The sequence below is a fragment of the Sarcophilus harrisii genome, chromosome 4 (genome assembly GCF_902635505.1).
Source record: "Sarcophilus harrisii chromosome 4, mSarHar1.11, whole genome shotgun sequence".
NCBI lineage: Eukaryota > Metazoa > Chordata > Mammalia > Dasyuromorphia > Dasyuridae > Sarcophilus > Sarcophilus harrisii.
The window spans coordinates 364,491,155-364,563,243 of NC_045429.1; the positions used below are offsets into that span (position 1 = coordinate 364,491,155).

Consider the following 72,089-nt stretch of genomic DNA (forward strand, 5'->3'; position numbering starts at 1 on the left):
TCAGCCATTCTCCAACTGATGGACATCCATTCAGTTTCCAGTTTCTAGCCACTACAAAAAGGGCTGCCACAAACATTCGTGCACATACAGGTCCCTTTCCCTTCTTTATAATCTCTTTGGGATATAATCCCAGTAGTAACACTGCTGGATCAAAGGGTATTATGCGCTGACTTTCAATCTCTCCTTATCTACTGGCTTATTCAGTACTGCTACAATATACTCATCTCTACCCTTTAAACAATCACTTGATACTACTATTCCCATTATCTCTATCATTCTATATCTCTATACCTAGCTGTACCTAAAGGCCATCTAATCTAATGCCTTCATTTTACAGTTGAGGAAAAGGCTCAGATTTCTACAACTTGAGCAAGATCACAGAGTCGTTTGTCAACTAGTATTTATTAAGCTTGTACTTGGTAGGGTGCTAATAACTGGGGATACAAAGAAAGGCAAAAAGCGTTAAGTATGGATCAATGCCTAGTTTCTGCCATATTAGTTTCCAATTTTCTCAGCAATTTTTATCAAACAGTAAGTTCTTATCCCAAAAGCTGGGATCTTTGGGTTGTCAAAGACTAGGGTTGCTATATTTGTTAACTGTTTTATCCCTTGAACCTAATCTATTCCACTGATCAACTAATCTATTCCTTAGCCAAACCAAATAGTTTTGCAACTGCTGCTCTATAATATAATTTTAGATCTGGTACAGCAAGCCACCTTCATGATTTTTTTTCATTAATTTTGAAATTCTTGACCTTTTGTTTTTCCATATGAACTTTGTTGTTATTTTTCTAGGTCATTAAAATAGTTTTTTGGAGTCTGATTGGTATAGCGCTAAATAAATAGATTAGTTTAGGTATATTGTCATCTTTATTATATTTGTCGCCTATCCAAGAGCATTTAATATTTTTCCAATTGGTTAGATCAGACTTAATTTTGTGAAAAGTGGTCTGTAATTGTTCATAAAGTTTCGATTTTCCTTGGCAGATAGATTCCTAAATATTTTATATTATCAGTAGTTACTTTAAATGGAATTTCTCTTTGTAACTCTGACTGTTGGATTTTGTTAGTGATATATAAGAATGCTGAAGACTTATGTGGGTTTATTTTATAACCAGCAACTTTGATAAGGTCAAAATGGGTTCATGACCTAGGCATAAAGAATGAAATTATTAATAAATTAGAGGAACACAGGATAGTTTACCTCTCAGACCTGTGGAAGGGGAAGGTCTTTATGACCAAAGAACTAGAGATCATTACATGATCACAAAATAGAAAATTTGATTATACCAAACTGAAAAGTTTTTGTACAAACAAAACTAATGAGACAAGATTAGAAGGGAAGCAATAAACTGGGAAAATTTTTCAGTCAAAGGTTTGATAAAGGCCTCATTTCAAAATATATAGAGAATTAACTCTAATTTATAAAAAATCAAGCCATTCTCCAATTGAAAAATGGTCAAAGGATATGGAACAGACAATTCTGAAGAAGAAACTATTTCTAGTCATATGAAAGATGCTCCAGTCATTATTAATCAGAGAAATGCAAATTAAGACAACTCTAAGATACTACCACACACCGTCAGATTGGCTAAGATGACAGGGAAAAATAATGATGATTGTTGGAGGGGATGGAAAACTGGGACATTGATGCATTGTTGGTGGAGTTGTGAACGAATCCAACTATTTTGAGAGTAGTTTGGAACTATGCTCAAAAAGTTATCAAACTGTGATACCCTTGATCCAGAGTGTTACTACGGGATTATATCCCAAAGAGATTATAAAGAAGGAAAGGGACCTGTATGTGCAGAATGTTTGGGCAGCCTTTGTAGTGGTTAAAACTGGAAACTGAATGGATGTCCATCAGTTGGAGAATGGTTGAATAAATTGTGTATATGAAAATTATGGAATATTACTGTTCTGTAAGAAATGACCAACAGGATAATTTCAGAAAGGCCTGGAGAACTTTACCAACTGATGCTGAGTGAAATGAGGGACCAGGAAGATCATTATATCTTCAACAACAATACTAGATGATGACCAGTTCTGATGGATCAGGCCATCCTCAGCAACGAGATCAACCAACTTTCCAGTGGAGCAGTAATGAACTGAACTAGCTATGCCCAGAAAAGAACTCTGGGAGATGACTAAAACCATTACATTGAATTCCTCCCATATTTATGCACACCGCATTTTATTTCCTTCACGCTAATTGTACAATATTTCAGAGTTGATTCTTTTTACAAGCAAAATAACGTTTTGGTCAGGTAACTTTGTATATCTAATTTATATTTTATTTTAACATCTACTGGTCATCCTGCCATCTGGGGAGGGGATGGTGGGTAAGAGGGAAAATTGGAAACAAGAGGTTTGGGCAATTGTTAATGCTGTAAAGTTACCCATGTATATATCCTAAATAAAAGGCTATTAAAAAAAAGTTATCAAACTGTGATACCCTTTGATCCAGGAGTTTATACTGGGCTTATATCCCAAGGAGATTATAAGGAAGGGAAGGGACCTGTATGTGACGAATGTTTGGCAGCCCTTTTGTGGTGGCGAAACTGAAACCGAATGGATGTCCATCAGTTGGAGAATGGCTGAATAAATTGTGGTATATGAATATTATGGAATATTACTGTTCTGTAAGAAATGACCAACAGGATAATTTCAGAAAGGCCTGGAGAGACTTACATGAACTGATGCTGAGTGAAATGAGCAGGACCAGGAGATCATTATATACTTCAACAACAATACAGTATGATGACCAGTTCTGATGGACCAGGCCATCCTCAGCAATGAGATCAACCAAATCATTTCCAATGGAGCAGTAATGAACTGAACCAGCTATGCCCAGAAAAAGAACTCTGGGAGATGACTAAAAACCATTACATTGAATTCCCAATCCCTATATTTATGCAATTTTTGATTTCCTTCACAAGCTAATTGTACAATATTTCAGAGTCTGATTCTTTTTGTACAGCAAAATAACGTTTTGGTCATGTATACTTATTGTGTATCTAATTTATATTTTAATATATTTAACATTCATGTCATCCTGCCATCTAGGGAGGGGGGGGGTAAGAGGTGAAAAATTGGAACAAGAGGTTTGGCAATTGTTAATGCTGTAAAGTTACCCATGCATATATCCTGTAAATAAAAGGCTATTAAATTAAAAAAAAAAAAAAAAAGAAAGAAAGGCAAAAAGCAATTCCCTGCTCACAAGGTGCTCATCGTCTAATGAAAGATGGATATGCAAGGATTTGCATCCTTAAACTCCAAGTCTATCATTCTTCATCTGTCTATTCATTTCTGTTTGTGTATGTGTCATGTCCCCCAACGTCGCGGGGGGGGGGGGGGGATGGAAGAAAGAGCTCCACAAGAGCATGTGTTATCTAAATTTTGTTTTCCTCATATTCTATTTCAGTGTTCTACCCAGAGCAGTCACTTAATAAATGTTTGTTGGGTTAAATCAAATTCCACAGTAAACCAGCCAAACAAAATATTCATAAGAACAAACACTTGATTAGGTCTCAACACTCACTCACTCACAAGGGCCACTGGGCTTGGGAGACTCCCAGGTTGGTGACTTGGTCTGGAAAAGATGGGGCGTAACAGCTGGAATGAGGAGGAGGCGGGAGAGGAAGGAGGCGTGTCTGCAGCTGGGAGGAGTAGAGAGGTATATGCAAGGGGGAGGAGCACGGAAAGGAGGAGACCAGAAAAGAAGGAAGAAGAAGGTAGAGAGAAGCTGGAGGTAAGGGAATTGGGAGAATTTGGAGGCAGCCTAAATAGAGGGAGAGAAGGGGGTCCAGTAAACTGAGGAGGCGGAGGAGAGAGGAGGGAAGAGAGGAAAGGAAGTCCCGGAGAGAGGAGGGACCTGGGGGTGTGGACTGAACAGGGAGCAGAAAGCCAGAGAGGAAGGGAGGCGTTTACCCTGGGAGGGAGGGAAAGAGGAGGAGGGAGAGGAGGTCCTTAGTTCTCTCTGGCATCTTCCCTTCCTGCCTCCTAGTTCCCAAGCCACAGAGAGAGAGACAGAGGCAGAAGCGGCAGAGACAGAGGCGGCAAAGGCAGAGGCAGAGGCAGAGGCAAAGGAACAGGCAGGCACAGGCAGAGACCGAGGCTGAGGGAGGCCGGAGCGTGGCGGAGGCGTGGAGGGAAAAGGGCAGCCGGGCGGTGGGCAAGCAGAGCAAGGCCGAGGGTCCGTGGCCATGGCCTCTATGGCGGCGGCGATTGCAGCCTCGCGCACGGCAGTCATGAACGGGAACCGGCCGCTGGACGACAAGGAGCGGAAGCGCTTTACCTACTTCTCCTCGCTGAGCCCCATGGCCAGGAAGATCATGCAAGACAAGGAAAAGATTCGCGAGAAGTACGGGCCCGAATGGGAGCGGCTGCCCCCCAAGCAGCAGGACGAGATCATCGACAAGTGCATGGTGGAGCCCCACATCCAGGCCCGCTACGCCGCACACCGCGCCGCCGGGGCCTCCAAGGACCAGACCCCTTCCTGCTACCCCAACTTGCGGGTGCCCACGGGGCAGAAGGTCGTGCACTTCGGAGACGAGGTAACTGGGGAACGGGCACCGGGACCAAGAGCGGGGAGAAAGAGTTGGGAAGAGGGACACACCCCGAAGTGGAGATGGGAGGCTGCAGGTGTGCTTTTGCATCGTCCCCCTGCCTAGCGCTTTATCCCTAAATCCTCCCTAGTTGGGTCACAACACCTACTCTGTCGTAGTCTTTGTTACCTGCCCTAGGTTCACTGAGAACTGGGTAGGAAAAGGCTTCCTTTAATAAGAAGAACTAAAATCTGACCTGCAGGAGTCTGAGTCTAATGGAGGGAATAACATGCACCCAGACTCTGGAGTCATGGGCTGGAAGGGAATCTTTGCTAAGATCGCCTATTTATTCTCCCTGCTTCTAACAAGAGACACCAGAAAGATAATATTTACCTCTAACCATCAAAATGTACAAAGAAAGTTTTCCTATATATTACCTTAATTGAAAGCACCTTCCCATTATTGGTAAACGAGGAAGGAATTGACAGAATAGAAATTAAGGACTAGGGTATAAGCCTGGTGAGAAAAGTTTTTAAAAACAATTTTCTTGTAAAGCATTATGCACAAGTTACTGTTTGGAACAAGGATCATGCCCCCATTTATCAACTGAAATATGAAGGTAAGATTACTCTAACTGGCCTCTCCCAATTTAAATGTCCTCTTGTAAGCCACAGATAACAGCATTCATAAGCCTCTTGATATGATCCAGAAGTCAAATTGTGTGCACTTTTCTAGGGTGTGGGGCAACTAATATTTGAAATCAGAAAGAGAAAAATGGGAGCTGATAGTCACCAAAGCCAGAACACTTAGTACACAAAACCACCTGCTTTTTTGTGGCTTGGAAATATTCTCTGACCCAGTAGGCCTGGGCATCAGACAGCAGCAGGAGCATTTGTCCCATCATCACTTAATCACTTAGGCTAAAATCATCAAATGTATAATTTGGAGCCAATATGTATTGAGTTAGGAAGATACTGTCTCCTGAAGTCATTCACTTTAAGAGTGAAGTTTCAATCCAATTTATACTTATATGTGTTGTGGCACTTATTCCTGTAAAAGTCTCATTTAAGTGAAAGGAAAGTGTGAAAACATAGGCATATACTGCCAATACTACTTTATGCTGGAAGAATTAAAAGAAATTCTCCATTAAGTTTTAAACTATAAAAATTTTGCCAGGAAAAAGTGGGTATAGCAAAAAAGGAAGCCAAAAGTATAGTGTTGTTTTTTTTTTAAATTATTTCTTCTCAGAAAAATCTTCAGTATGAAAATAGGTGTTTCTATGGACACATGATGCTGTTTCTTGAATGCTCAGAATTGGGTTATGGAAAAGTAAGTCACTAGCATCTTTTGGAAAACTTATACATATATGAATAAGAAGTGAAAGAAATATTTTTAGAAATATATATCTTGAAAAATAACTAAATATTTTTCCATTTCAGACTCCAAATACTTTATATGCACTTATGTATCAAAATAAAGGTATACTTATACATATAATCTCTTTCAGGAAACTAGCCAAATTATTTTCTTTCTCTCCCTGGAGTCCTATGGTCAGATGCCAAGTTAAGCTGTGCCTAAACTTATACCTTTAATGAGATTTAAAAGCAAATGGAACTAGAATTAACCCTGACTGTCCATCTTAAAATCCTGTAGGAGCACACTAGCCTTCTATTTCAAAGCTTATTCTTGCCTTTGCAAAGATGGCTGCTAACATGGATTCTGTACTGTGACAAGCATAGGAATATGCCAAAAAAAAATTTTTTTCAGCAGAGGTTGTGAAGGATCTAGGCTGAATCTTACCCCTTAGGATACGTTGAGACTTATCTGGGGTACCACAGTTTAACAAGTTCTAGGATATTTGGCACTCATCCTGCACCCTAAAAATATAAATTGGAAATAGATCAAGTCCATTAGAATTGCTTCTGTCTCTGATGATCCTCTCTAGACTAGGACCTGTGGCAAATTCTTGGTCATATTCAAAGGGTTAGAGTGGGTAGGTTTGGGAGCAATTAAGAGCAGAATGCAAGAAGGAACACTGCTGTTGATTTGTCTGTTTTGAGTAATCCCAGGTTTGAGATGATTCCCAGTTAGAACACATTTTGTCTTACCTAGTATTGAACTGTACTCTCCTGGGACTGGTCCCAAAGACTTCAGATCGAGGGCTAAGTAATTTGGGGTGGGAATTACTCAGGACACTCACAATGACTGCTGGTGATTTGGACAACCTGTGGTGTCCCTAGTTTATATACTGCAATGTGGATCTCTCATTCCCTATAGTAGAAGGTCTTGGCATCTCCTATGAATATAATGAATTGTCAGGGATTAAAATTCTCATCACCCTAACAAATTCTTGAAAACCCAGGTACATTTTCAATCTTTTCTTTTTTTAAACTCAGCTATCCAGGAACCAGAGAAGCAAACATTTCCTTGCTGAATAATTTCTATGCATTAAGTAGCTCTGTAAAAGGTGTTGACTGATTGCCTTGCCCTTTTAACATGTAACAGTTAACTTTTTATATCACCTGGACTCTTACTTTCTTAGGAGTCACTCTAACAAATATATCTATCCTCAGCCACAGAGGCATTCATCTCATAGCATAGTTTTGTTTTTGTGACTGAAGATGTTTTCTTTGGCGCCAATATTATGACGAAAAATTCAAGGTGCATTATTAGATGAATGCTCTTAACAGTATGATTCCTCATGTCATGTCTCAATTAGCTTGGTTCTCTTTCAATTTGAATACAAATTGTTAGTAAATCTTCTAGGGTCAGGCATTTGCATTTTGGAAGGTTTAATAGCACCTTCCCTGCTTTCTATTACAAAATAAGCAATAAAATGGGACCTTTAAAAAGATCACTACGGCTTGTTGACTCATTCTACTCCTACACCTTATTTGTGATGACCCTGATAAACTATTCAAAAATAATACTACAGCAGTGTTATAAGATGTGGCAATTATTATTCTTTGCTTCTAGCAATCACAGGCAAATGGATAGTTTTCTTCTTTATAGTTGTAGTGACTCACTTTTTACCTTCCTCTTCTACTGGTCTCCCATCTTCCCAGTAAACTTACCCAAACTTATCAGTTGGTGCCGTTGTCTAAGTTTTTGATGATACTGGTATGGATGTTCTTGTAGGATATGGTTTTTAAAGAACATATAGTCAAATAAGTTCTTCCCATAATATTCCATAAGAAGTAATCTTTGACTTTTAGCTCTTAAGTCCTAATCTCTGAAATCTGGTGTTATTTCTCATATTTCCATAGAGAACCCATTGTCTGTGAGTTTAGGTTCCTGCTGTTCTTATAATGAGTCCATAAAATATCTGAAAAAAAAGGGGGAATGACATTCCCATCTCTGCCTTTGATGGACATCTTAATCTATATCAATTCAATAGACATTATTGAATGCCTCCTATTTGCAAGGCACTTTTACAGCCGTGGAGGATGAAAAATGAAATATGTTAGCTCTTAGGAAAGGCTCGTTGCAATAGGCAATATGCTATGTACCCAGATGAGTAAGGACAAGATAATTTGAGAAAGAACTCTTACAAGTAGGAATGGGAGAATGGAGAGGATCAGCAAAAGTTCAATAAAAGAGGAAATACCTAAGCTGAGCCTTAAAGGGAGATATAGGAGAATGAAAGAGGGAGGGAAAAAATTCTTTGTATATATCATTATTATCATACCTAAGAGAGTACCCTATAATAGACCCTCATTAAATATTTGTGGGGTTTTCTACTCCATTCCACTCCACTCCGTTCATTATAGTGAAAAGAGCACCAGCCTTAGAAAACCTATTTCAAAACTTAACTCAGACCCTTAGTAGTTTTTCAAGTTTGGAAAGACCACCTAATCACTTTTAGCCTCAGGTTCTTCATGTGTAATTTGGGACCAATAACATTTGCCTTATCTGTTTCAGAGTGATTCTGAAGAGCAGTTGAAATACTTGTATGGAAAACTGGTTGTAAAACATAAAATGCTATATGATTTCAGGGTTTGGGTGTTTTGTTGTCGGGGTTTTTTTGGTAACAATAATTTGAACATTTTGCTTTTTGAAACCAGACCTGTGATACCTCATAACTCCTTTTATTGTCTTGTGTCCTTTTCAATATTATTAATAATCTGAATGTTTAGCTTCTGGAAATACAACAACACAATACAGATATACAGAAATACAGATATACAACAACACACATTTTTCTTTCATCTTGTCTCTTCTCCAGTCTTTTGCCAAATTCTTCAAATAATCTGAAATTTGTGTTTTGGTGCCATTGGTTTTTAGAGTGGAATATATAATTATGATGCCTACCTTCTCTCTGGGCTGATTCATTTTCTAGAAAAGATTCTAGGATTGTTAACTTTTCTTATCTCTATTTTGGATATTAGGCACTGACTTCTAGGTACTACCTTGAAAGGTCATCCTAAAAAGATTCCATTGAGTAGATTCCATCTATTCTCATCATACCCCAAATGGGGAAAAGTAGAATGCTTCTGGATTCATGTTCTGTTCTCCTCCTTTCCCTGAACTCCCCTCTATCAGAAGTCATTTTCATTTGAATTGTCTGTACAGTCAGTGTTGAGTAATAGTGACACCTGAATTGGCATTCTTAAAAAGTATACTTTGAGAGCTGAGCACATATTCAGCAGGTGGGAAGAGGAGATTACTGGAGGCAGACAGGGGATGTCTCCCCTTTTTCTTTTTAGGCAGTATACAGACAGGCTCATTAATCTGCACAGTTCCCTGGGGAAGAAAAGTTGTCTGTTGACTGCCAAGAAACAGAGGTGCAGACAAATTAAATGACTTGTTCACTATCCCAAAGAGATGAAAGCTTACGTTTCTCTTTGCACAAAACTCTTGTGTCTTTCTCAGTACAATTAAAAGTTTTTGATACAAATGCATAAAACTTTCAGTTAAAGCATTATTATTCCAAACATTGTTTATCTTAAAATATATGAGTATGAATAGCACACACACACATATAAATATATACATATATATATATATATATGTATATATATATATATATACATATATATATATATAAACACCAGGCAGACCAATTTGAGGACTTGTATATGTTTCATAAGTCTTTTGTCATCATAAAAATTTCCCTCTCTATCTCCTTTTCTCTTCTTCTTACCTCCCTTTTGACTTGTTCTTCCCGTTTTCTTTTTCTTTCTTCTCTTCTCCTGTTTTTCCATATGCAGTGGGGCTCTGGGAAGCCTTTCAGGAAAGCTGAAGATTTGTGTTTGTTGTGATCTATAGAGGCTGAAGTTCTATTTTTTTTTCCCATGGTGCTCAGTTATGGATTAAGTCATTAGTGGAACATTTTGCTGTTGGAACTATAGGTTTGCTTATCCGGTTATAGAAATTCTCTTACCTCAGCAAGACTAAATATACTGCAGGCCCAAAGGAAGAACGAAGATGCATTTTAAAAAGTATTGGTAACAGTCCCTATACAGGCATTTATTACAGAAAAACACATTGTAATCATTCCACTTAATTTTTCAGATACACAAACCATTTGCAAAATGTAAAAATAAATATAGCAGGGGCACTGTGTTTAATCCTTACATCGATCAGTGCTTTGGGAGAACAGATAGTTTTCCTACAATGTTAATACTTTTGGGGTACTATGCAACAACTCAATAATTAAGCCTTATATTTGCTGGGCAAACTACTTTATCTCTGAAACAAAGGAGTCTGTATTGTAGATTTCTTATGGAATAGTGAGCTTTGATTCCTGTTCTGGGCAGAATTTTCTATTTATGTCCCACTTAACCAATATTCCAGGTGGATTGGAATATTTCTCAGTATTTTTACTTAGCTCCACAACTGAAATAAATTTCATTATTCAATAATAAAATAGTAACAAATTATCACTTTAAAGTTTACCAAACAATCTCTACCAAAAAAAAAAAAAAAAATAAGACATGCAGTATGTATATATAAGTATATTCATTCATGTAGATATGTAGTACATGTGTATAGATATGAGGTTTATATGAGTATGTAGGCTTGTGATTTTGATGGAATGGGCATCTCCCCAGTGAAGTTTACCTCCACCAATGCAGATCTATCTGTGAATCAAAAGAACATAGGATTATCGACTTAGAAATGACTATTTTTGGCTTTCTTTGTAATCCCAATGCTTAGCCTAATGCTTAGCAAATAGTAAATAGTAAATGTTTCATAAATAAATGCTTATTGATTGATTAACTCCCACAGTGATAACCTATTTAACCAATTTAGTGAGTTCTGGGATCATTCAATCACCTAACCAACATTTTCAATTGCCCATCACAAACCTTTATAAGTAAACCTCATATACAGCATGAGCTGAAATGATTTGGTTGGTTGAGGGTTCTGGATAAGAGTTGCTATTTATAGCAAACATATCAACTGGCAACTTTTTAGTCTAAAAAATAAATGAAATACTTTTTTGAATATAATTTTATCTTTTTTATAATTCAGGAGGTGTTTCAGTATCGTATAATGCTTTGTGGTAATTATTGGAAGTATTGAAGTTGAGGACACTAGTATCGAATTATGACTATACTGCTGACTATAGGTTATCAAAGAGCCATAGTACAGTGGAAAGGGCAGTGAATTTGGCATCAGAGGACCAGAGCATGAATAAGCTCTGCTGCTTATTAGCTACTAATGACTTACTATCTTATTGGAGAAAGAAATGGCATCTTTGCCATGAAAACCCCCAAAATGGCATCTCAAAGAGTCAAACATGATTGAAGTGACTAAACAACAACTGGATCTTACCTTCTTTGAGACATGCTTTCTAGTGGGGGAGATGACAAAATACATCTATACCCATATACATGTAGGTATGTATACATATGCACACCTGTAATGTGTATATCTATACAAATATACACATATGCATATGTAGGAGGAAAGGCCTCTTGTAGAAGGTGAGATTGAACTGTCTTGAAAGAAATCACAGAACAGTCTAGGCATGGGGGACAGCTAGTGTGACGACATGGAGACCAGAGTTGGAATGTAATTGTAGAAAAGACAAGTAGAAGTGGGCCATTGTTGTGGCCCACAGTTGAATAGGCTGTTCTAATGTCCTATAGCTGGATTGTTGAATTTGAATACTGAAGTGTCCATCATAAACATAACACTGTATAGTAGATACAGTAAACTTCCTGTGTAGCACAATAGCACAAGCAGGATTTGGGATGTGGTTGGACAGATGTTCTGATGAAAGAGTTGCTATTTATTTGATACCTATTTAAAGGGGAGTAAAGTGTAAGAAGATTGGAAATGTAGGAAGGGGTCAGGTAATGAACTTTAAGAGCTAAACAAAAGAGTTTATATTTGATCTTGGAAATAATAGGAACCACTGCAGAGTAAAGATGGAGGTGGGGTGGGAAACAGAGGGGTAACATGGTTATACATACTCTATAAAAACAATCTTAACAGCTGAGAGGATGATGAATTGGAATAAGGAGAGATTTGAGGAAGGAGACTAGTTAGAAGACTATTTCAGTAATCTTAGCAAAAGGTGATTAGGGTTTGACAATAATTAAGGAAGTTGGGGAGAGAGGGTTTAAAAAAGAGAAAATGAGTTCTGTTTCAGACATGGAGTTTGAAATATCTATGGGACATCCAACTCAAGATGTTGAGAAAAGGACATGCATGATTGTAATTCAGGAAAGAGATTAAGACTCGATAGGTAGATCTGGGAAAGTTGTTGGTTAAATCAATGGAAATTGATGAGGTCACTAAGTGATAGTATAGAGTGAAAAGAGGGCTTCAGAAAAAGCTTTGAGTGACACCAGGAGTTAGTGGGCATGACCTGAATAAAGAACCAGCAAAAATAATTCTGAAGGCATAGTTAGATTAATAGAGGATGAATCAAGAAAAAGCAGCCTCATGAAAATCAAAAGAGGAGAGAATATATAGGGAGAAAGTGAAACCATGTCAAATGCTGCAGAGAGATTATGGAGGATGAAAAAAAAATAAAAGCTTTTTCTTTATTTATTTTATTCAAGCTTTTTATTTTTCAAAACAAACATGTGGACAATTCTTCAACATTAGCCCTTGCAAAACTCTGTGTTCCAATTTCCCCTCCTTCCCCCATCCTGTTCCCTAGATGGCAAGTAATCCAATATATGTTAAACAGACAATTCTTCTATACATATTTCCACAATTCCAAAATCATGCTGTATACACACACACACACACACACACACACACACACACAAACACAATCAGATCACAAAGGAAAAAAAATGAGAAAGAAAACAAAATTCAAGTAAATAACAACAACCAAAAAATGTGAAAATACTATGTTGTGATTCAAATTTAGTCCCCACAATCCTTTCTCTGAATGCAGATGATTCTCTTCATCACAAGACTATCAGAACTGGCCTAACTCACCTTGCTGTTGAAAAAAAGCCACGCCCACCAGAATTGATCATTGTTTAATCTTATTGATATGTACAATGTTCTTTGGGATCTACTCACTTCACTTAGCATCAGTTCATGTAAGTCTCTTCAGGTCTTTCTGAAAGAGGATGTCAATTTTTATTAAGATCATTAGATTAGCAATCAAGAAATCACTGTTAATTGTGGAGAGGGCAGTTTCAGTTGAATGATAAAGTCAGAAGGCAGATTATTATTTTACCTTTTGAGGTAAGAGAATTTAAAACAGTCATGGGAGAGGAAGTGGATTCACATAGTGTAAATGTTTTTCTCAAGTTATTTAGCCCTTAATGGGAAGAGAAATATAGACTGATAGCCAGTGGAGATGGTAGGACAAATTGAGGTGGTTTGTGTGTGTATATATGTTTAGAATTAGGGCATGGGCACGTATGTAGACAGTAGAGAGAGCAAATAAATACACAGAGATTGAAAATGAGAAGTGAGATTAATAGTAGAAGCAATTTGCTAAAGAGTATTGGATCAGAGCAAAGATATATGTAAAAGGGTTTGTTTTGGCAAAGAGAAAGGCTACTCAATTCTAAGAGACTTGTAATGGAAAGTACTATCCATATCCACAGAGAACTTTGGAGAGTGAATGTAGATCAAAGCATAGTGTTTTTACCTTTGTTATTGTTTGCTTGGGTTTTTTCTTTCTCATAGTTTTTTTCCTTTTGATCTGATTTTTCTTGCACAGCGCGATGAATACAGAAATATGTTTAGAAAAATTGCATGTGAGAGAGAGAGAGAGAGAGAGCGAGCGAGCATAAGCATCTTTTGATATGAAATAGAAAGACTGTGCTGTGAGATGAGATGGGGGAGCTCACTTTGAATAATGTCCATTTATTTTTGGTGACATAAGAGGTGAAGTTATCCCTAAAATATATCACTTCAACTAAAGAGACTGATTTTCATCTTTTTCCAATACCAAGTACACAAGAATTTTTAGCTAACAATAGATCTGTCCTTGTATACTTGGTGTTGGAAAAAGATCATCTAAAAGCATATATTAGGACTTCTTGCCCTCTGGGGGAGGGAATGAAGGGAGGGAGGGGAAAAGTCGGAACAGAAGTGAGTGCAAAGGATAATATAAAAAAAATTACCCAGGCATCAGCTCTGTTAATAAAACCTTATAATTTAAAAAAAGCATATATTAAAAATCTTTTGACATACTAAGATGCAGCATGGAACAGGTTAGACAGAGTTCCAATAATCCAGAACTTGTTGCTCCATACTGACATGAACACAGACTAAATTTGAATAGAAAACAGTGAGGTGAGTGGGTAATGTTTGAGATTTAATCAGAAGACCTAAGTTTGAAACTCAGTTATATTGCTTAGTAATAGCATGACCTTTAGTCATTTTTCCTCTGTGCCTGTTTTCTCATCTATAATAAGGGGTTATAGAGGTAGCCTGGCATAGTGGATAGAGTTTAGAATCAGGAAGAATTTGATTCATATTCTGCCTCTGACATTTTGTGACCCTAATGGGTACTCTGCTCAAGCAGCTCTCAAATCGATCTGTTAAGTCAGATTAGAATTTAATTAAGGAAGTTTTCAAAAAAGAACTTCCATGGTAATGGAGAGGATAGGTCTTAGGTAATTTCTAAGTTCCTTTCTAGTAAAGAATCCTATGAAGTATATAATTTATCAAGATTATTTATCTTGAAGTCAAGTAAACGGCAAATCTATCTTTGGAGCAGTGAGTTGATGGAGGAGAATCCTAGAATTTCAAGTTTAATTTGAAGGGATTATTAGATCATCATTGTCCTTACCAACTTCCTCAAAAATAGAATAAAAGTTACTAAAGGTCAGTCTAAAAAGTGCTTACAGATCTCAAAATATTTTCCCCCTTCTTTAATTGCTAGTTCTGTTCTTTGTCCCTTTTTTGACTGATATGGGAGGTTGGGATTTCAACTGTCTTTCTTTGATAATCACTTGGTTCTTGGTCCATTTCTTTTTTCCATGGAGGCTTTTGTAAGAGATTGCTATAGATGTTTGTTATTCACCAGGGAAGAAAACTTGATGACTGTCTTTGGTGGAGGTGTGGAGGTAGATATCTTTCCATTGGCCCTGGCAAAAAAAAAAAAAAAATGCTTTATGAATTGAAACAATTGCCACACTGAGGTGTCATTTGACCTTTTGGAAGAGGATGTTGAATGGGATTGGGTTTCTAGATAAGAGAGTAGTGTTAAAAGCTGCTGGCATTTCAGAGGAAAAGGTACTTTGAGAGAGGGGGAGAGAGGGAGAGAAAGAGGGAGAGAATGAGGGAAGGAGGGAAAGGAAAACACAGAGGAAGACAGACAGACACACACACGAGACAGAAACACACACACACACACACACACACACACAGAGAAGGAGGGAGAAAGGGGAAGGAGAGGAGACAGGGAGAGGGAGAGTGTGTGTGTGTGTGTGTGTGTGTGTGTGTGTGTGTATCTGTGGATGCGCAAATATCACCCCATATGGGTTTTCTGACAATTTCTTTAGGAGAAGTTGGCAGTACCTCCCTTCTCTATTGAGCAGGCACCTCATTGCCAAATACTATATGTCTCAAATTCATTCTATTTGTCTTTTTCTCATCTTCAACTTCTCTCTCAGGCCCTCCCCAGAGTGATAACAGGTATCGTGTCACCAGTGTGTCAGGACTATGTGCTCCTGTTCCTTTCTGAAATGGAGAAGTTATTTTCAGAGTGGCTGAATTGTCCTTTTAGCACTTCTCCCTGGTGAATTTCTTTTATCTAGGGAAACTTGAATCTTCTGAGAGCATTCCAACAACACCCTTAAAAATGAGACATTAACCACTGCAGCAGCCAGGAGCAAAGTTGTGTTTTGGTTCAATGGAAATTTTAGATCTTGAGGGATATGTGTATGTGTGTGTGTGTGTGTGTGTGTGTGTGTGTGTGTGTGTGAGAGAGAGAGAGAGAGAGAGAGAGAGAAAGAGAGAGAGAGAGAGAGATATGCTTGCCCCAAAATGTATATAATTGGCTAGAGAAGAATGTGCTTGGCAGCACACTGGTGTGCCTGCTGGTTCTGGTGGGATGTAAAAAAAAAAGATGCTATTGTATGAGAAGTATTTGCCACTCTGAAATTCTGATGCCATTTGTATCCAGCTGCTGGGAGAGCCTATTCTCTTGTAAAAAGCTTTTTGTTGCTTGGGTCTGCAGCTGATGGCTGACATCAGATCATACTTTGGTTTGGCGTGTGTGTGTGTTTTTTAAAGTGCTGTATTATTTTTACGAGCACAGAATTGTGGAAAGCTGAGGAATCCACCCCTTTATTCATTCTCTTGTAGATAGAACAAAAGACTGCAGACTTGACCTTGGGTTGGAGAAAGATGATTGTGCAGTGAATCCTCCAAGCTTTGATGAGTCCGAGACTCTTAGCAAATGAGAATTGATATTACAGGCCCACCAGCTCATCCCCCAGGTCTTTATGGGGTTTACATCTGCTTTGTGGTATTTGACTGGCTTCAAAAATATCTATCAAAAATAGAAGTCTTGATTTAATCTGTAGAATCTGGAGAGTTTCAAAGTGCACAATTTCAGTGTAAGAGGAAATTCATGTTTAAATAGCAGGAGGCTAGTAAGAATGTATTCTATTCTCTTTTAATGTTTCTTTTGCCCTTCTTGAAGCTGATGACTAAGTATTCTTATAGCCTTCATCAGTCTATTTGCCAAGTCAGGGGGAATTTTATAATGCTAAATAGAAGAATCAAACTTCTTTAAAAAAAACAAAACAAAACAAAACAAATCCCTCCTCCCCTTTAAAAATTGCTTTAGTAAAACTTTTATTATAATTTCAGAGCTGGTAATACTATTTTATGTGATAATAATAGCTCCCTTTTAATATAGTCCTTTAAAGCTTGCAAAAGCATTTCCTTTCCCACAAACCTATAAGGCAGGTAGAATTCTCATCATTTTACAGATGACAATAAACTAGCATTTATTTAGCACCTTAAAGTTTACAAAGCACTTTACAAAAATTTTGTTTGGTCTGTACAACAGTCCCGGAAAATAGGTGTTATTCTGAGACAGACAAAGGTTAAGTGATCTGCCCAGATTCACAAAGCTGGTAAGTGTCTAAAGCTAGATTTGAAGTCTTTCTTACTAAAGTCAACCTCAGATGAGGAAATGGTATCTCAGAGCAGTTGAAGGGATTTGCTTAGAATTGCACAGATTGGAACTTAGACCTAGATCTTTGCTTCAGTTTTCCACATGAAAAACTTATCCTGTTGCATTATTACTGCAAAGAACAACTTGAATTTTGGAACCATAAAATCTTTGTATTGGAAGGGACTTGAGAAGTCATTTAATCTGACTTCCTGCCTAATGTAGCAGTGCTTTCTACAACATCTCAATCTTTGCCTGAATGCTTCCAATGATGGAAAATTCAGTATCTCATAAAGTAGCTCATTTCATTTCAGGAGGATCAAAATATGAAAAATAATCTGGGTTTAATGGGAATCTTTAACTGGAAGGGGAGAGAGAAGGGCCTGTGTTCCTTTTTATTAGTTTGTGAATGTTGATCAGACTCTCTAAGTAACAGAAGACAAGGCACAAATATATAGAGTTTGATATTGCATGGAAAGGATACGATGAAATTAGCTTGACTTATATAATGATTCACATGATAATTAGGCATGTAATCATTAGGCATGGCTAATAAGCCATTCTTATCAAGGATTATAATTAGCATTACTTTTACATAGCCAAGCAAGGAATTTACATTTTTCTTTTGGGGGCACTTCTCTAGGACATTTGAACAGCCTCTATATTTAATTTTTCCTAATACTGTATACATTCTCCCCTCCCCTCCATCTTTTTCTTCATCTCCCTCTCCTTCTGTTTTTCTCTCCACCTACCTTTCTCTCTGTGTATCTCTCTCTTTCTATTTATCTCTGTGTCTCTGTCTTTATCTTTTATCCTTTCTGGCTATCCTACCTGAAAGGTCCTTAAACAGAAAGTCCAATTACTCCTGAAGTCCCCTACCCCTTACCCAAAAGATTCAGCCCAAGGTGACAAAGGATATGAGGCAGCAGAAACTCCAAAGCTATGGCCATCTACTCTGGTATAATTACCACATTACAAATGATTATAGAGGCTTAGAATGGAGAAAAGATGGAATAAGAATGGATTCTGGATCCTCAGCATCTGGAATGTTTGTATTGAAGGAAGAAAGAGAAGAAGATTGGGATATGAGGAATAGAGGTGAAAAAGGATACAGGCTAGTTTGGAGAATTTTTGTTTAAGCTGAAACTTGTAGCTGATGAGCAAGTATTAATTCTTACTGTGTTCTAGATGCTATGCCAAGTGTTGGGGATAAACACAAAAATATAGTCTTTGCTCTCAAGAAATAGATTAAAAATCTAATTAAGAAGTATGAAAGTAAAGGGGAAAACAGAGATAAGATGATAATTTGAGAAATCAAGGAAATGTATTTTGAGAAGAGAGGAAACTTACTTTTTCCTATGTCCCACGTAACACTACCCAGGAGTACTTCCGTAAGTTGAGTTGCAGAGCACCTTTAGATAATGCTGGTGAAAATGCATTAATAGGCTTCATAGATATCACATTAATTTAACATTTTATTTTTGTTTGGTCGTTTTAATCATGTTTGACTCTTTGTGACCCCATTTGGAGTTTTCTTGGCATATTATTTTTTTTAATATAATCTCCGAGATTAAGCTGTTATAATTTTATGAAGCATAGTCCAGTGGCTAAAATGCTGGAATCGGTATCGGAGGCATATACCTCTTGTCAGTGGTCAAGTTTTTTAACTTCATAGGCCTCAGTTTCATCACCTATAAAACGAGGAGTTTGAATAAAAGGACCTTTAAGAGCTCTTCCAGTTCTAAATTGATGGCCTGTGTTCACTACTGGCAAAAGAGGGTACCATCAAAGTTTGAGAAGATCTATAGAAGAAGAATACTGAACATTAAAGATTAATTTACCCTGCTTCCCAGTTTTGGGTGGGGCTGCTTAATCTAACTTCAGCTGTACATGGACAAATGCCCATTTGGCAGAAACATTATTGACTAGAAGATCTTATAGAAGACAGTATTCCTCAACCTCATTGCCCATTCAGACCAATTTCTGGGATTTCTCATCTACCCTTCTTCTGTTTCCATTCCAAATGGGGTTTCCATTTACTGTTCAGAACAAAGCCAAAGAAATAACAGAAATAATTATCATGGAATCATACATTTAGATCTCAAAGGGATTTAAGTGCCTACTTAAACACACTATTTTGGATGTCAGGTGTGATGTAAAGTAAAGGTAATACTTTATCCTTGCTCCCAGAGATTTTATATTGGACCAAAGTTTGAGCACATAGTACCTTTTTCATGGTTTCTTTTGTGTTCTGTTTTTCCCAGAATCTTAATTTCTAAACTCCTCCAATCCTTCTTAGTCTCTTTTATTAGTTATATTGTTAAATGGATACTGTATTTGTCTATTTGATTAAAACCATATTCCCTTTAAAGTCTCAGGGTAATCGTACAGGGCTTTAGGAAAGATACCAGATTAACTGAGAGCAATAAGCAAAAAAGCTTGATTCTTGATATCTAAGGTGAAACAAGCTTCCAAGGTCAGAACAATATGGAGGGTCATGGAGTGAGAACAGTCCTAGAGGCATGGTTTGTCCATGACTGGGTCATGGGTTTGGGTTTTGTAAGCTTCAGTTCAGATTTCATGCTTACTCTTGAATTTTTATTTCAGGATATAACTTGGCAGGATGAACACTCTGCCCCTTTCTCCTGGGAAACAAGGGTAAGTTGGATTAAGATTTATTTTTACTTTTTAAAAGGATTGAGTAATTACATGTCTCTTTTTACAAGCTAGCATTTGATGGCCTTAGAGGGTGGTAGGACTACTAGTCAGCCTATAGTTGACATGCCCATTGTTTGCAGAAAAAAAAAGGAAGGGTGAGGGAACAGTTAAGAGTTAGAAAACTATTATGGTGTGGTTTGGAGACTTTTAAAAAAGCACATTAGAGATGAAAGCAATAGTTAATATGATCAGATTAATTGCATTCTATTGACTGGGGTAATAATCTTTCCTGGGTTCAAGGGAACATGTCACATGATACTGCTGGATGTGTTTCTCCTCCTCACATCTAAGTATTCAGCTCACATTCCCCATCTCTGCCTCCCAGGAGGAGAAAATTCACTGAAAGGAAGGACTTGTGAACAAGACTCTTTGGATCCATGGATTAATATTTTGTTGTGATCAAAATTAGAAAGTTTGAGAAGAGCTTGGAAGGAAATTTTAATTTGTTTCAACACTAGTTAATGGTTGGGGTAGCTAGGGGAATTCAATCAACAAATCTTGACTGCCTAAAGTGTGCCAGGCTCATAAAGAAAAAAATCCAAAGGCATCGGTGGATTTTTTTCATTTTGTAAAATTATATGATGTTTTTCTTCCCCTTAGAGAATAATTTCCTAATGTGGATACTGTGGGTGTGGTGGGATATAAGAATTTAAGCCTCCTTGTGATGACTCAAAAAACATTTTTATGCACCTACCATGAGCTAAGAACTATGCTAAGTGCAGGGGATACAAACAAAGAAAAGAGAGAGCCCCTGTTCTCAAGGAACTCATTGTCTAATGCAGGAGCAACTTTGCAAACTACTATGTATAAACTACTAAGTCATCGAATATACTAGATACATTGGAAATGATCACAGAAGGAAATCACTAGAATTAAGGAGACTCAAGAAAGACTTGTTAACAAGTTGGGATTTTAGGTGGGCTCTACAGAAGCTCTGTAGTATATAACCCAAAAGAGATCCAGAATCACATCTACTCAGAATTGGAATGTATGTGATTTTCTAAAATAGGACCCTGGAGAAAGTCCTCTGGTCCTGTGGAATTGATTCTTCACCTACCTTTTGGATACAGAGTGGTTGGTAATATTGGTCTCTTACTTAAATTGGGTTGTTCTAGGAAAGATTTGTTCCTTTCCTCACTGACTAGTAGGATAGTAGTATATCTTCCCAGAGGGGAACTATAGAGGAACAGCAGTGATAACTCCATTAAATCATCAATCCCTTTATTTTTATTCAAGTTACCAATCCAAATCAAGCACCAATTTTTTTTCCTAATAGTATTTTATTTTTCCAAATATATGTAAAGGGTTTTCAACATTAATTTTTCTAAGATTTTGTGTTCCAGATTTTTTCTTCCTTCCTCCCTCCCCAAGAAAGAAAACAATCTGATATAAGTTATTTCTATGTAATCCTTTTAAACATATTTCCACATTTGTCATGTGCAAGAAAAATCAGCCCTAAAGGAAAAAAATCACAAGAAAGAAAAACCAAATAAATAAACAAAAAGGTGAAAATACTATATTTTGATCCACATTCAGTCTCCATAGCTTTCTCTCTGATGGCATATTTGCGATGGTATATTCGATGACCTAGTAGTTTATACATAGTTTATACGTAGTATACATAGTATCTTGCTTGATCCATAGGCAAGTTACTTTACTTTTTCTTCTTCTATAAGATAAGAAAGAGGGACTAGGTGATCTCTGAGGTCATTTCAGCTTTGAAAAAAAAAATGCTGACCATCTGTTTTTGATGGAAAGCCTGTCCTGAAAGGCTTTGAAATTGGGAGACCTACCATCTGTTGCTTTGTTTCTCCTTATACTCTAATGAGACCATAAAATTCATGGGATCAATTAATTTTTGGAGTTTCATAAAAGATCTTGGGCCTCTGACCTCATAGAATAGCTTAGTATCATGTTCTATTTGATACTCACCAAATCATTGGTTTTCCTGGGGTTTTTCTGGGGACACATCTAAAATATATTGAGTAGTTAAGCATTCCCAAGGGCATTTGGGTGAGGTCTGTGTTCACTTTTTATATGCTTTCTTTCCTGAGCAGTTTTCAATTATAATTTAATTGTTAATCATTAGGATTGTCACCACTTGGGTTTTCATATTTTACTTTGTCACTCATAGTCCTTAACTTGAATTCCAGTACCAGAAATATATGGTAGAGAGAACTGGACTTAATATCTCTGAATCTATGGATAAATCACCTAATCTCTTTCAACCTCAGTTTTGTTATTTATAAAATAGGATAATAATAATGCCCACCCTTATTGGGGTGGGTGGATGGGATACTTTGGGAATGAGATTACATTAATTCAAGTGCTTTGAAAACCTCAAAGTGCTACATAAATGTCAATTATTCCTGTTTTCCCATAAGGATTCCAGATGGATAAAGCATGTGTAACGCATAACCAACAACACAGGCACTAAGAAAATACTTAGTAAGGAAAAGCTCCAAGTGTCAAATGTTCCTAGTGATTACAAATTGAGCAGTTATTTTATGCTATGACATTTACACTTATTGGCTTTTCTGGGTGGCTTTGAGGAACATACAGCAATAACTCACATTTATATAGCATTCTATATTGGTAGCACTTCAACTATAGTATCTGAGTTGTTGATTAAATGAATTCAGGTAAATATTTCCATTATGGGGATATAACCCCATCTTGGTGAGCATATTTTTTCTCTGCCTTTAATAGATAATTTAGGACCTTGTTGATCTAAAAAAAATTATATGCATCTACTTTCATCTACCAATGGTATTGTCAGACATATGTGGAGAGTATTGTAAGTTAGATACCACACTGAGCAAGTGTGTGTGTGTGTGTGTGTGTGTGTGTGTGTGTGTGTGTGTGTTATTCAGTATGGGAGACTGGGAAATGGAGATCAGTGCTTCTGTCTTGAGGAGACAAAGGATACCATCTGGATGATCTCTCAGACTCAGCCTTTGATAACCTATACTCCTCATTGAGGAAAAAAGGATTCTGTCTCCACTTGACACAGAAGGAATACTAGTTATAGATTAATTGTGTTACTGTTTTGCTAGGATCTCAAGTACTTCTTTGAAGAATTAAGAAATACTTTTTTTCCTATCTACTTTACGTAGAGATAGGAAATAACTGTCCCTACATGTTGGAAGCTGATATATATAGTCTTTGGGAATAAGCTTGTTATTGCTTTCTCTATCCTCCTATCCAATAGCTCTTCAAAGCAATGCCAAATGTTTTGTGGAGGCTGTGTAGTATAGTAGAAAGAGCACTATCTCCCCAATTAAAGGATCAGGGTTCAAATCTCATCCCTGATACTTATTAGCAGAGTAAGTCTGGGCAAGTCACTTAACTTCTGTGATAATTATTTTCCTCAATTATAATATGAAGAGGGTTGGCCCAGATGGTCTCTGAGGTCCCATATGGTTCTATGTCTATGATCCTATATCACAAAAAGATATGGAAACAGAATGAAAAGGGTTTTTTTTTTTTTTCCTTATGTCTCTTGCCATGGGAAAACAAGAAAAATGTCCTAAAACCTGAGTACTTTCTTTACATATCCTGTGGGAATAACTGACCTCCCAAGAATTATCTTGTTAAATGTCCCCTAATCAACCATTAGTGGGATGGTACATTACTTCTATTATTAACTTGGTGCAAATAACATTCCAGTACAAGAATTGTGGCTCACTGAGGATGCTGCTGATTCAGGGCTGGATTGGTGTGGTTGAGCACAGGCAAATAGCTGGAGAGAGAAGATTTCAAGCTTTTGGCCCTGAAAGCAAGTAGAGCTAATGCATTCCAGAATGGATTTCACTTTGTGCTAATGCCAGCCAGCTAAGGTTCATGGATAATAGCTTGTCTGGGTTCTAAAGCCAACATAAATGGAGAGACCTAAGTCTTATTGCTAGGCAGCATCTGGTTGATTTTATTGTCATAGAGATGTTTCTACTTTGGCAGAATTCTGTTTCCCTTCCCTTCATCCTTTTCATTGCTTTTAGACTTATTTTCCTCTTGTATAAATATGACTGGGTTATTCCTCTGATCCAAATTCTCTTATAATTCAATTATTTGAATTTATAATTCAAATTTATAATTCTCTTATAATTCAATTATTTGAGTGAAATTCAGATATTTTATTTTGGCATTCAAGGCCCTCCAAGATGGTAAGAATCCATATCTTTTATAAATAATGTATGTGTGTGTGTATATAATATCTTAAAATTGACAAAGCTCTTTATCTACAATTACTTTGTGATACAAATAGAGCAAAGATCATCCCTATTTTTACAGGTGAGAATTGAATGATTTTCCCAGGGTCATGCATGCTTATATAACTGAATAGGTCTCATCTGTGAAATGAAGCTTGTTTTAATAGTAGTGAGGAAACAGATTTTTACCTGACCTTTTTTGATCAAAACATGCTATTTCAGAAGTTTAAATTAGTCCTATATTCAGGTTGATATGGGACCTTTTGGAAACAGAAATGTGAAGGGACTAGTAGGGAGAAATCTAGCCCATTCATTTCATTCCATTCCCTACTCAAGCTATGGAAATTCTATAAATTCCAACTGTTTACATGGCCTCTCGTCATCAAATTCCTCTTCCTATCTTCAAATACCAGTAGCTTCAATTAAGGCTTCCACTTGAAGATGTAAGAAACAAAATATTTTGTCAAGAACACCATAGACTCAGTGATGAATGCAGGAAAATTTTATTTTACATTCTTCCAAGAATGGGTGTCTAGGTTGGTGGACACACTTTTGGAACTGCAAAGGCAGTGTTTTATTTCTTATCCTGAAGAAAAAGTCTCTCTTCTCCTTTCCCCCATTCTCCATTAATTGAGTGTTATAGAAATTTCAGAATGAGAATCTTCATCTCTCATATATTTGCACTCTCATCCCTGCCCCAAAGGGCAAAAGTCCAAAGGATTGTTTTTCAAATCTCAACCCCCACCCCTGATTATAAAAGCCAATCACTGCTTTCAAGGGGTTTTTATTCTTTGTGGGTAAGATAACCTGAGAAGGCAAAGTTCTGTTCAAATCTAAAACTCCACCCCTGATTACATTCTTTTGTGGGTTTTAATTTTCTAAATTTAAGTTTCATATCTCCAATTTAATTTTCATAGCTCTGTGGAAACTAAATCCCCATCCATTTCTCACAAAGGGAATATGTTCATCTCTGCCAATGTTTCCAAACTTGAAAATTGAATGATGCCAGTTTTTAAAAGTTATCATAGCTTACCAAAAGCAGTAGGATAACTGTATCAATAATGATGGAGAAACTATGAATAATACTTCTAAGATGGTGATGGGAATTCTGGGCCAGCTTGTGGAGTGAACTAACTTATTCTCAAGAATTGCTAAAAATGAGCCCATCCTGTTCCTTTATTAATCATAATCAGGTCAGTTCTCCAAGACTGTCTTGTTTATATAGAATGATGTGAAGCTAGAGTTTATTATTAATGGGAACTCGAGTTTCCCCAGGAGACAGTCACAGCAACTTTGAGAAACTTAGTTTTTCTTACATTATGTTTAAGACACTCTCAACATCTTAATATACATCCTTGTCCCTCTCTAGGACATGCCTTTATTTCTCCCTCCTCCCTCTGAGCTACCAAATTCCTTCTTGGTTTGTCCCCTTCCTTCCTAGATCCTGACTCTCCACTCTTCTGTCTCCCCTGAACTATAAGAAGTTGTGTCTCCCAGAAGCAAATTGCTCAGTATGACTTTGCCTTACCTAGTCACGTTTGTTTGAGCCTGTGTGCTATTCACATGAGATAGCAAATCTCTGTTATCTCTGATGGATGTCTAACTTGATTTCTAAAGTAAAATATATTTCATATTACCACTTCTGATGATGAGGTCCTGAATGGTGGGTATGATGGGCAGAAAGAAATTGAAACTTTGATAAAATTGTTCCCTGGGGCAGGCAGGAAGAAGGCTCTGATAGAAATCAATTTAATTCTGTGGTCCCACCCTCTGTGGAGGTAATCCAATCAGAAACTGGAGTTATGTCAAGTGCCTAAGAATACATTTTCCCTACAAAACAGCTTATGGCCATTAATGCTGAACCTCCTTGGGTCAGTCCGACAAGATACTGTCTAGTGGTGTCTTTTTCCTACCCCCCTCTCCCATGCCTTATGGTGTCTCTCCTCTCTTAACCCCACTTCTCCTCATTATAAGTAACTCTTTTAGGGTGTTAAGTCCCTTTCAGGATTTAGCCTGCCAGCTAAGGTTATACCTCATCCTCATAATGTATTTTTTTCTCCTGGCAAATAATTGTCATTTCCATAAAACTCCTTTCCATACTCTCCCAACTCTATTTCCTATTTGCCATTCCTGGTATCTATTGTAACTCTTCATTTTGTCTATAATCTCTTCTAAATAATCCTACCTTTTTCCCAGAGAGAATGGCCATTGTGAATCCTTCACATGACCCAACTCTTAACATTTGGTGCTCTCCTAAAGCACCTCATCTGGTGCCATGTCATTTGCTCCATCAGCCACTTCACTGATACATTTATAGCCACTTCACTATTTAAAAAGAACCTTAGACCCCCTGAATGAAGTGAGCTGTGAAAGCTGTCTCACAAGATGGAGCAGTGTTCTAAAAATTGAGTGAAGGTCAGCTGTGCCCCAGGGCCACTTTCTCCAGACTTCATATGGTTTACAAGGAGTGGGACCTTTTCTTTTTGAGACAAAGTTGGGGCTACCTTGGCATTGAAACTTGCATATAAGGTAATTTAATAATCCTAAAGATGTGGTTGGGTTGAAAGTTTTCCCTCATTTATGACTTAGAATGTGAAGTCATTTGTCCTGGTTAATCAGGGCAAAGATCCAGCCTATAGGGAGTGTTTGCTCAGGCCCCTATATAATTCTTGTCTGTGAACTGGGCTGCGCCTCTCCTTGCCTAACTGCTTGTGGGGAAGGAGACACTGTTTCTCACGAGATCATAATAAAATTCCTTTCTAGATGTCTTGAGAAATCTCCTTAATTTATTTGATTTTTTGAGCCAGTGGTCTTGTCCCCCACACCCCTTTTTCCAGTTGTTTATTTGACAAATCTTTTAATCTTCCTGGGCTTTGAGTTTCTTCATTTTTAAAATGAAGGTATTAGAATAGATGGTCTCTTCAGCTCCAGATCTAGCTCATGGTCTTGGGACTACTTACATATACAAGCAGTCACTTCATTTGCATCTCCCCATTTGCCACTTTTAGATGACTTTAGACCACATGGCTTCAAACCATGGAAAAGTAGACATTTTTTTTTAAGGATTGGGAGAGTTCATAGAAACTTTTAGAAGATCATTTGTCATTAGGACTAGAAGGTACCTTAGAGATAACAGAATTTCAGAGTTGAAAGAGCATTCTAGTCTAACCCCAAACCCCCAGATATTGCCTTTAATATGCCAAATACATGATTCGTTAGCAAATATCTATTTTAAAGACTTCTGATGGGGGATAACCTGCCACCTCTTGAGGCAGCCAGTTTCACTTGAGGATATTTCTATTTTTTAGGCATTGACCCTGATAGCAAGCCTAAATTTGCCCCTTTGAAACTTCCTTTGTTCTAGTTCTGCCTTTTGGAGTCAGATGATCTACTTCCAGTATTTCTTTGGGAAACTTATACTTAAGAGATTGGCTTACCAAAGGCTACATAGTTATTGTCAGAAAAGACTGGAATTGGTGTTTAAGCTTGATTGATTTAGATATATCTCAGTGAATGTGATCTTTCACATGGCTTCTTGAACTGTCTTATCACATACTTCATTCAGTTTGGCCCACTCTACCTGATATACAAAAATATTGTTGAATTTAATATGCTACATAAATTAATTTGACATGAACCTGTTTGTTTCAATTTCCTCAACTGTAAAATAGGAATAGTAATAATAGCAGCACCTACTTTGTAGAGTTGTTGTGAGGATTAAATGAGATAATTGTAAACTGCTTACTAGAACATAGTAAATGCTTTATAAATGCTTATTCCTTTCCTTCCTTTCCCTAATTCCTAATTTTTTTTGAGCTCTTGGATTTCCCATTTCACTAGGGGCCACTGGGAAAATCCCAGTTTGCCAAAGAAATTAGAAACTCTCATATAAAACCCTCCCCAGATCAATAAACTGGGATCTGAATCCTGTTGGACTTTGTGTTTTAACAAGTATCCCAGAAATGGCCTCAAAACACCCTGATGAAGGTAGATAGTGACTAAGGCCTGGTTTATGATCTTGCCTAATGTCACACCAGTCAGTATTAGAGTTGTCAGTAGCTTCCAGAATTTCCAACTCTTAGACTAGATTGTTTTATTTATTGTAGGCTGTTTTATTAATTTTTATATGGGTCATCGATAGCCATTTATCCTAAACTCCAGTGACTTATAAAGATTCTCTTAACAGACCTTCAGTGCAGAATTAGAGTCTCTTTCAATTCAAGATCCCTTTCAGGACCTCTGTGGCTAGATCAGCTTGACAGGGTCAGCTTTAAGGCAAATTACTTCAAACTCTTCCACCACTCAGCTCATTTCTTCCTGGGTCTCAAACCACACCCATTTTCCCCCCGGGGTGCCTAGTTTCTTGACCTTGCCAGACTGAGACCCTGAGACTCCTCGGTGTATGCTTCCCCTTTCACATATTATGAAGGTAGAGTGAGTTTGGAAGGGCACAGTGTTACTTTTCCCCAGCTATAGAGTAAATAGCTCCTGCCTGTCAGCAAAAGTGTAGAGAATGAGGACTTTGGTTTTCCCTCACTTACTGTTGACTTGGCTGCCACTGGGGACAGTCCTGGATTCCTCCCTATGCTGTTGTTGCCTAAAGTGGAAAGAACTTGGCACTTTGTGTGCTACAGATATGGGAGATGGAAGTAACAGAGAGAATTCCATTCATTCCCAAGACAGACTCGGCTTGGAAGGTCTTAATGGAGAAGTTGTAATATCAGCCCCAGGGTTATGGTGCTAGTTAGGTTTCTGGTGCCCTTGTTCTGCTTTCATCCTCAAAGTTTGGTTATTTCTTCTTTTTCCACCTTTCCTCTCACATTTAGTTGTCTGTTCAGCAGCCAAGGACACATCAAGCTTTCTGATTTTTAAAATCTCCTAAGGGATTGTGACCTACATAAGGAACTCATTTGCCTCAACTCTATCTGTGACATACTGTCCCAGCATTAGAAGCACGGGGCCTGGAGATATTTAGTTTGGAGGCTTTTGTAGGAGTTAAGGATAGATTCTGTGGAGGTGAGGGAAAATTGAAATAAGTTCCTGAAGAAACAAAGACTTGATATTTTGAGCAGATTACATTGATTTATTAAGCAATGCATAGCAATTGCCCAACAAACCAGTACCAGACTTCATCAGTTTAAGCCTGGATTCCGAATACAAGAGGAGACAAACTTTTATACATTAAAAACACTATCAAATAAAGCCAGTTAACTAAAAGGACATAATACAACTTGTCTATGAAAGGATAGAACAAGTAGTCATTAACATGATCTAGATGTATAAAGAAGTCTTCGCTAAAGGATTTTTCAAATCTTATTTAGACCTTGGACATACATTTATTTGGGGGTGTGGCTAATTCACATGTTTCTTGTTACTTCTTGTTCTTCAAAACTTGGGTAAGATACTTTCAGCCTTAGTTTTCTTCATCTATAAAATCATGAAGTTGGGCTACAATGGGCTATAATGACTTTGTTCTTTAAAACACACCTGAAATATTGTTTTAAATTAGCTCATCGATGTATTATAAAATGTTGTTATTTTGATGATTTCTTCATTTTCCTCTGATACCCCAGAAGGCTATTCACAGAGGTTCATTCTTCTACCCAGAATCACCCCATGTGCCAGCGATAGAACAAATATTTTTATTTTGAAGCCCCTTCCTCAGTGACCAAATTGTACCATTTTTCTGGTGTTTCTTTTTCAGCAAAACAAAGGTTTTTAGGGTTTTTTTTTAACCATCCTTCATTACCTCTTCACCTCTCCTTTAGGGTAAATGGAGCTTTAATTGTTTGGTTTGTTAATTTATTAAGCTTTGCTCGAATGAACTATCTTGTGTCTGACAGTGTTTCTGCAGCCTCTTTCTCAACAATTTAGATTTGCTAGAGGCTGCCAAGTGAAACAATTAGTTTTGGCTGCTTGCACTCATCTGTTTTACTGAAATACTACACATTCTTTTCCAGTGAATAGGGCATAAAAATAGGTCTTGGGTTCATTGTGGTCTTTCTGTTTTTAAAATAGACATCGCCAGCTGAGACCTGGTTCCCCACATGGTAAGATTATATCCCAAGTTTTGGCTTGGGAGACTTGAATTCTCACCATGCACATCCTGTCCCTGACAGTCCAACCTAGGAACTTGGTGGCAATCCATCAGCCTGTATCGTGGGAGATGCTTTATAACGGATCCTTGTTATCTTTGATGTAAAACAAGTCCAGGGCTTAATATGCCCCAGTTAGTGAAGTAATAATCAGTATAGCTGCCCTTACATAACCTGTTTCTTCATCATTCTTCATTCAAAAAAATGAATAAGTACTCACTGGATACAAGTGCTCTGTGACCTGGAGAATGATTGTTGGTAACAGGCAGTGTGATATAATGCATAGAACAATGGACTCTCAGTCAATAAGATCAAAATTCAAATCCTGTCTCAAATACTAACTGGTTAAATGAAGCTGAGCATATCTCTTAATGTTTCTTTGTCTAATTTTCCTCATATTTAAAATGAGTTTGGATTAAATGGTCACTAAGATCCCTTCTAACTCTTAATTCTTATTACTTTGATCTTATTATTCTGCTCTGGTGCTGTGGGGAAAAATGATTAAGAAAAGGAGAAGAAAGCAAACATCAAGTGTTTATTAGGTGCCAGGTTATTGAGCTATATGTTCACATACACATCATTTCATTGGTATTCCTGATACCAAACAGCCTAGAACAGTTCCCTCAGGATCGTCCCCTTGATTCTTGTTAGTATTGTTTGAGGAAATCCTTCTGCTGTTTGCATATATACTGGAGCCAGATAACTCTCATCAAAGTATTATAGAAAAGGGTTTTTATCAATATCTTCTCCCAACGCCTATTGGCTATATGACCATGGGCTAATCAACTATCTACTTCCCTGGGTTATTTAGGGTGCAAAAGAGATAATATATAAAATTACTTTAATGCAAGCCTTGAAAGTGCTCTATAAATGTCAGCTATTATTACAATTTTCTGTTAATTTCCAACAATTCTTTTCTTGGGCACTAGCAAAGGACAGGCATTGAGCACATAGGTTACAGATCTGCAGTCCTTTGGGAGGAACACTCAGATTAGAAATTATAGTCATATATTTTAAGGAGTCATAGGGAGTTTAGTGTCAGGATAGTAGTGGGGGTGCCTATATGTTTTGGGTACCTTATATTAACAATTCTATTCACTTGGCTAGAGGGTTCTCCTCATTTTATATTCACTTCTAGCTCAAAACTCCTTACCTACATGTGTTAGAGGTGTTAGAGATGGCAAATCAGTGGTAATAAGGTATGCTACTTGCAGAATAGATTCACTAAGGTGTAAATGATGATTGGAGAACAAAAACTGGGGAAGTTATTAAATGTTCACCTTTATTTCTTATGTTTCTAGACTGGTGAAATGATATGTAGTTTTTGCTTCATATTTGTTTTGGCAAGGAGGTTTAAATGACTCATATTATAGAAATGACCCTAGTTTAGACTAGTTAAAACTAACTAACCTTACCCTAAGAGTAAGTTTTGTGACAGAAGCTGGGGATGCTTAAGTTGAGTTGATCACTCAATGATCACTATTGTTGTCTTTCTGTCAATTTTTATTCTTTTTCTTCTCTCCCATCCTACATATGTCCATTTCTGCTTCTGGGGGCCACAGTTTATGTTCTTGAAGTTAAATCCTTAGAGAATTATTTATTTTGCTTCCCTTTTTAAAAACCCTTCTTTGTAGAGTTACTCCTCTTTATCCATCTACTTCTCCTTAACAAACTTCTTTCTTTGGGGATCTAAATGCTGAGACTCTGCTCTCCTGCCCCCAACTCTCCAAGAAAATAAGATAATAACTGTGACCTTGGATTCCTTAATTTCCTCTGCATCTCAGCTTCTCTATTTGAAAAATGAAGGGGATGAGGGGGGACACATTTGAATCTGTCTCCTGCTAGGTTGTTGGACTCTCCGACTCTCTGTGTCCTTGTAGTTGTTTGAAAAAGGACTCAAATGGTATAGTATAAAATTATTGGATACTACTTAAATGCCTCTGTATCATGGTGATGGCCTAATTTGGTACTAATGTGATACTTTTTTCTCCTTACCTCCCCTCTCTTGCCTTCCTCCCCCATCAGCTGGAATACTAACTTTGGGTTCAAAGGTTCCCTTCTGGAATGCTTGTCTGCCTAGAAGAAGCATCTAAAGAAAGATTCCTATTTGGGGTAAGCTGCTGGTCCTAAAAAAGCAGCAACTCCCCCCCAACTTGATATAGTATCCAGCTTTGAGCTCCTCCTTTGCATTACAATTTCCAGATCAAAGTCAAACCTATTCCCAAAAATCTTGGGACCCTATTTCCGAGCTATTTTTAACCAGCATGCTTATTTAAAGAAAACATCATCTTTGTGTTGACAATATTCTTGAATAGTATTGTGGTAGCTCTAAATATGCTTAGCATATAGGATGGTTCACTTAGCAAATAGGGCCTGTTTAAAAAATACATCAAATAAATGTAGAGCACCTACTATGTGAAGGTGTCATGCTATTTAAAATTACATTATAACCAATGTGAAGTGACTTGTTTGCAGCATGATATGATGGAAGGGACATTGGTTTTGGAGACTGAGTCCTCATTTATACAGATGAGGAAACTGAGGCAAACCAGGGTCACGTAGCCTTTCTGAGGCCAGATTTGAACTCAGAAAAAAGAGTCTTCCTGATTCCAGGCATCACATTTTATTGACAGTGTCACCCTGGAGTCTAAGGACTTGGATGTAAATTCTGTTTCTAAAGCTTAGAAACTGTGTGACTTTGGGAAAACCACAACCTCCCAGAGCCTCAGTTTCCTTCACTGTTTAATGAGGATTAAACTGAATATTTTCTGAGGTCCCTTTCTATCTCCATAATCTGTGATGATCCATCTGTGACATCTATAATGATCTTATCACTTTGGACTGTTTAAAGTTCTAAATGGCGGAAGATAAAACTATTTTTGCATCTTCTAAGACTTTATTTATAATAGGAATGGAGATGACTTTGCTTTGGAATTATCTGGCGATGTATTAGTCAAGTTTAAACTCTCTAACTCTTCCTGATCCCTTCAGTTTGCCTCCTGAAGCCTGGGTAAGGATCTGTAGCAAAGCATGTAAGGAAACCCCTAAGATGAAGAGATTGGCAGTGCTCTGGTACCCTGAACTTTATCAAGCATGTGATCTCTTTTGGCCCCAGTGGTGTTGCCCTGCCACTTTATTGAGAACTGACAGAATAAAGGTGGAGACAAGGAAAAGAGAAAAGAGATACCATTTTGAGACTCGTTGGAACCAACTGGACCAAATTAAAACCCCATTATCTGACCTTCTTAATAAATTGGCGGGGGCAGACTTGCTTGTTATTCTGTTCTTTGCCTTTACAGCCTGCTTTCTGCTCTGATCAGGGCTAGGAAATAGAGGAAATGAAGGATACACACTGATCACGAACCAGTGGCTCACAGCCAACTCAAATGAGGTGGAACAATTAGAAGAGAGAATGGTAGCTGATAAGCAGGAGAGTGGAGAGAGGAAATGGGAATGTTTCCTAATCTGTTTAAATGATGATTAAAAAAAAAAAACCTGACATCAGAAATAGCTTATTTGACATAAACTTAGGAGAAGGGGAAAAAAAGGCTTCCCAATCAATTGAGGCTCCACAAAAGGACTTGAATTTAATAATCAGTGACTTACTGGTCAGAAAAAAAATTATCAATGTTATCAGTTTATCAATAGTGATTGGGAGTAGTGTCTTCCCTGAAACTTATAATACACCCATCTCCAAAAACTCCCATTTTACATAGTATGGAGTGTTGTTCCCATCAACGAATTAAAATACAACTCATCCTATGCCCTGTGGGTGTTTGCTAGGTGTAAAAAGGCAGTTAGGTGTTGCAGTGGAACTTGGAGTTAGGGATACCTGAGTTCAACTCCTGCTTCAGATATGAGTTGTATGGCCCTCAGTAAGTCACTTAAATCTCATTTTGCTTCCTCATCAATAAAATGGCAAGGGGGAGAGAAAGGAGTGTAATACTATTACCTAAAATGGTTGATGTAAAGGACTAATGAAAGTACTTTATAATTGTATTTAATTTATATTTTAACATATTTAACATGTATTGGTCAATCTGCCATCGGGGGGAGGGGATGAGAGGAAAGAGGGGAAAAATTGGAACAAAAGGTTTGGCAATTGTCAATGCTGTAAAATTAGCCATGCATATAACTTGTGAATAAAAAGCTATAATAAAAAAAATTTTAAAAAGAAAGTACTTTATAAACTTTAAAGTGATATATAAATGCTATTACTACTACTATCACCAACATCATTATTATTGTCAGTTTGTCAGGTTGTACTACTCAGAGACATTGCATCCTGGGTCATCACCAGTTGCCATTGGATTCCAATGAGTGTAGAGGAAAGAACTGTTTGGTGGGGTCAGGAAACTAGATGTTGGGATCCTAGGTTTTTATCCTAGATCTGCTGTTTGGGGATGGGAGAGAGGGGCACTTCAAGTCCCAGATTTTTCTTCTTTTAGGGAAAATCTAGCATAACTTAAATTAGAGGGAATTGGGAACAGACCCTACTTGATACTATTCCTCTGACAGGCTCCAAGTGCTTCGAGGAGGCCAAAAAGATTCAAGGAAATAACCTGGCTACTTCAGATATTTAAAACTAACATCTGCTATTTAGCAAGGCAGCTGAGATTACACAAGGATTTTTCCATTGAAGGAGCTGATGATGGGGATATTGTGCTTGCAGAAGAGCTAGAATTTTGAACCAAATAAATGCCATGTGTTATTAGTCTTCAGTTTTGACAGACATACTATCTAAACATATACCTGGAGATTAAGTAGTATTAATGGTTGACCGTTGCTCCTCAGTAACCCCCTTTTATAAAGACTTCTGAAGTTTTATTGGTACCTTTTTTTTTTTTTAATCAGTCATTGCTGGTAATCCCTACCCCCTCCCTCACCCTATAATAACCCCTCCCTAGCAGCAAAGAAAAATAGTTAAAACAGTGTCCTTGTCTGGTAATATAGATTATAGTTTGTCCTTCTAGACCCATTCCTTTTTCTTGAGAACAAGATATATTTTACTAGATGTTTTGTGTGGTCATTACTAATTTTTTAAAGTAATTTTATCTTGTAATCTACATCTCATATCCATTATGGCAGATTTAGAAATAGCTGCTGGGAGGAGGGGTAGTAAAGCAAAGCTATGTAGAGTGCAAATATGTTGATTTTGAAAAGTAATTTTACTAATGAGGTCTCTTCATAGTCATCTCTGGAAATTTCCCCCCTTAATCTGGAACTGAATCTTCCCTTGTAGCAAAGAAAATTGTTAAGCTGTAATATCCAATTCAATGTCCTTGTCTGACAAAGTATACATTTTGCCCTAGTAAACCCTCATTGTTTTGCTGAGTGGAACAAGATACAGAGAGGATTTTGACCAGGGCATTGAAGGAAGGATTGAGGGAGGGCTTGACATGAAAGATGGATTAATAAATCTGTTGTTCTTACTGACAAAGTTTGATTAAATTTTGTTTTTTTATTTCTTCCCTTTTCTATGTTTCTTTTCTTAGAGTCAGATGGATTTCAGCATTGCATCTTTGTCCATTCAAGAGCCAAGTGGCACAAACCAGAATGAATCAAGACAACTCTCCAAAGTCCCTCAGGGTGCCCAGGTCCCCAAATCCTCTCAGGGAAACAAAACAGCAAGCATGGACGGCCTAGGGTCCATGTGGAAGGAGGAAGAATCCTCTTTCTGGAAGATAAATGCAGAGCGCTCCCGAGTGGAAGGACTAGAGTCAGATTTCCAGTCACTGACTCCTAGCCAGATTAAGTCCATGGAGAAAGGGGAAAAGGTTCCCCCAGGCCATTATCGGCAAGAATCTGTCCCTAAAGACAGAGAAGTGGCCAAAGGAGAAAGACCCAGTGGCCCTTGGCAAGAGAAATTTGCATTCTCCAACGCGAGTTCTGAAAAGGAAAAGGTCAGATCTGGCCAGTCTTCAGTTGGCTTGCTGGATGATGGCTTCCTCTATGAGCCTGTGGCGAAGCTATCTTTATCTGGCACAAAAATGGAAGACACAGAAGATGCTATAATCTCAGAGTCCAAGTCCACACAGGTTAGATGGTTTCCCTCACTTTCTTGGCCTTCACTCATTTCACAAGAAGAATAGCTGTCCATTGACAACACATACAAATGTACATTTATAAACACACCTGTTCTTCTTTTAACAAAAGCAACAGAATAGTAGGTCCAGGCTAGGGTTAGGAGAGCTAGGCTCTTGCTCTAGATTTTACTACTAATATAACAAGGTTAATTGTGTACTTCCTTCTTATCCATGGGCCTGCTTGTCTATAAAATGGGTGTCCCTAATATCATCCCATGCCTGTTTCCTAGGGAGGTTTTGTATAGAACACTAGGTAAGAAAGGAGTTATCACTGATGTGACGGCAGAGGAGGTAAGTATTTCAAGAACACAGCTCTGCTTGATGCTAAAAAGAGACCATTGGGCTGCATATGTTCAATGAATAATGATATCCTGAAGAGAAGATAGAAGAAATGGAGATAAATGAAATCTAGCTTTATATAATATATGTTGTGGGCATTAAATTAAGTATTTATTATGAGCAGCATGATAGAAGTGGGAACATCAAGCTGAAATAAGAATGTTAAAATTAATCTATAGGACTTAGATATTTCAAGGGAATCTTTATGGGTTAGTTAACTCAATATTCCAGCGTAGAGTGAGGGAGGGGAGGGAAGACTACCTTTCACTGAAGGAATAGAACCAAAGGAAGGACTTGAGGGAATGGGATGATCCTATAGGGGAAGGAAGCAAGAGGAAAGACAATCAATTGTTTTGATTTATTTTATTTTGTCATTATTTATTTTGTCATGTGTGGTGATGGTAGGGTGTGTATGTGTTACGTGGGTGTGTATGTGTTATGTGTGTGTATATGTATGTATACACTACTCTTTGCATTTCTTTAGTCAAAGCTATAAACAGAGGAGACTAGAACAATTAGCTGTGACAAAGTTGGAAACTTTAGCTCTGTAACAGCTGTCTAGTTTTCCTGGTTTGTGTTTCTTCTTTGTAGGGGGCATTATTCTTCCAGGAACAAGTAGTAAAGTTTGATGTGGTCAATTCAGTGAAGTCTTTCTGCTGAAAAGGACATCTCTACACATCACTGTACACTTTTGTAGAGTCATGCCCTTCCTGGAGTAAATGGCTCCACAGCAGTCACCTCAGAATTTTATTTCTATAGTACTGAGCTACTCTTGTGAAGAGCTCCCATGAGCCATTTATTCTTCCTTTCAAGCATTTATCTTAGAGAATATCAGTGATTTCCTTTATAGAATTTGCTCCTTGGAAGGATCCTCAGAGGCATCTGATCTAACCTGTATCTCAATAAGAATCTTGATAACTAGCTACCTAATCCCTGCTTAAAGATCTCTAGTGAAAGAGGGTTGGGGTCCATTCTTTCCTGAGGCTGCCCATTCCACTTTTAGATGAGCTCTTATTCTTAGCAAGTATTCTTTTATATTAGAGGTAACTCGATGTAACATTCACTCAGTTATTATGTGGAATAAGGCAGAAAAGTCTGATTCTTTTTCCCGTTTTTTTAACTGGGGAGACTGGATCTTCCTATCTTACCCAGGCTGAGAACATGGCAGCCATTCCCTACCCCACTGCCATTTAGGCACTGAAATTGTGACCTAATCTATTTTTGACTTGGCCCAGTTTACCTCTTTATAAGCAGCCTAGAGGCTATTATTCCCAGGGGCTCTTCATACTAGTTTCAGCTTTGGTGCCAACAGCCTTTAACTTTAGCCATACTGCAGCTCAGAAATCAAGAACTCAAGAAATCCATGAGTTTCAGTCTTCCCTATAGTAGAGATAAAAAGCATACACCCTTTCCCAATTGATCTCTCTTCTATATAACCATCTTTTAGATGCTTGAAGACAGCTATCCTGCCCTAGAATCTTCTTGTTTTGAGACAAAACATCTTCAATTCTTTCAGCTCATCTCTATGATCTTGAGACTCTTTCCTCTCCTGGTCACTTTTTTTCTGAATGCCCTTCACTTTATCTAAGTCCTTCCTAAAATATGGCAGGTAAAACTGGACACAGTATCCCAGATGTGGTCTGACTAAGGCAGAGTCATTACTTTCCTTTCTCTGAACTATTATTCCAGCCTAGCATTACATTTGTGTGTGTGTGTGTGTGTGTGTGTTTTTTGGCTGAAGCATCGTACTATTGATTATCAGTATTCTTGGGGTACCTACTCTTGGAAAGTAGAAAAAAATAGAAAGTTGAAAACCTGCTTAATGGAAATTGAACGATAGTCATATTTCTAACTTCAGACACTTCTTAAGCTCTCAGTTGTAGAGGTCATAGTCAGACTGCTTTTTTCCATGTTGTGCTCCTCAGTAACTGCTAAACTTTGAAAAAACCACTTGAAAGCGATAATTGTCCTTTGGTTCTTCATCATGGGATCATGTGGCAACCAGGGTGAGGCTGTTTGGGATAGGGGCAGAGCCTCGTATGCTATTCCTGGCTGTCTCCAATGTTAATTTGCTGGGTGACTTTGGAGACTGGGATCATTGTTCCTACATATGTTGAACAGAGCTGACAATGTTCTAGGTCATCAGGGTCAAGGGCTCAGGGATCCTTTGAGAATACAACCAAATAAAACACTGTCTTGACAGTGTGTGTTGCTTCTAGTTTCCTATGAGGCTTCTTCTATTACTCTCAATAACCTTCTAGTTGGCACAGCCTCCAAATCTATAATTCTTTTCTCCCAATTACTTCCTTCTCAGTCAACAAGTAGAGTCATAGAAAATCCTTTGTAACATACTTCATAGATGGGCATCCAGCTTTTGCCTTAGCACTTCCAGTGATGAGGAACTCATCCCTTCAGTAGGCAATTCATTCTGGTTTTTTGACAGACTCAATTCTATCAGCTAGTCCTTCAGTAAACGTTTGCTAAGTGCTTACTATGTGCCAGGCATTTTGCTAAGCATTGGATATACAAAGAAAGGCAAATGAAAGTCTCTGCCCTCATAATATAAAAGGGGAAAAAAATAGGTCTTCTTTTTATTGAGCTAAATTATATCTCCTGTGACTTCTGCTCATTTGTCCTGGTTCTGCCTTCTGGAGCTACATACAACACATGTATTTTCTCTGCTTAATAATTACTACATAAATATTTGAAGATAGTTATTATGTGCCCCTTCATTCTTCTTCAACTCATGTTTTCCTTTCTATAAACCATTATATATTATTAATATTCTATCCTTAATAACTTCAATAACCATAGTTAATACAGTTGCTTCTCACATTATATAAAGATCTCTCACTTTCCTTGTGATCCTCCTCTGGACACACTCTCATTTCCTAATGGCCCTCTAAAAATGTAATGCCATGATAAATATGGACATATATATAGAAGAATTGTACATATTTAATATATATTGGATTACTTGCTGTCTAGGGGAGAAGGTGGGGGAAAAGGAGGAAGAAAAATTTGGAACACAAGGTTTTGCAAGGGTGAATGTTGAAAACTATCTTTGTATATATTTTGGAAATAAAAAGCTATACTTTAAAATGTAATACCAACGGACAAACATAATACTTCACAGATGATCTGACCTATCTAGATGCAACCAAGTATGGAATACAGTAGGACCATTAAATTCATTTAGCTCAGCAGACATTAACTACCTACCATAAGTCATGCATTGTACCTAGACTATGCTAAAAATATTGCCTCCTTTTCTCTGGAGACAAAACCATTATTTGTATAGCTTCAGATTATACTAATCTTTTGGTAGCTAATTCAGTTTATTAATTACTTACTATTTGTCATGTACTGTTCTGGGTACTGGTCAAATATTCAGCTTGTGGGTAGAAAGTGTCATGAACTTGTAATCTTGGGAGCTGAGCTTGAATCTCAGCTCTGCCCCTTAACTCCTACATGGCTTTGGGTTAGGTATGTAACCTTTCTGAGTTCCAGTGTCCTCACTATGAAATGATGGGGTTGGACCAGATCAGGGCTTCTTAAATTTTTTCTACTTGTGACCCTTTTTCATCCAAGAAATTTTTACTCCACTCCAAATATATAGATATATAAAATAGGTATACAAATCAAACATTTACTGATAATAAATCATAAAGAAATTTATTTTAAAACAATTCTTTGGTGTACATATAATTTTATCATTTATTAAAGATGAAAGCAAATTTGCATACTGATGAGATGAACGTGCTTGTTTATTTTTACATAAACATTTAAATCTTGGTGGAATATTTGATACTGTAGGACATAGAGCATTCAAAAACTTTTTCTTGTTGCCAAATTTGGGGAGGGATCCCCACATTCAGTTAAATGACCCCATATGGGATTCCAATACATAGTTTAAGAAACTTTGAACCAGATGACCTGTGAGATCTCTTCCAGTTCCAGTTCCATAACTGTGTATACCAACATCTTTATGTCTAAAGTTGGAGTTAGGCTTCAAAGGAAGATTGGATCAAGTAATGAATTTTTCAGAAAGTTGTAGGAAGAATGACTTGGAGACTTAAACTGAGGCTTTAGGCTCTCACACTAGAATGCTTATCAGTATACCAAAATGCCTCCTAATAAGTCAATATGCATTCAACAAGCATTTATTAAGTGTCTACTCATATACTGTGCTAAGTACTGATGATACAGTACTTGTATCCTCAAGCCCTTGCCCTCAAATAACTCCCTATCTAGTGGGGGAATTGACCAGCAAATAAATATGTATAGAAGAAGCTATGAACAGGATAAATAGGAAACAATCAACAGAGAGAAGATACTAGAATTAAAAGGGATTCTGGAAGGTTTCCTGCAGAGGATGGGGTTTTAGCTGGGACTTGAAAGAAGCTGAGAGACAGATAAAAAGAATGCTTTGCACACGTGGGGAATTACCAGTGATGATCCCTGGAGCCTGGGGGACAGCCAGGAATTTAGTATCACTGGATCAAAGAGTGTATGTTAGGGAGTAAGATGTAAGAAAACTGGAAAGATAGGAAATGAAGGGCTTTCAATTCCAAACAGAGCATTTTGTATTTGATTGTGGAGATGATAGGGAGCCACTAGGGTTTATTGAGCAGCAGGATAACATCATTGGACCTGTACCTTAGGAAAATCACTTTGGTAGCTGAATAGAAGATGAACTGAATCGAGGAGATACCCACAATAGGCTGACTAGCCATCAGGCTATTGTAATAGTCCAGACATGTGGTGGTGAGGGCCTGCTCAGGGGTGGTGACAATATCAGAGGAACTATAGAGATGTTTTTGAGAAAAGTTTTGAAGGTAAAATCAAAAGATTTTGGCAATAAATTCTATATGGAAGTGACATATAATGAGAAATTAAGGATGACAGCCAGATTGTGAGCCTGAGGACTGGAAGGATTGTCACCCACTGCCCTTAATAGTGAGAGGAAAGTTTGGAAAAGAGAAGGGTTTAGGAAGAAAGATAATCAATTCATTTTTGGACAAGTTGAGTTTAATTGGACATCCAATTAAAGATGTCTGAAATTTTATCTTTAGTTTTGGCCTATTCTTAGTCTGCCAAGATCTTTTTGACCCCTGATTTTGCCACTTACTGTTTTCTTTCCAGTTTTACTATATTGAAACATTTAAAAAATATTTCCATTTCAAATAGTTCAATTTTTTAAATGGTGTTTTAAAGAAGATATTAAGTTATCTGAAAAATCCATTTGTATGGAACTTCTAGATCATTCCCAAGAAAACTAAAAAGATAAGAGTGTTGCCACTGTTTGTATGTTGAGGGACACTAAAATGATTGTAGTGGATAGAGTGAGGTTTCATGAAATAGGAGGGAGGAAGCAATTTATAGAGGAGGAAAGGATTTTAGCTTAATAGAAGTAAGGGGTTAAGAAAGGTTCTGGGTTATCCCAGTTTGGTGAATAGATTAAGTGACTTGCCCAGGATCACACAGCTAATAAATGTCAAAAGCTAGATTTGAACTTAGGAAGAGGAGTCTTCCTGACTCCAAGCTTGACACTCTGTTCTCTGTGTCACTTCACTACCCTATTTCAGATACTCATCTACCAGTGTAAATAATCATTTGGCCCCCCCATCATCAAAAATGTTCATCACATGGGGGCCAAGTTTTTAAGGATAATATGTTCCAACCGGAATTTGACTTATTTTTGGACTCTAGGCTAGTACTCCCAGTATTTTTGGGTTGGTAGGATCTGGCACACTGTCTTAACCTAAAAACTCCAGGGTTGCAGTATAATTAGCATTAGAGTGTGGGTATAATGAAACTTTGCTAACAATCACATTAGGACTGGTAAATCCAATTGAGTGTTGCCTCCCTGAAATTAGTCATCTGGGTTACTGTATATTTTCCCAGCAATATTGCCCTTGTTCAAAATGTCTCTAGAACTCCTCTGTTGGAATTGCCTTCAGAATCTGCCACTGTTTCTCTTGACTACCCTTAGTGATAGCATGAGTCATTTGGAGAAATCTAGGTAATACTTCCTTGCTTTTTACTTCTTTTCCATTGGGGAATTTATGGAGTATAACTGGTAAATGTTACAAATCTTGTGTGGCTTTTATATTCATGTTCCCTAACCTCATCTGTGGCCCTTCTTGCATGCAACACTTTTTTATTCATTTCAAAATTCTTCTCTATTTTTAACTTGCCCTTTTCTCCTTAGTTTTTCAATGAGAAGCCATCTTTCTTTAGCTTCCCTTGATCTAAATCTTTGTTTCTTCTTGGACTTTGATCCATCATTAATCTCTTGATTACATCTTCAGTCTTTCTCTTTCAGTTGACCCTTTTTTGTCTAGATCTACATGCACACAGACACACACACATGCATGCATGTGTGCGCAATTCTACTTTCTCTCTCACCTGATCCTATCATCCACTTGAACTTGCTATCTTTACTCTTTTAAGAAGTATGAAGAAAAAAAAAGTTTATACTGAAGGCTTCCAATGCTTCTACCCACTTTCTCCTTGAAACCTTCTCATTTGGATTCTTGCTCTTTACCACTTGGCTGAGACTATTCCTTTGAAAAGTCTCCAATAACTAAATCCAATGATCTTTTTTTCAGTTCTGAGCTTACTTGACAACTGAATTTTTGCTCAAGCTGGTTGCTCCACCTAGAATCTTTTTCACATTATCTTCATCTTTTGAAATCCCACTTGTCCTTCATAAAGGGAGTGGAATTTGCATTGGCCCTCAGGCTTTCCTTTATCTCTTATTTTCTTCCCTTTAAAAATTCTTATGGTATGCTTTTGTGTGTATCATTCATTTATCATAATCTACTTGTGTTATATTTATTTACATACATGTCTTCTTTTTCCCTACTGGAAAAAAAAGTCTTTGAGGACAGAAGGTATTGATTACTCTGCTTTGTTACTACTGTAGCCCCTAGGATAGTGCATTGTATAGAATAGGCTCTATGTGTTAATTGATTAAAAAATGAATTGCTGAATGAGAAAACTAAATAATAATACTGTAACTGATCAAAAGTAAGGTTTAACTATGAAGTGATGAGAATGATCTTCTTGTAGGACTCATGAACTCTGAAGGGAAGTGTAAGAGAAGTTCCAGAAATATCTGGACTGTTAAGTGTATATCTATCCAAAATAAGTGCTTTGAGGAACAACACTTGGATATATATTATTTCATTATTCTTTAATTACATGCATTCTGTGTGAGAAAGGCCTTGAGAATTTCCATTAAGGTAAAAAATCAGTTCAGATGGAAAACATTCTGAAAGTAAGCAGAACGCTGGACAAAATGTGCTTCTCTGTCTCCCAACATCCCAAGCATCCCAATGCTTGATTTTCATATGCTAGCTGGGGTGCCAACTGTTCAAGTGCTGGGGTGGGGGGAGTGCGGGGGAGTGCCCTAGCCAGTTTCAAAATGTCCCAGGATCATGTTTATATCTTAACTTTACAAAAACTAAAGTAGCTTGGGACTTCTGAGATAGCCTATATATGCAGGTCATTCCTTTAAATTGGGCCCCTTTGTGTCAAATGAAATTTCTTTAACTCGAGGGATGCTTTTTGTTTAGAGATAGTCATTTAGTTTCCTTTGAAAGAAACAAATTTGCCTATCTTTTGCTCCCTGCATTGTGAAGATTACTTGTATTCTCTATCAGAACAAATGCCTTTAAGATGTGTGTGTGTGTATGTGTGTCTGTATGTGTGTGTGTGTGTGTGTGTGAGATGATTCAACATGTCTTTGTCTTCCTAGTCACTGTTTTATTCATACTTTCCTTTCCTCTAGGCTGTGTCTTATATGGATAAATCTCCAAAGCTGACGTGCCCACAGATGTCATTAGGGAGGAAGGGAGGGAATGCTGGATGCTGGCAAAATCAAGCCAGCCTGCACTTAATTTTATTTAATTTTCTAGTTCCAAGCACTGGGGTAAATTGAGGTCAGGGAGATTCTGAGAAGGAAGCAAGCACTCTCATTTGGGTCATACTAAATGAGATGCTGAATTTAGAATTTGCTTCATTTAGGAAAAAAAAAGCTCACTTGTCTTTTTTTTTTCCCCCCAACAGCTCAATACAAGTAATGTCATCTTAAAGACGGGATTTGATTTTCTGGACAACTGGTAAATGAAACAAAACCAAGAGCCCCAAAACTTTTTTTCCCCAAAGCATTATGCTGGAGAAGAAAGATAAAGAAAAGGGCAACATCTCCCCCCACCCCATGTCTTTCATTTTTCCTCCCTTTTGCATACTTTTTTCTTAATAATTTGAAACTATTCAATGTTGCCTTGTCTAGATGTTGCCATTTGTTATAAGAGCAGGCACATTTCTATTTTATTTTATTTTTGGTGATCAGTAATGACATTTTTTAATTTAGAATTTTTTAAAGCTTGCTACAAGCTATTTAAATATGATAGGGGCATCTTCTGTTGCAAGCCCCACCAAATTCACTTCTCCTCACCTTTATCCTCCCCCCCAAAAAAAACCCCAAACTTATTTGTGAATATTTGATGTGGAAAAAACTACAAAAATAGACTGTCTTCTATAAATTCTTTTTATTTAAGAGATCAACTCTTTTCTTTATAATGGTTTCCTTGGCTAAAAAGGCTCTGACATTTCAGCAGCAATCATGTCAAGATTTACCTCTTTAAATAATTCACCAGACACTGCCAACCTGCGCAAGTGGGCTAGTCCTCAATTGACAATTCTCACATTGGTACTGGCCTTGATCCTCCTGTTAATTCTAGAAACCAGTGTATTGCTAGAAGTCAAAGAAAATATGGTTGTTATCATGCTGCCCTAATAGAGATCAATACCATGGCTATTTGTTTTTTTAATTGCATGCTTAAAATTTTGTATTAACTTTGTATTATTTGATATCTAGTTTAGTGACTGTCTCAGAACTACACCTTACTTGAGTTTTGTACCAGTTTCTTCTTTGAAGAGCTTTGTTCCTTATGTATCCCTGGTGATTCTTATCTAGATGGGAATGTGGAAACTATGTCAGTCATTGTTGGATAAATGGCTATTGTGATTGATTGTCCTAAAACCCAATAGGACACTGGTTGGTGAACCAAGTTTCTTGTTCTAAAAGATTCAAAGACTGTTTCTGCCCGTAAATAGCCAACCTTGCTATGTGTTCCTCCCAGAATACACCAGGCCTTTCCCCACCATCAGCAAAAATGGAGATGTAATGTCACCACTAACCTATCTATCCTGGAGAACTTTGGGATTCTGATGTAATAGCAGGGGACCTTCCTAGGACTGAAACTGTCTTCACAGGACTTTCCTTGCTTATTGTACAACCACTAACTTTTGCTGAAGAACTCCAGTCCTTTTCAGTCAGCTTACTGCATTAGATATGATTCACATAGAAGGGGACATAGACATAGTCTTCTCTGTAAACTGCAACTGTGTCATGGCCTCTGGCATCTCCTATCCCCATGCAGGTGTTGGGACAAATTCTAATGCAGCACGATTTATACACTGCCTCTCACTGTGTCCTCCTCACCTGAAGCCTTAATTTCCCTGAGCCTTTGCCAGTGAATGTTTGGTTCCAGTATCAGAACGTGTGTGTGTTAGAATTTGAGAGGGGGAGTTGGTCTTTTTGTTTGTTTGTTTTTAGGACTTCACTAAATTGTTCCCAGAATGTTTTTTCCCCCTTCTCTCCAAAGACACATGACAATTACTTTACTTTTAAAGAAAAGTCTCTGCCAAAGTGGTATCCTGGCCAACTGTTGGGGTAGACACAGCCAATGGCTTCAAGTCTGTGAACCACATTTGGGCCCCTAGGGGCTTGGCATTTTAAGCTTCTCACTGTGTCAGAGGGGAGGAATAGAGCTGGCAAAATATAGGTTCTTTCTGCATTTAAGTATAGTTGATCTTTAAAAGAAAAAAAAAACTAATTTGAGCTTTTTGAGTTACTGGGGTGGGGGGCAGTCCTCAAAATTTGTGAGCTAGGGTCTTGCTTTTTTTTTTTTTTTTTTTTTAGCCAAATATGCTTGATAGAGCATCAGTAAAGTGATGATGTAAACTTCACTATTGACCATCTGGTCCCATTTTTCACAATGGGAGCTCCTCAAAGCCTGACTGAAAATCTAGCCTCTCCTATCTCAACAAGAAACTGAGGCTGGTTTATAATGAGCTAGAAAGTAAACTTAAAAAAAAAAAAAGACACTTATTTAAGTTTGCTTTGATTTAAACTTCTTGAGAGTCCCTGATATATGAATTTGTTTTATTTTGGATAGGTAACTACTATTTTGTCCAAATCAACTATTTCCCTAAGGGGGAGAGGGGAAGGGGTGGCTCCTAAAGCTCTGATATCAAACTGTCTTCATCCTATCTAGTGTTCAATCTAGTGTTAAGTTTCCACTAATTTGCAACTTAGTAAAAGTATTATGCTTAAAAAATTCTTAATAGCACAATCCCTTGAGGTTAATTTTTTTAAAGTTGAAGGAAACTAGAGAGAGATTACTGGAGTTTTTATTGGTTAAGAGGAAGCAAGGTGTAGTAGAATGGTCATTCAGTTGGCCATGAGCAAACATGTGTAAAATGGGCTTATAATGCTGCTTCTTGTCCATCTCACAGAGTTGTTATGACAAAAAAGGAAGGAAGGAAGGAAGGAAAAAAGAAAGGAAAAAAGCCTTATACATGAAAGTTCTTTATAAGCAGCAAAAATACTATTTCATTGCAAAACACTATTAGTAATTTTTTACCTGCTTTGGACATGCATTGTCAAGGAATAGTGGAAGGCTTAACAAGATTCCTGTGGCTTTCCAGTATTCACCAATCATGTCAAATATCAGGGAGTTACAAGACACCTCAGGCCATGTTCTTTATTAAAAATATAATATGAATCACTAAGATATTGTTTGGTTTTTTTAACTCTTTGAACTAAACTCCAGTGCATAGGGAATGTCTTTACACTTTTCCTATGATAGTCAATGATGTTCCACTCCCAAAGAAAAGAAAATTGAGACTTGAGTTTGCATGTGTTTTTCCTTAGAGTGGGACATCAAAACAGACATTTTTATTTAAAACAAACTTTTCCACTGCAGAGTGTACAGCTAGAATTCCTCTCTGCATTCTGTACCCTTAGGATTCAACTCAAGGATTCTGAGTGAAGCATCTTTTTAATTTCCCTCAAGAAGATTGAAAAGCTGTGACCATTCTCAAAATGGCATGGTTTCCCCTATCTTCCCTTTCCCCCACCACTGCCCCACTATAGGTTTCTCCCTTTGGAATGCTGGGAGTCCTGGATACTTTGGGAGCAGCTGGTAAAGCATGTGGCAACCTTGTCGGTCACTCTCGGTGGCTTCCTAGCCTCCATCCTGATAGCACAACCTAAGGCTTTGTGGTTTGATGCTCTTCTTTGATACGCATTTTCAAAAAGACAAATTCTTACTGACAACTTGTACTTGGTCATATTTTATATAAATAACCTTTAATAAAGTCATTTTAAATAGATTGTGTGTTTATGTGTCTATGTTCTTGGCCTCCAACTATGTGAATCTATTCTAGGATTCTGTTTTGGAGATTGTCATCTAAGGAGTGCAAAGGGTTATCCCTAATTAAAAGTATTCTTAAATCTTCCCTGGGAAACTTGCTTCATGCAGTTAGTTATAAGACTGGTCATTCTGCTGATTGGGTGTGTGGTCAGGGAAGAGGTACAACCAACAGTAACACTATATATAGCAGCAGGAAAGAACAGACTCTGTCTTATATGACTTACAGTTCTTTAGGGAAAATCCTTTCTACACTGAAAGTCCCGGACAAAGTGGATCATTGCATTTTGATGTGATCCAATATATGAAGTGCTGTCTCCTTCTAAATCTCTGGATTAGTCTACTTGAAGCTGATATTCAATGAAAAAAAAAATAGCCATAATAAGTCTTGTTTCATCTGTGGTGGTTGTTCTTTGTTCTTCAAGAGGACCATGACATCAAGGAGAAGATGCCATGACATGCTCGTGAATTGGATTTAATTGAGGGAAAGCTCATTTGTTAATAGTAATAAGGAGTGATACTTCCATATCCCCATATTCTATCTCTAGCGATTGTATTGCTGTTGTTTTTTGGATAAATAAATGGAAGGATGAGAGTGCATTAGAGTACAGTGGAAAGAACATTGGACTTGGAGCCATGAACATCTGGGGTCAATTCCTACCTCAAACACTAGCTAAGTGATTTTGGGCAAATCACTTGATCTCTTTGGGCGTCAGTTTCCTCATCTGTAAAATGAGGCATTGGGACTTGATGACCTCTATGGTTTTTTGCAGCTACAGATTTATGATCCTAGGATCCCATGACCTTTCAGTGCATGTGCCATATATTATTAATGCCCTGAAGTTTCCCTTTGAAGATCCAATGTTTTGAGTGGTTGTATTTGTTTAATCTTTTACTTGTGCTGTTGAATAGTACTATTTGTAAGGATGTATCTCTAATCAGTAGCAGAGTCCCAGTATAACTTAATTGGTTTCCTTTCACATTGAAAGGGGTCCATAAGATCCAGGATCAATGACTGTCTAGCATCAAATTTATGGATAGTAGAACTGATGAGTTCTTTGTGGAATCTCCCTCATTTGATAATTTAACAGACATTACATACCTATGTGCACCTTACTATACCAAATAATGGAGATTTGCCCCACACAGAAAAAAATTCGTTTAAGATGTGACCAACCATCAAGAAGAGGTTATGAGCCTCTGGTCCTCAGAAATTGCATCTATCTTAGTGTGAAATTGACAGTAATATCTTCAAAGACTTGGCAAGCAAATAAGACCACCAGCTCTGGTAAGTTCTAAGAAAGTCATAAGGAAAATGCCAATTTCTTCCAGAGAGAGAACTATGGAGACCAAATGTGGATTAAAACATAGTATTTTCACCTTTTTGTTTGGCTTTTTTCCTTGTGTTTTTTCCCCTTTTGGTGTGATTTTTCTTGTACAAAATGACAGATATGGAAATATGTTGAAAAGGATTGCACGTATTTGAACTTTATGAGATTGCTGTTTTGGGAAGGGGGGAGGAAAGGAGGGAATGGAGAAAAGTTCAGAACACAAAGTTTTACAAAAAAATAATATTGAAAGCTATCTTTTACATGTATTTGTAAAAATAAAATTTTATTGAAATAAAAAAGAAAGAAATGGTCCTTTCTTTTTCTGTCTCTGTGTGTGTTAGTCTCTGTCTCTCTGTCTGTCTGTCTGTCTCTCTCTCTCTCTCTCTCTCAGTATCTCTTTGTTTCTCTCACTGAAGTTGACAATATTATCTTCAAAGACTTTACAAGAAAACAAGCTTTGGTCACTCCTAAGATATGATCCAACAAATTCTATCTACACACACACATACATACAATCATATACATACATACATACATACACGTGTGTTATATATACATAATGTTTATCATCTATAAGATATATGACATCTATATATACCTACATATCTATATACATATGTATATGTGTATATGCATACATGTATATAAGCTGTTGTAAGACCATGACATGGAACATGGCCAAAACTTATGCTCCCTTTGCTTGTAACCTTTTGAGGACCTTAGTGTGAAAGTCACACTAAATTGAGGCCTTGGTAAGATAGTATTTACTGTCAAGGAATTTGTAAGCTAAGAGGTCATTTCATTCAACAAATATTCATTGAGCCACTGAGATAAACTAATATGGTAGGCACTGTGGGAGATAAAAGTAAGATTCTGTTTCCTTCCTTGTTAAGGACCTTTTTATATACAAGATATATGCACAATTTATAACAGCCCAAAATAGGAAATGGCAAATGCCAGAGATTGGATAGTTAGAGATGAAGGGAGAAGTATAAATGTGGGGAAGCAGGAAAATGCTTCATCACATTCAAGATGAGTTGGGAGTGATAGGTAAGATTTCAACAAATAAGAGAGAATAGAATGAGTAAACACATAAAGATAGGAAAGATATATTTTGGGAAACAGTAATTAGTTTGGGTGGAGCAGAGAGTAGATATAATTAAAAATAAAATTGCAAAGATGGGTTGGGACCATATTGTGGAGGACCTTATATAGTTGTGGATTAAGGAAATGGAGATCTACTGAAGACTTCTAAGGAAGTGACGTGACTAGAATTATTCTTTAGGCAAATTAATCTGGCAAGGAAAAGAGAAAAAATAGTTTTTTTCAAATGGAAATGCAATTTATTAATTCCATGGTTAATGATCTATTTTCCTTACCACTTAGTACTCTCAATCAGCTGGCATTTAGAGTATATTGTGTTCTAAAGCATGTGAAGTGATTCCTTATTTGTCTTATCTAATCCTTATACACATTTATTCTATGTTTGAATGTGTTGTTTAATATGCCCCATCTTTTCATGGTCTTTTTAAAGTACATTATGAGAATTAAAAATAGAATTTCCTCTGGCATTATTTTAAAAGATCTTTCCTTAGACAAAATAGCTTAGATTTGCTATCTACTATACTCACCTTTCCTAGATTGAGACTCATTTAGCTTCTTATTTAATGTTGGTCAAAAGTTTCCCTAAACCAACATTGCTTTTTAGTTACTTGAACCTGTCTGGTGACAATTCATCTGACTGTAATCATAGGATTAAAGATTTTTGGCTGAAAGGCTGAGGCCATTCTGTATAATTCTACCCCCTCAACAACCGCACACACATCCCTTAACTCACCAGTATTTTATAAATGAAGGTCCGTGTTTATTGAACTGGTGAATTCAGCTCCTGGAGAGAAAAAAAAGACAAGGCTCCTCTGGTCTAGCCCACACTTCCAGATGGTCTGAGAGACCAGAAGAATCACAGAATCTCAGAACTAAAAGAGATTTTAAATGTGTTTTTCCTTAGAGTGGGACATCATTTAAAAATCATCTAGTCTATTCTCACCCCCTCACTTTTTTAAAATGACAAACAGGCCTTAGGAATGACTTGACTAAGGCCTAGATAGTTGATAACAGAGCTAGTCTGGTGGGAAAGAGCAATTTTGAAAAGGAAATATGCTAGGTTGTAAAGTAAACTAAAGTTTTTGATATTTTTTTTCCAATAGCAGTATGAAACCATAGGGGTTTATTGAAGGAATGACATGGTCAAATCTTCACTTTAGGAAAATCACTTATGCAGCTACATGGACACAGATACAAATTGGAAGAGATTTGAGGATGATGGTAAGAGTAGGGAAATAGATGAAATGGAGTCTCATATTTCTTTTTTATGTTTTGCATAAGGTGGACTGATCAGTTTAGTTTATTTGAGTAACATTCTGTACTGAAGATATCAATATCATTTTGTATTTGTATCCCCAGGACTTATTTTGGTATCTGCACACAGTAAGTATTTAATAAATGTTGATTAAAAAATTAAATAATGCATGTAAAACATGTTGTAAATCTTATAATGCTATATAAATTTTACACTATTGGATGGTGCTACAGAAGTTTCTCAATCTTTCTGCTCCCTCCTACCTTCTGAAAGGAACAGAGCTAAATCTTACCCAGATCTCCTTTCTTTCTTTCTCACGTTGTGTAAATTGTAGATTTAATTAGCCAGGCTTTGTAACAAAAGTTAGTTCACTTTTAGCCTATGGGAAACATGTTGCTTGTTGTTCAGTTGTTTTAGTCTGACTCTTTATGACCTCATCTGAAAATCCATCTAGGATTTCTTGGCCTAGATACAGGAGTTAATTTACTATTTTCTTCTCCAATTCATTGTATAGATGAGGAGACTGAGGCAAGCAGGCTTCAGTGACATGCTCAAACTCACAAGCTGGTGTTGAACTCAGAAAGATGAGTCTTTCTGGCTTCAGGCCCAGAACTCTATCCCCTATGACACCTAGCTTCTCATCCTCCACCACATGGACAACATAATATCCCCTCAAGTCTACTTTATTCCTTTTTCTACTACTTTATGGAGTTTATATCAAGAATCAGTACTTTTATACTAGCACAGAATTCCTAGTTAAGTAAATCCCTAACATGAAGACAGGTTAGCTCACTGTCTTTATTTAAAATTTATGTTTTTCTAACTAACCTCTATCTTCTTAGCATTCAAGGGAAAATCACATTAAAAGAAGTATGTAGATAAAAGAAATGAGCAAAACTTGTTCCTGGACAGGCATGGGGAAAAGTTGAGTAAGAATATATCTTTTGGAACTTTCCTCATATCCTTAAGAAGCAAGTCTAGTCAGCCGATTCAGTCAATTCTTTCTGCTACATTGCTAGCAGAATCCCAAGGGCCTATTTCTGACTTTCTTTCCCTTCTCCATCACAGCTTAGCTCTCCTTTTACTGTTGGTTGCCTCTGTACCCCTAATTCTTCCTAGATTGCCATGTTAAATTCCACATGGGTCTGGGGATTTTTCCTCCTTCACTAATACTACCGCTGAGCTCTTAAAATCCTCATTCCTTCCTCTCATCCTGTTCTCTTCCTCTTTCTTGTGTGTATATGTGTGTGTGTGTGTGTGTATATATTTCTTTCAAAACTTCCAGACATGACTCAAGTCTGCTTACCAACTCAAAAGATTATTATAATCCAAAATCTCACTCAGGGTAGAAAGAGAACTATCACTTTGAGATACAGATCCTTGCAGCCAGTCAGTTTTCAAATGATCATTATGTAGACATCAGTTATTATTATTATTTACAAGGATTTTTCCCTTAATTTTTTCCAATTCAATTCAGCATTTATTAAGTGCCTTCTATGTGGCACTTCTTCTATGTGACCTGTCTTCTATGTGACAGGCACTGTGCTAATCACTTTATAGTTATTTTATGGTTGAGGAGAGTGATTTATTCAAGGTCATTCTGCTAGCATGAGGTTAAATTTGAACTCAGATCTTGTCTTCAGGCCCAGAGTTTTCCATAGCACCACCTAGTAGAATTTAGTGCAACCTGTTGTGTACAAGGGACACTGCTCTATATACCCAGATGCCTATGATAGATCCTGCTCTTAAAAAATTTGCCATTTAATAGCTGAGAATAAAAGGTACACAATTTGGAGAGTGTGGAGGAGATTTAAAAAAAAAAAAAAACTAGACCTGTGACTTTAAAGATCTTCAGATAATTTCATATCCACATTAATGTTCTCTGTTTTCTCCCTTTAATTTGCTTAACAATTTAAAAAAAATTAAAACTGAACCTTGATTTCATTAGCATAGAGAACTTCTCTCCACCGGTGAAGATCTCTCCAGATTCTGCAACTGCTTATGCTAATATACAGAAAGATATCAAATATGCTATGGCAAAGGGGGGAAATAGGGATCACTTCAGCCTTGGAAGAGAACCAATGAGACCTTTATGGAAGAATCATGTGAAAGACTTGGCCCCTGGACAGGCAGGAGAAGACTTCATTTGAAGATTTCATTTACTGCTTCAAGTAACTGCAGAGATGAAGCCTCCAGTATAAACATCAGTCCACTTGCTGTTACACTAAATTCTTTATTTCTGAAAAGGCCTTTTTTAACTCAGCTGGGGAAATGTGGCCTGGCTTATCCAAAAATAACAACCAGCAGACCACTGTAGAAAACCCCCAAAAGCATGGACCAAGGAAGAACAGATTGTGCTCAAACAGAACTGTGGGCAATTGTTGGTCAGCTTGAGGGGTCTGGCAGTAGAAACGTGTGGGCAATTTTAGGATCACATTGCAAGGGATAGAAATCCTAGAGCCTTTCTCAGAGTTTTGTGGTTCTATGTAAACAAAGTTAGGCTTCAGGTAGAATTGGACACCTGGGGCAGGATGGGAGGTTGGAAACAATTTAACGTCACTCATTAAACAATTTACTTGGCCAGAGAAATCGGCTCTAGAAGACTATGAATAATAAGCTATTTTTCACTCATGTAGTATTTCTGAATCAACTGATGGTACAGAACATATAAAATAGAGGGATTACATTTCTAGAGAAAAGATCAACACATTTTAACAAAATTAAATTATTAAAAAATTTTAAAAATACAATTTAAATGGTATTGAGAGAACTTTTCAGAAAGAGTATTATTGACAACATAAGATACAAAGTAGATATCAAAATGTCATGAACAGATAGTCAAAAGGAAGCCTCTTTGACATACATGTGAGTTCTAGTCCCATCTCTTGGCTATTGACTCCATGACCTTGGTCAGATAAAATAATCTCTGTGTATCAGCTTTCACCAGCTATAAAATGAGGGGAAGGAATAATACTTATGCCCCCTACTCAGGGCTGTCATGAAAGTGTTTTAAGAAGCATAAATCTTTATAAAAAAGCAAAAGAGTTCTCTTTTATACTGCATCTTTCTGCAGTCCTTAAATACTTTTTAGATGGGATTTTGAGGGAAAGAAGTAGAATAATTTCCCTCTCTGAGGGGGAAAAAGTATTAATAACTGATTTGTGAGTATAAAATATGATTTACAATGTAATTTATATATGTTGTCAGTGGATCTTCACAAAGCCATTATTATTATTATGCCTGTTTTGTTATTGTTAACATATATAACATATGTTATATATAACATATATATATATATATATATATAACATATTTAATAAGCCTCTCTGCATTCATCCTGCTGGCCATTTCTTACAGAACAATAATATTCCATAACATTCATTTACCACAATTTACCCAACCATTCTCCAATTGATGGGCATCCACTCGGTTTCCAGTTTCTAGCCACTACAAACAGGGCTGCCACAAACATTTTGGCACATACAGGTCCCTTTCCCTTATTTAGCATCTCTTTGGGGTATAAGCCCAATAGAAACACTGCTTTGAAACAAAGGGTATGCACAGTTTGATAACTTTTTGAGCATAGTTCCAGATTGCTCTCCAGAATGGTTGGATTGGTTCACAACTCCACCAACAATGCACCAGTGTCTCAGTTTTCCTGCATCCCCTCCCTGCCACAAAATTATTTTTTCCTGTCATCTTAGCCAATCTGACAGGTGTATAGTGGTATCTCAGAGTTGTCTTAATTTGCATTTCTCTGATCAATAGTGATTTGGAACACTCTTTCATATGAGTGGAAATAATTTCAATTTCACCATCTGAAAATTATCTGTTCATATCCTTTGACCATTTATCAACTGGAAAATGGTTTGATTTCTTATAAATATGAGTCAATTCTCTATATATTTTGGAAATGAGGCCTTTATCAAAACCTTTAACTGTAAAAATGTTTTCCCGGTTTGTTGCTTCCCTTCTAATTTTGTTTGCATTAGTTTTGTTTCTAGTTTTTAATTTAATGTAATCAAAATTTTCTATTTTGTGATCAATAATGATCTCTAGTTCTTCTTTGGTCACAAATTCCTTCCTCCTCCACAAGTCTAAGAGGTAAACTATCCTATGTTCCTCTAATTTATTTATCATCTCGTTCTTTATGCCTAAATCCTGGACCCATTTTGATCTTATCTTGGTATATGGTGTTAAGTGTGGGTCCATGCCTAATTTCTGCCATACTAATTTCCAGTTTTCCCAGCAGGTTTGTCAAATAATGAATTCTTATCCCAAAAGTTGGGATCTTTGGGTTTGTCAAACACTAGATAGCTATAGTTATTGACTATTTTGTCTTGTGAACCTAATCTATTCCACTGATCAACTAATCTATTTCTTAGCCAATGTCAAATGGTTTTGGTGACTGCTGCTTTATAATATAGTTTTAGATCAGGTACAGCTAGGTCATCTTCATTTGATTTTTTTTTTTCATTAATTCCTCAAGGGAAAAATTTAATTTGAGGGAAACTTAACAATTCTTCTGTTTCTTCTATTATCTTCTCCATCTTTCCTCCCTTTTATCTGTACCCCTCTCTATTCAGCCTCCATAGGGGGTATTCCCTATGGGGAATATAGATTTCTATTCTCATTAGAATTTATGTTATTCCCTCTTTGAGCCAATTCCTCTGAGAGTAAGTTCAAACATTGACCATCACACTTTCTCATTTACCCTTCCACTGTAAAAGCCACTTTGAACCTTTTTTTATGTGGGTAATTTAGCATTCTATCTTTCCCTTTATGTTTTTAAATATCATCTCATAATAATCAACTTATATTCATGTCCTCTAGATACACTTCTAATTGCTATAATAATGATAAAGTCTTAGAGAATTAAATTACCATCTTCTCATATAGGAATGTAAACTGTTTAAATCTATTGAATCCCTTATGATTTCTCTTTCCTTTTTACCTTTTTATGATTCTCTTAAGTTTTGTTTTTGAATGTCAAATTTTCTATTCAGCTCTGATCATGTTCAAAAGTCCTCAGTGACCATTTCTCCCCTTGAAGGATTATATTCAGTTTTACTTGGGCAGGTGATTCTTGCTTGTAATCCTAGCTCCTTTGCCCTTTGGAATATCATACTCCATGCCTTTCACTCCTATAATGTGGAAGTCACTAAATCTTGTGTGATCCCAACTGTAACTCCATGATATTTGAACTACTTATAGGCAATGCAACAAAGACCTTAATTAATGCTAGCAAAAGGATCCATGTAAACTCCTTGTGATTAGTTGTGTAAATTTACTGTCAGTGAGATGAGAATTTGAGAAGCCACTGTCCCCATTTCAATCACCCCCAAAGCCTGCTGCTAGCTTTCTAGGTCATGTCCTTCACTGGAATATTCTCCACTTTCATTCCAGTGGGACAAACCTTTTCTGCTGACCTTCTAAATTGTCTTGGGCTAGAAAATTGTTTCATCCTAACCTTTTGATGGTTTTACCACTCCAGAACAACAAGCAATTGAGATTATTTAAGAATGCAATTAAAATATCATTTTTTTCAAATGGCTGTTAAGTTGTTAGGATCAAAATTTTTAGCTCAGAACAAAATTTATAACTAAAATAATTTAGAAAAAGTTTGAATTATTCAACAGGGAGGAGCCAAAAAAGGAATGCCCACCCCTTCCATCTTTTGAGTTGCATATTATATAGGGTTCAAACAAAGTAACAAGAAAACAGTAACTGGCCAGAACAGAGGCAATTTTCAGATAAGACACATGGATGAGTAATGGGAATCTCTTGAATAAATCTTCAAAGCTGATTGGGTTTCTAATCAGCATGATCTCCGTCTTGAGTTTAGCATTAAACCTATCTCATCTCTAAGCAACAGGTCTGATTTCTCAGTCATACAGACCTAGGTTCAAACAATGCCATAAAGTTTTCCCATAATTTTCTTCCTTTGGGGCTTAAAGTTCAATATTCCAACAATCACAGAAGCAGATAGGTTAAGGTTTGAAATAACCCAAGTCAGTGGAGGCATCTCCTTCACTGCCCATGTTATCAAGAGCTTGATCTAATTCTTTTAAGGAGTTATAGGGATTAGTTTGATGACAAATTTGTGTTAAATTGGGTAAACATCAGGGGTTAGTCAGGAGATTTAGATTTTTACTGGGCCATTATTGAAATCACAATACAAGGAGATTTCCAAGGAATTGAAAGCTTAAGAAGTTTATCGCCATTCTATCACTTATTTTCAACTTTTCCCTACTTCCTCCTGACATTCCCATGACACTCCCATCCTGAAAAAACTCTCAATTTATTCTTCTCTCCTCACTAAACTATTGTCTTTTTTGCTAGACTCTTTGAAAAAACAGTCTGCAGTGGTTCTCCCTCCCTCCTTCTCCCCTCCCCACCCCCCTCTCTCTCTCTCTTTCTCTCTCTCTCTCTCTCTCACACACACACACACACACACACACACACATCTCCTACAATCCAGGTTCTGAACTCATCATTATATTGAAATGGTTCTCTCCACTGCAAAATCCAGTAACCATTTTTCAATTCTAATTTTTGCTGATATTTCTGTGCCTCACTCTTCTCTTCTAGATTTTCAGGTCTTCATTCTCTCCTGGTTTACTACCTACATATTTGAACAGTCCCTATTTCTTTTTCTGAATTCTCAATCAGATAATGCTCTCTAATCATCCCACAGGGTTTTATCCTAGGTCCTCCTCTCTTCTCCCTCTATGATACTTTACGTGGTGACCACATTAGCTCCCATGAATTTAATTACCATAACTATGCTGATGATTCTCAAAACTAGAGATTTTACTCCAAACTCTGTTGACTATCAACAGAATCTCCTTATGCTCTTCAGACACCTCAAACTGAATGTCGAATAAACATTATAAACCCTCTACATCCAAAACACAATTCATTATCTTTTTCCCAAATACTGTCCCATTTCTACATAGGGCAACACTATCCCTTCAGTTCCTCAAGTTCACAACCTAGGAGTCATCCTGGATTCATCACTATCTTTTATCCCCAATATCCAAGCTATTGTCAATGCTTGTAGTTTTCACCTTTGCCACATCTTTTGAATATGTTCCCTTCTCTCCTCTGACACTGCTATCAGTTTGGTACAGACCCTCCTCACCTCACACTTGGAGTATTGCAGTTGTTTGCTGGTAACTTTGCCTGCCTAAAGTTTCTTTCCACTCCATTCATGAAAGTAATTTTCTTAAAACACATGATTGACCATGTGCCCCCATTCAATAAACTCCAGTTGCTTCTTGAAGGAGTATAGCTTCTAGGGGAGACAGCAATAATTTTAAGATTCCCTGATCTTAAAGGGCTTCTGTTCTAACAATCTTTCAGTGAATCTAAAGTCTTCTAGCTTTGGAATCTGTGATCCTGAATCTCCCCACCCCTCAACTTGGAGTACTATTGTTCTGGCAATCTGTCAATGATTATTAAAGTCCTCTGGTCTAGGAATATAATATTATAATAATATTTCTTCCCTTCGACTTTAGGGAAGATATATTAGTGAGACTCTCTAACCTTAGAATACTATTGTTCTGACAATCTTGTCTATCAATGATTCTAAAGTCTTCTGGCTTTAGGATAGTTCTGAGGTCTGCAGGTCAGTGATAACCAAATTACTGAGACCACTCCTCAGTTCTACTTCTAGATCATAAAATTAGCATATCCATGACATGAAGAATTAGATAAAGGTATCTCCTTTCTCCAGGTTCTTTGCTAAATTCTTTTGGAATTTAGCCTACTTCAATTGACCTTACAATTACAATAAATTTTGTCCCTTGACTTGGATATGTGTCCAAGGCTTCAAATTCTTTTGAGACACTTCGTGACACTAGTCTGTGATCCCAACCTTTTGGGGTCCCTTCTCAACTTCAATATTTCTATTGCTTCCAGGAGTAAATACAAAATGCTCTGTTTTCCATCGAAAGACCTTTTAACCTAACTCTCTTCTGCCTTTTGAATCTTCTTATATACTTTATTATCCAACATGTATTTTGAATCAGTGACATTAATCTCCTAACTATTCCACAAAAAAGATATTTAATCCCTTTATTCTGTGTACTTTCTGGTTCCCTCCCATGCCTGAAATACCCTCCCTTCTCTGATCCAACTATCCTCTTCCCTGGTTTCCTTTAAATGCCAACTAAAATCCTATCTTCTATAGGAAGATTTCCTCATACCCTTTTAACTCCAGTGGCTTCTATTTATTTTTCTCCATTTATTTTGTGTCTAGCTGGCTTTATTTATATCTGTTTGCATATTGTCTCCACCATCACATTATAAATTACTTGAAGGTAGGGATCATCTTTTGTCTCTTTGTTTAAATCACCAATTAGCACAATGAGTGATAGGAGTTTCATTAATATTTATTGATAAATAAACAAAATTGTTATGCATTTCTTTTGGCTTAAGGGTGAAAAATTTGCTGAGATACTAAAATCTTTGAACTGAAAAAGTTGGGAATCTCTTTTCTATGTATTTCTTTTCATTTAAGTATTCCCTCTGTGCCCATAACTGTATAAGACATTGCAAGAGATGCAAATAAGGAGATAGTTTCCAGACATGATAAATTTATAATCTATAGAATATTATATTCAAATTTGGAGGGGACTCTTAGAAATCAACTTGTCCATTCCTTTCATCCCTTCCAATCCCTTCTAAGGCCAAGGGAAATTTAATGACTTTCCCAAAGTTACATAAGTAGCAAATGCTAGCTCCTCTGACACCAAATCCAGCATTTTTGCCACTAAGAACCATTTTCAAAACCAATGAAAGTTATGACACCAAAATATTGATGAATGATATTATTGCCATCCAGAAGAATGATGTTTGGGGAATTGCAAATAGGTCAGTATTATTAGAACATAGAATATGGTGGGAAAGACTAGAAATGTAAGAAGGAACTAGATTATAAAGATCTTTGAATGCCAGATAAAGGAGTTGATATTTGATCTGAAGGTAATAAGGAATCAATTCAGTTCATTGACAGTTGAGTGGAGGATAAATTAGAGTAAGGAAATACTTGAGGCATGAAGCTCAATGAGTAGTAGAAGAGGATCTGGAGGAAAACAATCAATTTTGTTTTGGACATGTTGAGTTTGATATATTTTTGTTACCTGAAAGGCAAGTGATTAAATATAATATTGAAATGCAGGGGAAAGCCTAAAGCTTTGTTACAGATTCAGAATCATCTGGATAAAATGATCCTTGAATTCTTGAGAACTGATAAGATCACCAAGTGAGTGGCAAGGAACAAAAAGAAAAGAAGGCCTAGGAGAAAACCTTTGGGGGACACCTACAGAGAATAGGTGTGACATGGATAAAGAACTAACAAAAGAAACAGAGAAGTCAGAAGAAAATCTGGATATACATGTCTTTCTCAAAAATTTTGTCAGCTGGGTAGCTGAATAGATGCCTGCTTGGAGTCAGGAAGACTCATTTTCCCGAGTTTAAATCCAGTTAAACACTTACTTCCTGGGTGACCCTGGGAAAGTCACTACCTCATTTGCCTCGATATTCTCATCTGTAAAATGAGCTAGAGAAGGAAATGAAAACTATCACAGTATCTTTGTCAAGAAAACCCCAAATGGGGTCATGGAGAGTTGGACACAACTGAAAAGATTGAATAGAAACAGAAATTTAATGAGGTGGGTATAAGAACTTTTGATATAAAATATCTGCTCCTAAACTAAGGGTATACTCTCCCACCAGTACCTACAAAGTCCAGGGGAAAACAGGCTCAAACTTAGGCCATATATTTTGCTGGGAGTCTTTGCTCCGACGTAGGGCTCTCGAAGTTCTTCTTAAGCAGGAGGAACTCTTCTGCTAGGATCCTCATAGAGCTTCCTTTACTTAGTAGTTCTAGAATTGTCTTGGCTCCTGAAGTCGATTCTTCTGTCATATATGGATGTTCTAGTGATACTGCTAGAAGGCCTAAAGATAGTTCAACTCCCTTACTCTTATAGTTCAAGAGGTCTTCATATGGTCAAGGATGAGGAAGAGGCAGAGGTTTTTCTTCTTGCCTTTGCTCTCCCTGCAAAATAAGCCTCCCAAGTGATAATGACTGCTTTTAGAGGCTTTCCCAGAGCTGTTGCCTCCCAGCAGACTGAATATCAGAATCCATCCTCTCTTTTCATAAGACTCAGAGGGTTTGACAGATCTCCTTAACGGATCCCGATATTCTTCTAACATAGCATTACTCTTCTTTTTCTCCTTCCAAATTAACTGTCTTCTCTAACCTAGTATATAACACCTTTGGCTTACTGATTGATTGAATAGAGCTGTGTAGATCTCATTCATTTCTAGTTCATATTTCTGACTGAGTGATTCAATTGAGAAGTCAAGGGCCATCTGTAATTAATCATTTGAGTAGGGGTATAAAAATTAGATATCACATGATTCCTGCCTTCATGGAGTTTATAATCTAGTAAACTTTACCTATATACTTCCAAAATATCAATGAATTAGATATTAGATATAGATGTTTTCCTTACATCAGCTCTACAAAAGAAATTTTTAGAAAAACTTCTTTTCTGCCCATTGGAAAGAGGAATCTATTTATGCCTCTTGTACTACTGCCCTGTGTCCAAGATTAATACTCTGGATCCATAATATTCTATAATGACTTTGGGACAGAAGAATGGATATAATATCAGAAACCATATATCCTGTATGCATATATGGTAGCTAGTATTAAAAGCAGATTACATGCTTATTTGAATTTTCAATCAAGTCATTGTTAAATGGAAGGGAAATGATTTTGTTAACACACAGAAAAGAGACTAACAACTTTTCCCATTAACATTTAAGATCACCCTGCTTGGTAAATTTGCATTCTATACTGAGCATGCAATAATGTCCCTCCTCATTTTAAAACAAATGGTTTCTATCTCTTGCAAATCAAATAAATTTCAGACTCTTGCCATTTTGGGCTCTTCGCAATCTGACACCGATTTAGTATTCCAGTTTAATTTGTATTTTATTCTCCAGCCAAACTGTTCCCTAAACATGTCAAGTTTCTACCTCTTTGTTCATATTGTTCTTTGTGACTGGAATTCTGCCCCTCCTACCCTTCTCCATCTCAGCTGGTTGGAGTTCTGTTTCAAGACCTAGCAAAAATTCCACTTCTTCCAAAAAGCCCTCCCCATTTCCCCACTGAGAAATTATCTTTTCTTCTGTCTTTGTGCAACCATTTGTTTGATCCTCCCTTTGAAAAGGGAAACATTCTATTTTATAGCTATTTATATTTGTATCTTATCTCTCCTAAGATAAGTTTCTTGAGTCAGATTTTCAACTTATTCATGTTTGTATCTTCCCTAATTCCCAAGATAGAACTCTCAATAAATTAATTTCTTGAATTAAATTGAACCGTACCAGCCTTAATATTTGTCTTGAGGTTGACTTCTACAAGTGTATTCATCAGAGACTGCTGACTATCTTGAACCATTTTGTCTCAAAGTCTTAATACTGAGTAGACATTTGATGAATATATGCTGAATAATTGGATTAAAAAATTGAAAAACACAGAGTGGGTGGAGTCTGAAAAGCTGATTAAATATAGCTAACACATTTAAAAGGGATGGATAAAAGGTAAAGAAAATTTAATTGCTCCAACTTAGCCTGAAGTGAGGATCTGTTGGGGCTGTGTGAGGAAGTTAGAAGGTTTTCACAATCATTTAAAGGATCCTTTCATGGGCTGTGATTAACTTGGTAATAAACAGAAGAGCTACAAATTTAGTGACTAGCACAGAGCAGGTAAGGCCTAGGCTGTCTCTTTCTAAAAGAGTTTTAACAATTTTCCAAGAAAGCAGCAATAGCAGCAGTATCAAAAAGTAAAAGATAGTCAACAAACATTTTAAACATTTACTGTATGTTGGCTATTGTACTAAGAGCTGATTATACAGAAACAACAACAACAACAACAACAACAACAACTTTGCTTTCAAGAAGGCAAAGACTTGTTTGTTATGGGAAATTTTTAATTCCCTGTTATTATCTTTCGAGGCTCAGGGTCATCCTGCAACTTTTGGTTAACTAAAAGCCTGTCTTCTATGAATATTAAATTCATCTGAACAAAACCTGACTCCAGGATAATAATGTTAAGAGAAATCTGTTTGACATTCCCGATAAAAATTAAAAAGAAATTTGAGCTCCTCAAAGTGATTTAGTTATTTGTTAGTTTCTCTAGCTAACTAGGGAAGGATTTCCCTGATGCCAATTTTCTTAATTATCTTGGTGATATCTAAATGCTTCCTGCCTCCTGTCTATTGTAAATGTCTAAAAGTAGTTTAGTCCGTAACCAGATTTAGTTTTCCTATGGAGTCCATTTTACCAGGTTTGTTTCCTTTAGGACTATACAAGACTAAGACTTTGCTGAACTAAATTTGTTAAACTTTTATGATACTGAAGGAAGCATGGAATTATGAATATGTCTTTTCTTTAACTTTTATGGTCTAAGAGAAATGTACAAGATTCAATATATAAAAGAAGTATTTTTACATCACTTTGATGTAATTGTGTTTATAACATCGTTAAACTCATAATCTTATTCAAATTTATATTTTTTTTTGTTTGAAATCCAAACCTGTAGTTAAGCATAAAAAACCCTAAGTTTTTACCTCAATAAGAAGTGTGTTGTGATAGATTAATTTCAGCAATAGTTACCTACCCCATGAACTCAGAAAGGAGACATTTCTCCCATCACACTTTTTTACCCTCCTATTCAAATGGGAGAGACAAAATTCAAACAACTACACAATATATGTGTGTGTGTGTGTGTGTGTGTGTGTGTGTGTGTGATGGGAATTTCAAAGGGAAGGCATTAAGCAATTGTGGTTAGGGGAGAGATAGTGGGGAGAAAGATCTCTTGCAGAATTGAACCTTGAAGGAAGGCACAGAAGTCGGAGAATGGAATTGAGGAAAGATAGCATTCTAGAGATGGGGACATCTAGTGAGAAGACATGGAGTTAGGGAAGGAATGCAGGACAATGTCACTTAATCATGGGGTATGAGCAAGGAAATAGAGTAGAAAACTTGGGAAGTTGTGAAGAGCTTTGAAAGCCAAATCAAGTCAAATCAAAAAGCACTTTTTAATCATCTGTTATGTGCCAGGCACTATGCTAAGCACAGGGGATACAGAAGACAAAAAATAGTTCCTGATCTCAAGGCATTCACAGTCGAAGGGGAGAGACAACATGCAATATATATCAAAGAGACATAAACAGAATAAATGAGAAATAATCATAGGAGAATATTACTATTAAAGGAGATTGGGAAGGTCTCTTTGTAGAAGGTGAGATTTTAGCTGGTACTTAAGAAAGCCAGAGAAGCCAGGATGCATAAATGAGTTGGGAAAAATTCCCTAACAGGGAAGGAAGCCAGTAAAAATACCTAAAATTGGGGTGTGGAGTATCTTGTGTTATTTAAATACAGAGTATGAAAAAGGGGCAGCTAAGTGGTGACATAGTGCACAAAGTGCTGGACTTGGAATCAGGAAGACTCATCTGCCCAAGTTCAAATATGACTTCTTACTTATTTGTGTGACCTTGGGAAAGTCACTTAATCCTGTCTGCCTAAGTTCCTCATCTGTAAAATGAACTGGCAAACCAGTTCAGTACATTTGCTAAGAAAACCCCAAATTGAATTGGACATGACTGAAACAACTGAACAACAATAAAGAAGTAAGATGAAAGAAGACTGGAAGAGACCAGGTTATGAAGAGCTTTAAATGCCAAATAGAAGATTTTCTAACTGGTTCTGCAGGTGATCAGGAGCCACTGGAATTTATTGAATAAATAAACTTGAATAAAATATTGAATAAATAAAAATGAATAAATAAAGGGAATGTCACACATTCCCTTTAGGAAGATACTTTGATGACTAAGTAGAAGATGAAATGGAAAGAGAGATGCTTGAGACAGGGAGATAAACCAGAAAGCTATCGTAATAATTCTGCCATGAGACCACTGTAAGTAGAGAGGACACATATGAGATAGAAGCTGTAATGATAGAAAATATAAGATTTGACAACAGACTGAAGTTGTGGGATGAGTGAGAGGACTTGAGGATAACATGTTTTTGGTTAAATTGGGAGCTGTGGCAGTTTGAACTGACAAGTAGACATAACACTGATGTGGAAGAACAAAGATGAACCTTACTTTTTGCCTGGGCTGAGTCATCTGAAGTCACTTCAAAGACCTTTAAGGGTTAGGAATATTTAGCTCCAGGCTGTTGCTAAGAATCCAGAGACTGAATGGATTTTAAGGAAGATAGGAATCATCAAAAGAGTGATTTACTAGATTCCTCATATACCCATGGACAAACCTGACCACCAGGCAGGCTAACACAATGAATCTAAAGCAATCAAATAGGTCCCTGGCTCAGGTGGGGTCTCAAGCACAAATATTTTCTATATTTTTTGTTGTGTGTAGTAAACACATTTTGTATTTTTTCCTTGTTTGTTATTTACAAAGGAACTAACAATATCTATATGGGAGAGAAAGAAACTAAATTTAGGTGTTCCTAGAAGTTCCTGTGGGAGGAAGGAAGTGAGCAAAATAAGTTAATGAGAATATTAATGATCAAAATGCATCCAAGTTAGACCTAGTTCATGTGAGCTTAGAACTTTAGTATTTGTAATGCCAGAGAAACTGAGCAAGACAGAGATTAGAGACCAATTCAATAGTTTATTAAATGGAGAGAAATATTAGGACCAAGGGATCCATGTTTAGTCCCAGGGCTGGAGGAGACTATCATCTCAAAGAGTACAACAATTAAGTATCAGAAGGCAATTTTTTTTTATAGGATAACAAGAACAATGACATAATCGGGGAGGTACCTGGATGGGGATAACCTAATGGGGGGGGAAGGGAGGCCCCTAGGATGACACAATGAAGGGAGGTTACTGATATTCTAATGACATCTAAAATGGATAAATCTTTATCCTGTCACACATTAAGAAGGAATGTCTATAACCTAAAGATATAAAACCTTCATCTCATCAACCATTTAAGAGGGAATGATGATAGCCTAGGGTTTTGGGGCAGAGCAACTGAGATAGACCTTTATCTCATCAAACATTAAGAGGGAAAGGTTATAACTTGGGGCAGAATAACTAAATAGGACAATGGGGAAACTGGGTCAGGACATCAAAAGGGAACTTTGGCACAACATTCCACACTCTTTCTTTTCCAACTATTCAAATCTTTGAATTACCTTACTCTAGAAGGTCTTAGCACTATAATTTTGAACAACCCTATGTGAAGTAAATAGACCAAATACAAATCAAAATAAAGCTAGTACAATGCAAGGACTAATGGCAAGGTCAACTCTTTCCCTGATAACCCCAGAGTTAATCAGCAATACACAAAGTTCCTTATTCCAATCATGTCAGATCCTCTGCAGTTGGGGAGCATATGGACAATTCACTGTGAGTTAGGTCTGTAGTCGTTTGTGCATTACTCAGCCTCTGCTTACAGAGCAGCAGGACTCAAGGCAGTTGTGCTTCCCATTCAGAGGGCAACCCACTCCAGGGGAGAAGAGTGAGGCTTGGAGTAGCTCCACCTGTCCCTGCCCAGAGAAACAGACAGGGCTGTAGAAAGGATCAGATTTCTGAGCAGATTATGCAGTTAGACCAAGGCAGGCAAACCCCAAACTTTTAGAGGCCCAATATCAACTACAAGGTCCTTTTAAATACACTGAAATACTAATTAAGGACTGGGGGTAACAGGAATGGAGAAACAGGTCAGAGAGACTGCCAGAACTAGTAAGATAGGGGGTAGAATAGAAGTGCCTAATACACCAGTTTCCCCAATTTCCTATTTCTTCCTCCCTTTTTTTTCTTTCAGAAAGGAATTATCAAATAACCATCCCACATATAAATCATATACATATACATATATATATAACAGACTAAAAGTCCCTCAAACATAACAGCAATAGTTATACAAGTTTAACAATTTCCATCCCAAGTCTTAAACACACAGTAATACAGTTAAAATTCTAACACGTCAACCACTTTCCCACTTCCCCATATCAGTCCAAATTACATCAGGAAAAGGGGTGATGGTTCTCAAAAGCTGCTTCCTGCTGAAAATGGGCGAAGATGCTCAGTCTAGGGAGAGGGATGGCTGTATGCAGTGTGGCATACTGACAATCAAAGCTTGATCTAGGTCCCAGAAGCAAGTCGATATATTTGACCAAATCTAGAAATAAAAACAAATCTAACAAAGAAAAGTTAGAACAGTCTGAGATAAAAAGACTGGCCCACAAGGACTGCTACAAGATGTGGCCTCTCATTAGTTATAAACCTTAAAAAAACTTTAATATCCAGACATAATATCTAATAACCAATAGATGACCAGACTAAATACTTATTTGATCAAGTATTTAGGATATAATGATTACAGATAACCAGACTGGAAACAGCAAGGTATGACATAATTGAATTGCATTAACAATTTCTTATTGACCATTGCTCTGATTATAGGAATCAGTTACAGGAGGAAAAAATGCAGTGACATATTAACTACAAACCCAAGAAATTTTACCTCCAATAACAAATCCTAAACAGATATTTACCATAACCTTATCAGTTTGCTGCTTTTAGCCAAGAACCAGGTAGTTACAACTTGATATAAAAGTGTTTGGAACAGTTTAGAGGGAGTAGGGAGGAGAGGATTCCATGCGACTGCCCTTCCCCCCACTCTACGTCTAAAGAGACTGGGGGGGGTGGGGAATAGGAGGGAAGTTGAACTAAACTTCACTCCAGGCTAATTAGATGCACCAATAGTTAAAATAACAGCAGTGGGGTGTGTGGGGGGAGTTTAAATCTTTACAAAAGATCCCTACCCCACCCCAACATTTAAAGTAGCGGAAATCAGTGGGTGGGTGAATTCCATAAAACACACATGTCCAGCAGAGCTGGATTTAAAGCATAATTTACAATGTTATAATATAGGTAACAAACTGCTTTAAATTCCCAATAATATAAAACTGCTTTTCCTATCTCATTTCAAATAATGAAACAGTATAGTTTCTTTCCCTCCTTCTGGTCCCATGTGGCCATTATTGCCAATGGACTCCTCCTAAGCTGCAACTTGGCCAAAGTTGAAGCTTTCAAAAAAGTCAGATCCTTTTTGCTAATAACTTTACCGGCACATGACTTCTTTCAGGCAAGTTAACAGAACTTCTTTAACAAGCTATTGTTTTTTTAAGATATTATATTTAAAGATAACTAATTCTAGCCTGCATAGGCAACAGTAAAATTTATTTCCCAAATTTAGAAGCATCTTAAAATTCCTAATCAAATATTTTCTCCAGCTGGAGTTCAGTATTGAAATAACCAATTCCCAAATTTGATCATTGTTCTTAAATTTAACAGAGCTCTTGAATTAAAAAAAACAAAACAGACAAATTACACAGAATACAGCAGCCATTTAACACAGACAAAAAACACAGAAAGACTACCCACTAGCCATTTAACATTTAATACAGACAAAAATCACACAGAACACAGAGCACAACTAGACTGTCTAATAACATACAAGACATACAGAACACTGATCACACTTAGACTGCACAATTACAACATTCAGTAGGACACTAACATTAAAATCAAGCCAAATGGCGTCTTAAAATCCCCAGTCTTTGTAGACAGCCCCCTGAGCATGCAAAAGCCTAATTCTGAGGCTTCTACAGTTTAAAGGCTGTGACGGGAGGGGCATTGCTCTAACACAGGATACCAAATCAGGGAAACCGAGTCCCGTTTTCAAATGTATACACTCCCCACTCAATGGAAGAAGTGGGAGGAAAGGCCAGAGCAAGGGTGGGGGAGGAAGAGATGCCATCTTACCCAGTCCGATGCATCCCGAATGGTGAGGGCTCTTCTGGTGATTCCATATTGGAATTTGAGGGTGGGATAGCTCATCTAAGCCCCCAAATCTTGCTGGGAGAGCAAGACCTGAAGGAGAGACCACTTATCTCTGTCCAGGGAGTAGCAGCCATGAGTAGAGACATTCTCTAAACTCACCCTAATTCAGTGACCTTTCTCTTTGTGGCTAGAGCCTGACCATTAGAGACTCCATTGCATTTAACAGTGGAGTGGGAGAAGGGCTCAAAAACAGCTCCTCTTAAGTTTCTCCTGTTATCTTCCCAAAACAGATCAAAGAGAGCACTGGCTTGGGATCCCCAAGAAAGGGTGGGGTCCCCAGAATGGCCATGTATCTCCTTGGTCTGAGAGGGGTGTTAAGTGTCTCAGAGTCCCTGCCTGAGAGCAGGGCTTTCTGGTGACAGAGAAAAAAAGATTAGAAATTTATCGAGATGCAAAGGAAGAGCCTTTGTCTCTGGAAAGGATTTGGACAGAGGGAGTTTCCTCAAGCCAAGAATCTGCTCAAGGAAAGATTTTAGAGGCAGGGGAGTATCTAGATCAAGAACCAAGCCAAATGGTGTCTCAAGGACACCCTAATAGTGACAACCGCATCTGGTTAGACACACACAAGGTTAAGCCAAATGGTGTCTTTAAAAGACACCCAGGTATATTATACTCTAGAATACCCAGAGTTGTGCTAAATGGCACACCAGATGTATCTTAGTAGATACCCAGGTAGGGTCTCCTACATCCAGAAGACCCTACGCCCAGAATCTATACCCATCAGCATTTCATAATTCTGGGAATCCAGATGCTAACATACCAAATAAAACAAGTCTTAAGATATAACCAGATGGTACCCCAAAAGGTACCCAGACAGACTTACTTTTCTGTGGCCGAAATGGGGGTGTCTACCATCGGGCTGTTATGGCTGGAAACTGCTCTCTTTCCTGGAGGCTCTGGAAAAAAAATCCAGGAGGGCCTGATCTCTCCAGGCCAAGAATTCAGATCTGCCACATCCTGCCCAAGGCAGAGACCTGAAAGTCTCTTATTTCTAATCCTGCTCATTTTCTAATTGTCTTGCTGGGGATCCTCCAGAATGTAATGCCGGAGAAACTGAGCAAGACAGAGATTAGAGACCAATTCAATAGTTTATTAAATGGAGAGAGATACTGGGACCAATGGATCCATGTTTGGTCCTAGTGCTGGAGGAGATGATCATCTCAAAGAGTCCAGCAATTAAGTATCAGAGGGCAAGCTTTTTATAGGATAACAAGAACAATGGATGGGGATAACCTAATGAAAGGGAGGCCCCTAGGATGACACAATAGAGGAGGTTACTGATATTCTAATGACATCTAAAATGGATTAACTTTTATCCTGTCAAACATTAAGAAGGAATGTCTATAACCTAAAGATATAAAACCTTTATCTCATCAACCATTTAAGAAGGAATGATTATAGCCTGGGGTTTTGGGGCAGAGCAAACATTAAGAAGGAAAGGTTATAACCTGAGGCAGAATAACTAAATAGGACAATGGGGAAACTAGGTCAGGACATCAAAAGGGAACTTTGGCAAAACATATTGAGCCATGAATTATAAGTATAATAGGAATTCAGAGAAGGGAAAGGTCAGTCTGACTTTGAGCAGTTGGGACATTTTCAGGGAAGGGATAAGCTGAAACTTGGGGCAGTTTCAGTTTTCTACAACCCCCCCCCCCAAAAAAAAAAAAAAAAAGAGGTCATTCCTGGTTGAGTATACACATGGGAGTAAACTGAATATGCAAAGGTAACAATATGTGGTTGAGCATGGCATGTGTACCAGATAGTGTAAAGACCAGACTGACTGGAACAAGGATATTGGTTGGGGAATGGGGGCAGATAAATACTGGGTAGAAAGGGTGGGGAATGATAATGATGGCATATCTTTTAAGGCAGCTTCTGCAATGTTGTTCCTCATTCTAGTTCTGCAGGATCTCTCTTGGTTTTTTTGTCTGTCTGTTTATATCTAAGTCTCTATTTTTCTGCTTTCTCTCTTATACACATTTGTATATATGGATACATTTATTCATACAGCATATGTATATATACATATATATTGCACAATTACATTGAAGAACATACTATATACATATACAACATATATATTTGTGCTTAATTGGACTCTTTGCCCTTTCCACCATTTTTCTTGGTGTTCTTTGAGGTTCCTTGAGGTTAAATAGGACAAGTTTAATCTCTCTTTCTTCTACAAATACTCTAACCCTAATACCATGACACTCACTACCTCACCTCCTACCCCCAGCTAAACATGCCCAGTTCTTCCAATCAATTCTTATATGACATGAACTCAAGGCTTTTTAACATTCAGATTGCTCCCTTTGGATACTTACCACCTTATCAATGTTCTTGATCAGAGACATCCAGAACTGAACATGGTACTT

The 72,089-nt window shown here is 37.2% G+C and overlaps 1 protein-coding gene across 2 annotated transcripts; it reads left to right on the top strand.

The window, feature by feature from the left end:
• The first annotated feature begins 3,696 nt into the window (after nt 1–3,696).
• Nucleotides 3,697–48,024, top strand: C4H1orf198 (chromosome 4 C1orf198 homolog). Of its 2 annotated transcripts, XM_023502070.2 has the most exons (5): nt 3,697–3,751; nt 4,234–4,556; nt 19,714–19,764; nt 35,623–36,165; nt 44,629–48,024. In XM_023502070.2, the coding sequence occupies exons 2-5, from the start codon at nt 4,251–4,253 to the stop codon at nt 44,683–44,685; spliced, it is 957 nt and encodes a 318-aa protein (XP_023357838.2). In that variant the 5' UTR covers nt 3,697–3,751; nt 4,234–4,250; the 3' UTR covers nt 44,686–48,024. The 2 variants fall into 2 exon arrangements, with proteins under 2 accessions (XP_023357838.2, XP_012403434.2); XM_012547980.3 differs by lacking the exon at nt 3,697–3,751 and having other exon boundaries at nt 3,844–4,556.
• The last annotated feature ends 24,065 nt before the right edge of the window (nt 48,025–72,089 follow it).

Coding starts and splice junctions, on each gene's coding strand:
- C4H1orf198 (XM_012547980.3), top strand. CDS start 4,206: ATGGCCTCTATGGCGGCGGCGATTGCAGCCTCGCGCACGGCAGTCATG. Junction 4,557..19,713: donor TCGTGCACTTCGGAGACGAG/GTAACTGGGGAA, acceptor TTTTTATTTCAG/GATATAACTTGGCAGGATGA. Junction 19,765..35,622: donor CTTTCTCCTGGGAAACAAGG/GTAAGTTGGATT, acceptor TTCTTTTCTTAG/AGTCAGATGGATTTCAGCAT.